The sequence below is a fragment of the Gracilinanus agilis genome, chromosome 3, assembly GCF_016433145.1.
Source record: "Gracilinanus agilis isolate LMUSP501 chromosome 3, AgileGrace, whole genome shotgun sequence".
Taxonomy (NCBI): Eukaryota; Metazoa; Chordata; class Mammalia; order Didelphimorphia; family Didelphidae; genus Gracilinanus; species Gracilinanus agilis.
Window position 1 is genome coordinate 211,038,934 of NC_058132.1, and position 72,089 is coordinate 211,111,022.

General features: G+C 35.3%; 2 protein-coding genes across 2 annotated transcripts; both read left to right on the forward strand.

Moving 5' to 3' along the window:
- The first annotated feature begins 14,873 nt into the window (after positions 1-14,873).
- LOC123241387 (olfactory receptor 10G9-like) lies at positions 14,874-15,806 on the forward strand. Its single transcript, XM_044669044.1, has one exon. The coding sequence runs from the start codon at positions 14,874-14,876 to the stop codon at positions 15,804-15,806; it is 933 nt and encodes a 310-aa protein (XP_044524979.1).
- A 30,234-nt stretch (positions 15,807-46,040) lies between these two features.
- LOC123241388 (olfactory receptor 10G9-like) lies at positions 46,041-46,973 on the forward strand. Its single transcript, XM_044669045.1, has one exon. It carries the CDS (start codon positions 46,041-46,043, stop codon positions 46,971-46,973), a length of 933 nt encoding a protein of 310 aa, XP_044524980.1.
- Positions 46,974-72,089: the final 25,116 nt, after the last annotated feature.

The following is a 72,089-nucleotide window of genomic DNA, read 5'->3' on the forward strand; positions in this document are numbered from 1 at the left end:
GAGATACTCCATTTAAAATTGTCACAGAATGAAACACCTAGAAATATATATAAAAAAAAAACAGCCCAGGAACTGCATGAACATTATTTTTTAAAAACACTTATCAATGCTATATATTGGTGCCAAGGCAGAAGAGTGGCAAGGGCTAGGCAATGAGGGTTTAGTGACTTGCCCAGTCACACAGCTAGGAAATGTCTGAGGCCAGCTTCAAACCCAGGACCTCCCATCTCTGGGACTGATTCTCAATCCACTGAGTCACCCAGCTGTTCCCTTGCATGAACATTATTATAAAATTCTTTTTACACAAATAAAGTAAGATCTGAATAATTGGAGAAATATTAATTGTTCATGGATAGGTAGAGTCAATATAAATAAAATGGCAATCCTACCTAACAAATCTACTTATTTAATGCCATCCCAATTAAATTACCAGAAAAAAAAAATGAGTCGGAAAAAATAATTATAAAATTCATTTGGAAGAACAAAAATTCAAGAATATCAAAAGAATTAGTGAAAAAATATAAAGGAAGGGGATCTATAAGAACTGTACCAGATTTTAAACTGTATTATAAAGCAGGAATTATCAAAACTATCTGGTATTGGCTAAAAAACAGAAAGATCAGTGGAACAGAATAGATATATAACAAACAGCTGTAAGCTATTATAGTACCTGGTATTTAACAAAAGCATAGATACAGTTTTTGAAGATAAGAAATCATTATTTGGTAAAAAATTGCTGGGACAACTGGAAAGTAGATTGGCAGAAACTAGGTATAGACCAATAGCTTGCACCATTCACTGAGATCAAAATTGATATATGATCGGGGGCAGCTGGATAGCTCAGTGGATTGAGAGTCAGGCCTAGAGAAGGGATGTCCTAGGTTCAAATCTGGCCTCAGACATTTCCCAGCTGTGTGACCCTGGGCAAGTCACTTGACCCCCCATTGCCTACCCTTACCACTCTTCTGCCTTGGAGCCAATACACAATATTGACTCCAAGATGGAAGGTAAGGGTTTTAAAAAAATTGATATATGATCTAGACATAAAAGGAAATATCAAAAGTAAATTAGAATAGGGAACATATCTATCAGATATGTAAAAAGGAGAGGAACTTATGAGTCAACAACTCAAGGAGAGCATTACAAGATATAAAATAGTCTGAGTACATTAAATTGAAAAGTTTTGTACAAATGAAACAAAGATTGCCAAGCTTATAGGGAAAACAGAAAATTGGGGGTGGGGGAATTTTATGCACAGCCTCAGATAGAAGTTTCATATTAAAATAAATAGATAACTGCCAAACTTATAAGAATAAGAGCCATCCCCCAAATGATAAATGAGCAAAAGATATGAACAGACAATTTTTAGATGAAGAAATCAAAGCCATATATAGGTATAAGAAAAATGCTTTAAATCACTACTGATTAGAGGAATGCAAATCCAAATTATCATGAGATATCATCTCACATCCAAAAGAGTGGCTAAAATGACAAAAGTGCAAAATTACAAATGTTGGAGGGAATGTGGAAAAAAGGGACACAAATAAATTGTTGGTGGAACTGTAAGCTGTTGTAAATATTTTGGAGAACAATTTGAAATTACAACTATAAAGTTATAAAATTGTGTTCATCTTTAGACTCGGCAATAGCATTGTTTCCCAAGGAGATCAGAGAAAAGGGAAAACAACTCATATGTTCCAAAAGATTTATAGCAGTTCTCTTTGTTGTGGTAAAGAACCGGAAATTGAGGGGCCCATCAGTTGGGGAATAACTAAGCAAATTGTAGAATATAATTGTGATGGAATACATAAGAATTGTGATGGAATGCCATAAGAAGCAAAGTAATTTTAAAAAAAAAACAACCTTGGAAAAAACCACACAAGATAATGAACAGTGAAAGAGTAGAACCGAGAGAACATTACACACAGATACAGAATTAATACTAGAATAAACTGTGAATATTACCACCAGATTGTGAACTGAAAGTGTTATCCAGGGAGGTATTGTGATTCTGTAGGATGGGCCTGATGGAGGTGGCCCAAGATCCTAGATGATATATGGATCTAAGCTGAGTGAGGAGAGGGATGCCTGAATGGCCACCAAGGTATTGCTGGTAACCACCAGGGCTTATAATGTTCGGCTCAGCTAAGTACTCGAACCCACAAACAGTGCCCAAGCCAAAGTGAATAAGTGAGAAGCTGTATATTGATCCATACAGCTGCTCTGGTTACTTGGCTTGGGGTTGGGTTGATGGATAAGATTTATGATAAGGACAATAATTGATAAGGTTGGATTAATGCAGTTGACTGAAATTTATACAACTATTTCCTTCCCCCTTAGAGGTATCTATTAGGTTGTCCTTTAGAATGACACCAGTCTTCACTTAACTTTGTTTAAATCTTTAATACTACTAAACTCAAAAGGGTAAAATTCAGGATAAGGAAAGTGGTGTTGGGGATGGCTATGCTAATCTAATGGGAGCTGGAGTAAGCTAATCAATCACTAACTAGCTGGCAGCTGGCTGGAGAGGTTCTTCTCTCTCACAGACCCTGATCATGCCTGGTCCTGGCCCAGACCAGGTAAAAGGAGGGCTTATGATCTTCTTGATAAATGTTTGATGTATCTCTCTCAGCCCTAATCAACAATAGGTGAATTGATCACTTGAGGCCATAAGGTACAGATGCTGGAGTGCAGGTCTATAGGCCTACCCACCATCACCACCCAGGACCCTTCTCAAAATGAGATCCTTCTCAAGACTGAGACCCTGAAGGGTTCAACCCCTGGGTTTTATAGTGGTGGTATCAACTGTCTTTTGCCCTTGGCTCATGCCATCTGGGTAAATTCAAAATTCTATAACTGACAATCTGTCACTCAAGTGGGTCTCTATCTTCTTCCCAGAAGTTGCCTATTACAAAAGATGAAAACATGAAAGAAAATTCTATGAACTTGTTGGTGTCCTGGATGATACCTTCTGTCATGCAGAAAGGATGAGGAGGGGCTAGGAAACTTGTTCATGGGATTTATTTTGTAAATATGAAGAAAAATAAGTTAAAGATATGAAAATTTTGATTTTGTTGATGTACTATCTTTTTCTTTGTCTATGGAAATTATTGTTTTATTTGGTTTTATATAATTTCAATTAAAAATATTTTCATGAACCTCATTTTAAGAATTCCTATTCTCAAGGGATTTTATTCTTTTATATGACTTCTGAGCTATAACAGACCTAAAAATTAACTAAAAAACTAATGAGATATTCATTCCCAATACTCATCACTATGATATATAAATTGCTATCGACTTTTAACCTTCTAGCTTTTAATTTCCTAATTTCTTCAATGTAGCTTCTTCTCCAAGCACTTTGGATGGACTCCCTATTTTGAATTATGGGAGAATATGGAGAATAACTTCATATGGGCAAACATGAGCAGGTATCATTGGAGGAAATAATAATTTAATTGATTTCACAACTCATTTCAGTTTTAGACACTCTTTCCCCAGAACACAAAATGCAATAGCTCCAAAGCTTATTGACTAAGGATTAGTAAATAGTGTTTCTGAGTTGCTTTGGAAAAGGGAATCTGACAGTTCATTAACTTTTTCAGGATAAGCTTATTTATAATTAGCTAGACTGGTCCTCAAATGACACATATTCAGTTCATCACCCAACCTATACATGAATACTTTCCATTATGCTAAAACCTACCGGACATGTTCTCCATTGTCAAGGAATCTGAGAATCATTGCCCTATTAATTCATAAGAGCAGTTCAGTGGTATCCTTGGAAGTAATAATGGAATTAGGATGATTTGAGTTCAAATCCAATTTCAAATTCTTACTAGCTGTGTGACCCCAGGTAAGTTACTTAAAATCTATTTGCCTCAGTTCTTCATCTGTAAAATGGAGACATACTAGAAAAGGAAATGGCAAACTACTCCAGTATTTTCACAAGAACACTCCAATGGGGTCATGTAGAGTTGGACAGAAATGAACAACTGAGTAACAAGAACAACAACAGTAATTAATAAAGTATTGAATGATGGCTTTAGTGGAAGCTTTTTGTTATAAAATTACCTTCAGATAATTTGGCATTTTATATTCTTACTACTTATACCTAGAAAAGTATCTTTCACATAGTACATGTTTAATAAATGCTTGCTGTCATGGGTCAACTTTATTTTGGTCAGCTGGAATTAGATTGGCATTCTTCCTTGGGTTCTAATCTCCTCTAAACAAAGGAGAATAATTCCATCTGGCTTGTACCCATTGTTTGCTTGTCTGGAACCTCTTTTACAAAGAGGAGTTTTAGTTAAAATAAAATGGGGGTGTGTTCTGCTTATGGGAGTCTAGAATTTACCCAAATCTCCTTCCAAACAACTATAAACCTCCCCCCACCTCAAAACTAATTCTGGGGCAGCAGTCAAAAAAATTTTTTTTCCTGCCAATGACAATGTCAATGTCAGCAGGAAAGACCCATATCACTGGGTTTGTAAAAGGGGGAAGTAATTAAGCACAGGCATTGTCTGGGCAAACCAGTAGTGGGGGAATTGAAATCCTGCTCAAAACAGCACTGGCACCATCTGAGCAAATCAGCTTCAAGACTTCTAACAGTACATCAGCCAGCTTGTTCCTGTGCACACTGCAAGCCCTTTAACCAGGCAGACCACCACACACACACACACACACACACACACACACACACACACACACTTCAGGCATGCAAAGCAGCCAGGCTGCCCATATTCACTGAAGCAGGCCACAGCATAAAAAATGAAAGAAAAAGAAAAGAAACTGACCAAAAAAATTCCTTTACTGATAGGGAAGATGATGAAAACACAAACTCAGAAGAGGATAACAATACTGAAACATTAACATATGAAACAATTAAGGGAAAATGTATAATAGTTTTAGCCCCAAAAGAACTACTGGAGAAGCTCAAAAAAGATTTTAAAAATTAGAGAGGAAGAAGAAAAATTGGAAAAAAAATGAAAGTGATGCATAAAAAGTCAACAGCTTGCTAAAAGATATAGAAAAAAATATAGAAAAAAAGATGTAGAAAATGTCTCTTAAAAAATAGAATTGGAAAATGAGAAAAGAGATCCAACAGTGTACTAATGACTTCCATGAACTGATGTAAAGTTAAGTGAACAGAACCTGGAGAACATTGTACACAGTAACACCAATATTATATGATGATCAACTATGAATGACTAGCTATTCTCAGTGATACATGATCCAAGACAGTTCTCAAGGGCTCAAGGTAAAAAATACTATTGTACTTTGAAAGGAAAAAAAAATGATGGGAGTCTGAATATGAATCAAAGCATACAATTGTTCACTTTATTTTTTTCAGGGTTTAAAAAAAATTTACTTGTGTGTGTGTGTGTGTGTGTGTGTGTGTGTGTGTGTGTGTGTGTGTGTGTTTATATGTCTTCTTCCCCAACATGACCTGTATGGAAATGTTTTGCATAATCACATAAGCATAACCTAGATCAAATTGATTACTGTTTTAAGGAGCGGGTGGGAGTAGAGAGGAGAGGCTGAGAAACAAGAAGAGAATTTTGAACTCAAAATTTAAAAAGAAAAACATTAAAAATAAGTTTTACATGTAATTTAGAAATAAAAATAATAAGATGAAAGAACAAGAAATCCTTGACTTTAAGTTATGCCTTCTCATTATGTCAATGTATCAAATGCAAGACCCAAAACTGAGGTTGTCCTTGAAATTAAATTCTGTCTAAACAGTTTTCTTAATATTGATCAAAAATTTAAAAAACAAACTGTTGTATTTAAGGCATTAGCAGAAAATATTTATAATTCCCAGAGAGTGTGTGTGTGTGTGTATATATATATACATAAATCTTTTATCTTTCTCTTAATTTGCTACTCTTCCCAAAAAGAAAAGAATGCAACAAGGCCAGCCCACAGCTTTCCTCAAGAAGTTCCACAGTGCTCGGCCATAATTTCAGATTTGAAGTTAGAAAGCAGTCTGAAAGAGTGGGTAAACCAGAAAAGAACCATACCATGATGAACTATGATGGAAGTAGTGATGCTCAAGGCACAAACAAAAATGAGGAAAATGATTCCAAAATATCTACAAATGATAACTCAGAGAAAAATACCTCAAAGAAAAATGTAGCATAGACAGAAATTTCTGGGAGAGATGAAGAATGAGTTAAAAAATCTTTAGAAATGTTTTTTATTTAATAGAATGAGAATGTGTGAGTAAGGATGCAAAAGAAATGAGAGTTATAGCAGAAAGAATTGGAAAGTGAGTTAAGTACTTGGTATAAGAGGTGCAAACCCTTGCCCATTGTAAAAATGAGACCAATTTGCAATAATGTCACAGCAGGCTCCAAACCCCTGACTGAAAACCTCAAACCTTTAGCAAGGGGGAGGGGAGTGAGTTGATAGAATTCTTTTTCCTCCCTTCCTTGGCAGTTAGAAGGCTCTGGTAACTGACCCACAGAACTGCCTGTATTCCAGTTATGGCTGTTATCTTATTTGGCCTTTACAGGGCTAAACTGGCTATTAAACAGATATAATCCCACTGAAATTGATGTCTTCAACTGATTGAGGTTTATTCCCTAAACCAGGATGGATAATTGGTTCAGGATGTCTTCACAACAGGTTCTTTGTTCTTTGAATCCCAAATGCCTACAGAGTCTGCCAAGATGGAGATTTGGCTTAGGTAATGTATAGATCTTGGCCTAAATGGCTTGAATCACAGTACTTCACACACACAGACTTAGCTAAACAAGAGTTTAATAACTTGGAGAGTTTAGGATGGAGGATAAGTGTTTAGGAAAAAGGATAAGGAATAATCTGTCTAAAAATCTTTAAGTGTGTCAGAATGGTTTCCCCCTAGAGGGGAAAGCTCAAAATTAGAAACTTCTTTTCCCTAACTACCTCACCAGCTAAACTGTATCTTTGTGTCAAATAATATCAAGTACAAGATGGCTTAGAGAGGCTTGATTGAAGATCTGTGGATGTTAAAGGTGTTTCTGAGATACTGCTAATAGGATATCTCTGTCACAGTAATTGAATCAATGTAGGTAAACAGTCTTGATGATTGCCTATTTGGCTAAATAGAAATAATCCACCCTGCCCTCAGGTCAGAAATAAACTAGGCTTCCACCCAGCACCCTCTTTCCCACAAAGAGTAAAAGTTTCAAGCCTGGGGTGCTGCCTTTATACCCACATTCTTAACTACCCTAACTGCCCCTCTCTCTTTGGGTTCTGTGGGTTTCTGTGGGATAGTTCACCCCCTATAAGATTCTTTAAGTTACACCATGCAACAAACTCCTTAAAAATTCAAATGGACCAAAGAGAAATCAGTGACTCCACAAGATAAGAAATATAAAAACAAAAGCAAAGAGCTGAAAAATGGGGAAAAAAATTGAAAATATTTTAGAGCAACAACTGATCTGAAAAACACGAAGGAGAAAAATTAAGAATCACTAGACTATTTGAAAACCATAACAAAGAAAAGTTCTCAGACACCTTATTTCAAAAAAATTTAAAAGAAAACTTCTTAGGTCTCTTTGGACCAGCAGGCAAAGTAGAAATAAAAAGAATCCACTGGTTACTTCCAGAAAGGAACTTCAAAATGAAAACTCCCAAGAACATCATAATCAACTCCAAAGTTTCCAAGCCAAAGGAAAAAAAAAAAAACTTCTTCAAAGGATATGGGCTTATAGCCCAAAATAACTTACCCAGAAATACTGAACATGCTAGTATAGAGGAAAAAAGACTTTTAATGAAATAGAGGTATGCCAAACATTCCAGATGAAAAGACAAATGTGAAGAAACTTTGAAGTTTAAACACATGAATGAAGAGAAGCATTCAAAAGTAAACATGAATGAATAAAATATTAAACAAAGATAAATTGTTTACATCCAAATCATCAGGATTGATAGAAGGAGTTAATTAGACATAGCCTGGGAGAAATTCTATTATGCCTTGATAATCTGAAAAAAAAATAATGGAAAAGAGGGGAAGAAGAATACATTGTGGGTGGAGAAAAAAGGGAAAGGATAGCTGAGGAAATGTATCTTATGTAATCAAGACGCACAAGTAGATATCTATACAAATGAGAAGGGGGAAGCAGATGTGGAGTGGTTAGCACATGAACTTCACTCTTATCTAAGCTGGTCAAAATATGGAAGAATACACAGAGTTAAGTATAAAAAACTGTTTCTATCAATAGGAAAATGGAAGGGAAAAAAAGAGGATAAATCAGAGGGATAGGAGACTAAGGGAAGTTTTAGTTCCAAGTAAAACAAACGCTAAGGATATATAAAAACATTTATATAATTCTTTTTAAGATGACAAAGAATGAAAATTTTAGCATCTGGCTATGAATTAGGGAATAGTTGAAGAAATTATGGAACATGAAGGTTATAGAATATTATTATGCTATACTCTTATTAGTATAATGATTAAGCAGAGTTCCAGAGGATCAGAGAAAAAATGTACTATCTATCTCCTCATAGGTGAAGAACTCAGAATGAATTTTTTTTGGAGATAGACAATTGAAAATTTGTTTTTAATGATTCTACATTTTTATAATGGGTTTTATTTTTTCAAGTTCTCAATTTGGTAGGGCAGGAGTATGTGAGGGTTGAGCAGGGTATAACAGCAAAAGATGAATCTTAAATAATTAAAATAAAATAATTTATTTTTAAATAAAAATATGTAGGGAACAGATAGGTGTCGGGAGCTATTAAGAGAAATTAGAATCTCAAGTAGATATTTTTATCTAGACCCCCTCAAAAGATCAATACAGACTGGCAGAGCCGTGTATTATCTTTCCGCCCCTATTTACGGGACTAGACAGGTGTGGGATATCTAAGATAAAAATCTGAGATTCCTCTTTTGATTCCTTTCATAATTCTCACCTTCCTTCAAAATACATTATAGTCTTATTGAAAAAGCTTTGGGCTCTCAGCACTCCAGCAGGAGGGGGGCTAACTCTGTTCCCCTTTGCCCAAGAACACAGATGGCTGGTACAGCCAAGGCCGAACCCTTGGCAGGGCATTTTGCCCAAAATTAAAGTAAAATAATGAGGCTCAAAAAATTGTTTAATACCATCAAGGCTGAGAAACTGATGGGGCTTTCCGACATAAGGGAGATGTCCCAGTCTCCACTTAAAGATAACACATGTAGTTGATAGTTTAGCATAGGTTTTTGTCTACAACTTGGAGGCTTCTAAGGCTTTTGTTTTGACTATAGTAAAAATCTTGCTCTCTGTAACTGTGGGAAACTTTCTTGGCTTTTGGGGGAAGGGGATCTTTAATTTCCTTTATAATAAAGTGGCTACTTCAGTATTTCTTGAAGTACAATGAACTAACAAGCCATGCTTCCAATCTGTTTCATTCTTTGTGTCCAACGACCACCAAGGCCACTCAGATTAATCTCTGGTTATAGAGTATTGATCTCTATAGATAGGTGGCTCAGCAGGTAGAGAGCCATGCCTAGAGAATGGAGGTCCTGAGCTCAAATCTAGTCTCAGACACTTCTTATCTCTGTGACCCTGAAGTCATTTTACCTTAATTCTCTAACTTTTAATGCTATTCTGACTTGGAACAGAGACTTAGTATTGATTCTAAAACAGAAGGTAAGGTTTTTTTTTTTTTTAAATAACATTTATGGCCTATAGAACCAGTGGTCCTGGATATCTTTCTGTCATATCCTCTTGTTGCTCCTTGAGTCATCTCTGCTGGGACTTGGTTTGTTCCTGAGTGAAGCGTGTGACAATAGTGCTTGGTGATGTTCTTTGCCTTTTTAAGCTTTGGATTCAGCTGAAACCCTGGCTTAGGATATTTCCATGTTGTTTTTTTTTTTTTTTTTTTAAGAATGAGTGCTCTTATATTAAAATAAGCAAGGGTCTCAATTCTGGACCTTGCCATATAAGGAATAGGATCCCAGCTCTAGTTTTGTACTCTCATCTCTTACCAATTCAATTTAACTTGACAATTCCTCAGTCAGACTCTAGCAATGGAGAAGAATTTGTAAAGAAATAGGAGTGAGGGAAAGGGTAACTCTTGGGACTAGGAATAGGGGAAGATATCTCCTCTAATGGCACTATCCAACTGTTCAGAGGAAAATTGGAATGGGGATGATCTTCAGAAATATGCAAGATGTCATTTTATAAAGATGGATTACATTTGTTTGGCTTGGTCCCAGATGACAAAAATAATAGAAATGTATGGATAATGCACAGACATAAATTTGGACTTATAAGGAGAAAAAAGAATCATATTAATGAGTAGAGCTAGCTGGGCAAAAATGGAATAGAGTACATTGAGAAGACCTCCTCACTGGAGATCTTAGAGAAAAGGTTAGATATTAGATTTATCTCTTTTTAGAGATATTACAGGGGGATATCCTATTAAAATACTGAGTAGATTAGGTAGTACTTGCTGTCTTCATTCTGATTTTGGGACTGTAGTTTTGTTGTATTGTGATCCGAGTTCAGTGATTAGTAAGAGCAAGTTGCATGCCAGGTTGGTCACAAGGACCTATTTGGTAGATGGCAGAATTCCAATTTGTAGGCTTTGCACTCATCTTCAATCCCTCCCTCCCCAAAGTCCCTTAAACAAATTGTATACTTTACACTTTCCTGACCTCAAAAGGTGGGACTGGAAAGGTTTGATTTTCATAGTAAACATGGAATAGCAGTGATAATGAATTACTCTCCCTCGTATTGCCCCAAACCAGCCCCCATTCAGTCTGTGACTAAAAATTAAAGGAGAAAAAAGAAGTCACCAAAGAGACTGTGGACCAAACTAAAGTATAGTATCTTCAGAGATCAGAACCATACTTTTGTTTATCTTTTAGCCACAAGTATTATAATTTTTCATTAATAAAGAATTCCTAGGTTTTTCATATAAACCATGTGCCTAGAGAATAATGAAAATCTGTTTTTTTTAATGGAACAATCATGTTCTAAAATATACATATGGAGATATCATTAAAATATTGTAGATCATTTATATAAATACTTAAATCTTAGCTGTTTTGTCTCTTGTTCTCTTGAACATCAAGGGAGTTCAGGGCATTCTCATCCCCTGTGGAATGAAGCTTATTTAACCTCATTCTCTTTGGGGGAATTGGGGCTGCTTCCGTTGTTTTTCTTGTGGAGTTTGCTCTTAGGAGGACTCTTCGATGCAAAGAAGCAACTACCCTTTACACCTTTATCTAACCTTTTAAATGTACCTTCTGACCCAGACTTTACCTCTAGCAGGTCAGTTGCAAAGGCCTGGGAAAACTCATATTTTCTTCTCTGGAAAAAAAGATATGCATAGATTCATTCATTGACTCTCTCCTCTTATATTCCTCCCTTATTTTTCAACAAATATTTCTTAAGTGACTAATTGGGGCAAGTCACTATGCTAAGTGCACTTGATGAATGCAAAAGAAATAAGATATAACTCTTGCCTTCAAGGAGTTTAAAATTATATTTATTTATTATGCATTATGCATTATTTATAAGGAAACCTAAAAATTATAAACCAGTTTCTAAAATATCATCCTGTGAAATTAGACCTTGAAAATATTATTCTTGTTTTTACAGATGGGAAAAACTGAGGGTCAGATTGATGAAATGATTTGCCTAGATTAATTTGTTAGCGATAGGGCTAGAACAGAGGTCTTTTGATTCTCAGGCTAATGATTTTTCCACATTATCATAGAGTAGAGGAAATAAGACACATAAAATAAGGATATTTATCGGGGCAATCCATTCTAAGGCTCCTCCTTCTCTGTGGCCCTAAAATTCCAGGTTACAAAATATAGTTTTTATTCTATGGACAATTAGAATCTATGGAGAGACTTTGAGCAATGCAAGACATAATTAAAGCTATGTAATATACTATTGAATCAAAAACATGCAGGATTTGGACTGGTTAGTGGGGGGTAAGTAAGAGGGCAAGGAGGCAGGCAAACTAGTCATATAAAACTATTATTATAATGTAGAAGAGAGATGAATGAGGGCCTGAAATAAGATGATTGCAACAGGATTAAAAAGAGAAGATGGAATCAAGAGAAACTATGGAAGCAGAATTACTTAGCCATGGTGTCTAATTTGAGGGAGTTGAGGGAGAGACAGGACTTTTCCATACTGGGTGACTGGGAAATTGGTGATGCCAATAATAGAGATGAAAATAATAGGAGGGGGTCAATCTGAGAGGAATTAAGTTTGGCTTTTCATGTGAGTTTTGAAGTAGCAAGATACCCAGATGGAAATGCTCAGTGAAGAGTTTGAAATGAAAGAGAGAAGTAATGGATGATGGTATAGATGTGGGTTTGATACACATAGAGTTGATGCCATGACAAATGAATGTGAAAAGAAGAAAAGAATATAAAGAAAAAACTCTGGATGATGCTTACATTAGGCAAAGAGGAAGAATGAATGAAGGAAATGCAGGTAAAATCAAAGAAATAGGAGAATCACTTCCTTTAGAGAAAACTTATATATAGGAGAAATTTTTTTGTACTGAGCTTTCCATAACATTACCTTTTTCCCATAATACCTTCTAAAGGTTTTGTTTGTTTTGTTTGTTTTGCAGCAAATCTTAAGATATAAGGACCTAACCTAGAACTTAATATAAGGCATTGTAATTTTACTGAGAGGTGGAATTAGAATTCCAGAAAACTGATACTACTCACATTTTGTTTCAACTAAAATTCTGAAACCTTTCTCCTTGACTCAAATCAACCCTTATTTCTCCTTCTTGGGCTTGTTCATTATACTTGAATTTTGGGATCACCTTTTGGCATCACATATTCATTTATATTTAAATATTGATATACAATTGTACTCTTCCCTGATACAATGCTGAAGCTGGTAGTTTCCTCATGTATTTTTGGGTTTTACACACTCAACTCAGCATGAGACATGGCACATTTCAGATCTGCAGTATGGGCAGCATTTCTTCAAATCTGTTGCTCTAGACTGACTGTGATTGCTATGCTCAGTTGCATTGTTGAAGAGTGTTATGTCTAATTTTCCACTAAGATTTTCAAATGATTTTCTCCAACAAATCAACTTTAGTAAGGAAGAGAATCACAAAGTATGAAGGCTTTTTGGAATATAAATAAGAGAGATATTAAAAATAGAAATAAGAAAATTTTCTGTATACTGTTAGGTCCACAATCCTCCTCATCTAGCATTTTGTATCTAACAATAGTATACAGAAATGTCCTTATCTATCCTCTCCAATATAAAATTAAAACATTCAACTTTCCTGTCATCTAGAGAGGTAGTAATGGTAATTTAAGAAATGGTAAGATCATTGCATCTGTAGTCAGAACACCTGTATTTTCAAATTCAACGAGTATGCTGTATTCAAAGGAATAAAGAACTTTCAGTGATCATTCTCAGAAGACTTGGCTTTTAGACTTGATTCTCCTCCTTTCTATAGTTTTATTTGGGGCAGATCAGAACTTTCTGATCCAAAGTTTATTCATTTGGTAAGGAAAAAACATTGGAAAGGAAACTAGATAATATTCAAAATCTTATCCAGATGTGTCTTAATTATCAGTGACAGACATATAATAAATCATAGTATTTGTTCACAAAAAAGTGAAACAAATTTCATTTTTATCTCTCCAGACAAGGAAATTAAGGTGCAGAGAGGCTAATCAACTTATCAAGGATTACAGGTAGCAAATATATGGGCAGGACTCATACTCAGGTCTTCATTTTTTCATGCTGAATTTTTCTTTATCTTGTTAAACATTTCCAAATTGTATTTTTGTATTATATTTTTCAGAAGCACATCGGAATTCTATTTTAATTTTAGGTCCAAAGTCTCTCCCTTCCCCCTTGCCTCCCTTATTCATTGAAAAGGCAGGAGAGATAGATTACATTATAAATAGGAACAATCATGCAAAACAAATTTCTACATTAGCAATGTTGAACTCGAGTGTTTCTAGCCATTGTCACCTAATTGTTTTGGGAAAGTCACTTAACCTCTTAGCCTTAATTTCTTCATCTGTTTAATGAATAAATTGGGCTAAGAGGTCTTTGAGTTCTACTACAAATATTGCATTGTAAAGAAACATCTATATTTTTAACTGATTTATATTATCCTTGGAGATAATTTTTTAGGGACATCACTTTCAGAAAATGGTTTATAATCACTATACAACATATTAATTAATTTTATTATTTTGATAGGTATTTCTAATTCGAAGAAGTTATCCCCAGTGTACTACACTGCATATGCAAAGGTTTGATAAGCAAGTATATGTTCAACTTATTTCTTTCATAAATTTATAGATGTTGTTTTAAATATGCTCAGCCATCAAATATCCCTTGATTCCTAATTTTTTAGTCACTTCTTAGAAGTCAGACTCAGAGCATAGAATTGCAAGTACAATTGGCATGTGGTCTTGCACAAAGATGGGAAAATTGTTTCTGTTTGTTTATTTTCCAAGTATCACATCAACTGACTAATTCAGGGAATCATGATTATACTCTTTATTTATCTAGGACACACATTTATCACATTTGTTCAGTTCTTTAATGTGTCTAAGCCATTTTCCTTACAACAATAGTATGGAGAACACAGTATGAGGATTATTATCTTCATTTTGCATATGAGATACATTGTGGTCCGTAAGGTTAAGGGATACTCATATGGATTACATGTAGACAATGCCAGTTTTCTTCCCCATTACAATTTGAGGAGTATATGTTATTTTCTCTAAGATAGTATAAAATTCTTCAGTATGAGAACTGCTTTACTTTTCAGCTTGTACTTCCAGTGCCCCATAGGATGTTCAGCACAAGGTAGGAATTTTTAAATGTTTCCCATTTCAATGAATGATTTTTCTTTCTTTAGGAAAAGAGTCTGTTATCTAAATGGATAGACAGAATAAGACCTTCGTGGCTTTTTTCATCCTCACAGGGGTTCCCCATACACCAGACCTGGGGACCACCCTATTTGGGATCTTCTTAGTGATTTACGTACTGACTTTGGTGGGGAACCTGCTCATCTTGCTGGTGATCAAGGTAGATTCCCACCTCCGCACTCCCATGTACTATTTTCTGGCCAACCTCTCCTTCATTGATATGTGGTTTTCCACAGTCTCTGTGCCCAAGATACTTATGGGTCTCCTCATCCCAGATGGTTGGGCTATTTCCTTTCACAGTTGTGTGGCCCAGCTCTATTTCTTTCATGGTCTGGGGAGCACTGAGTGTTTTCTTTACACAGTCATGTCCTATGACCGCTACCTTGCCATCACTTATCCCCTGCGCTATACGACCATGATGAGTGGGAAAATGTGTGCCTTATTGGCAGGAGGCACATGGCTTGGTGGTGCTATCCACTCAGCAGCCCAGACTACCCTGACCTTTCGATTGCCCTACTGTGGCCCCAACCAGATTGAACATTACCTTTGTGATATACCACCCATTCTCAAATTGGCCTGTGCAGATACATCTATAAATGAGATGGTGACCTTCGTTAATGTTGGAGTAGTGGCCTCTGGATGTGGCTTTCTGATTTTCCTTTCCTATGTGTCCATCGTTCGTGCTATCCTGAAGATCCGCACAGCACAAGGCAGACACAAAGCCTTCCAGACCTGTGCTTCCCATTGTATTGTGGTCTTCTGTTTCTTTGGGCCAGCTCTCATCATTTATCTGAGACCAGGCTCAAAACATGTTATGGATAGGATTGTGGCCATTTTCCAAACAGTTGTCACACCCCTACTGAACCCACTGGTGTACACACTGAGGAACAAGGAGGTAAAGATGGCTTTGCTCAGACTGAAAGATCAAGGGAATTTTGTATAGTTTATAACAGGGGTTGGCAACGTATGGCTCTGGAGCCATAAAGTCAATTTTTTTTCAGGCATTGTTACAGGAGTGCACTGTGAGCACTGTACGGCTCTCACAAAATTACATTTTAAAAAATGTGGCATTTATGGCTCTCACAGCCAAAAAGGTTGCCGACCCCTGGCCTATAACAACTGGAAGAATGTCACCTTAATTGTTTTTGTATAAATAGATTTGTTATGACTGTGGCTTCTTTGTATTATGGAGCAGTAGAAATAATACTTACCTCAAAAGATAAGTCATAACTCAATGTTTGACCTTGGATTTTGCATCTATGCATCTTTCTTTTCTCATCTATATCTATATCTATATCTATATCTATATCTATATCTATATCTATATCTATATCTATATTTATATCTATATCTATATCTATATCTATATCTATATCTATATCTATCTATCTATCTATCTATCCGTCTGTCTGTGTGTGTGTGTGTGTGTGTGTGTGTGTGNACTGAGGTAGGACATACCTCCTCTTATAGGGAAGTCTCACCCCCAACTCTTGTGGGGCAGCACAACCATCCAGGTCACCCAGTTTCAGGGTGACACCTCCTTAAAGTTTCCCAGTGTATATTTGGCCCCAGGGGAGAGCTAGAAGAGTGACTCACCATACAGACTTTCTCTATCACCCTTCTATCAAACATTCATGACTGGACTTTTTATTGTTAAAACTATATAAGAAGTCATATTTCAGTAATGTGCCTATGGGATGATAAAGATTCTAGATGAAATTACCTCTAACCATTATCTGAAACTTTGATTTTTTACAATTATGGAAATAAATACTCCCTCCAGTCAATTCTCTTTCTCTTTTCTGTCTCTCTATCTCTAGCTCTCTCAGTCTCTGTCTCTCCGTCTGTCTGTGTGTGTGTGTGTGTGTGTGTGTGTGTGTGTGTGTGTGTGTAGAGTGAAGACTAGAGTGTTTATCAGAATCTTCTAGCTCTAATGTTATAATTCTGTGATAAATTCAAGGCTCTTGAGAGTCAAAGATTTACACATTTTGGGTAGCAAAAGCCAATGTCTATCCTAGGCAAACATTATAAAGTAGGTATTTTTTATATGTGATATCTTTTCACCTTCCATTTTTTATCCTCAATCACTTTTCTCCTTATGCCTTAATGTTCTTTCTACCATACCCAATTATATTCTTTTCTGGCTGATAGAACACAAGAATTTGAAAAACTTAATTACTGAAATGACACCAGACTAAGGTATAGGAGTTAGGAAAAAAACTCAATATTTTACCAACCCAGGAAAATTTTTGTTATAGAGGACAAATCTTTAATACAGGGATGAGTAATAATTTTTACATAAGAAAACATTGAACAACTTCTTGGGGCCGACAGAAATAAAATTATTACCAACTTAATTTATAAATATATTTTTCTAGTATGAAAAATATAGAAAATATTAATTTAGAGCATTATTTGGCAGCTGTAAGGCTGTTTAGTCTATCTTTAGCCTTCTCAGATGAAACTACAGTTGCACTCTTAGAAGGTGGATATTATTTTTAGGTGACCAATGAGATTATAATAAAATTTTATACATAACTTCCTAACAGAAGTTCCTAACTTTTGATCTATAGGGGAGCCCTATAGGGGCAGACTGGTGAAGCCTTCGGTCCCCTTCTCATAGTAATGTTTTTTGATGTAGAAAATAAAGATATATAGATTTACAAAGGGTTCCATTTCTAATGAAAAACAGTTAACCATTTTTTGAAAGACATGAACCTCAAGATAAGAACCTCTATTTTAGATTGGATTTTGTACTTTTATATGACTTTTGAGTTCTAGTGGTTCCAAAAAATTAAGTTAAACACTAGGGAAATGTTCATTTCTAATGCCTGCAGTTCTAATTTGTAAAAGAATATAGACTGATAACTTACTTGCTTATTACTGTATGATTTCCTCATTGTGGCTTCTTCTAACATTTTGGGCATATCCCCTATTGTGATTTTCTGGGAGCATATGAACAAGAATAACTTTGGTTGGACAAATATGAACAGGTATCATTGGAGAGAATGGCTATATCATTGCTACCATAGATCCATTTCAGTATTAGAGTAACTTTCCTCCAGTACACAAAATGCAATGACTCCATTATTTAGTTACTAAGGTTTAGTAAATAGCACTCTGAGTTGTTTTGGATAAGTAAATATGACAACTTTATAGTGCTGAGCTTCTTTTAAATTAGCTACCTTGGTCCTCTAATGACAAATTTTCAATTTATCACTCAACCTGTTCATGAAGCTTTTCTAATTTAGCAAGATGTGCTGGATTTTGTGCTCCATTGGCATGGAATTTAAAAACCAGTGCCATAGTAATCAATAAGATATTGAGTAATGACTTTAGTGGAAGCTTATTTCTATATTTACCTTAGAACAAATTGAAATTTTAATTTTCCCATCACTAGTATCTAGCAAAATGTCTTACATGAACTAAGTATTTCATAATTGCTTGTTGTCATATCTTGACTTTACTTGGGTCTCCTTAGGTTAGGTTGGCATTCTTCCTTGGCTACCATGCTTCTCTAAACAAAGGAAAATAATTTCATCTAATATGTCCTCATTGTTTGCTTCTCTGGACCCTGTTAAACATCTAGAAAAATCTTACTTAAAAGAAAATCAGTCTTGATCGATGACACATGTTAAAACCAGTGGAAATGCACATCGGCTATGGGGGAGGGAGAATGGGGGGTGAAGGGGAAAGTGGGAACGTGAATCATGTAACCATGGTAACTTTTCTAAAAAATAAAAATTATTTAAAAAGAAAAAAAGAAGGCAAAGGGAAGGTATTCCATAAAAAAAAATGGGTGCCCTGTGTCATTTTGTAATGTTTACAAAATTCTAATCCTGACTCAAAATAGTTTCAAGGTAGAACATATTATACCTAATTGAGGTTAAACAGACTGTAGTCTGGGTGGCAACTAGCAACTTGATGATAGAATAAATTGAGTTCTGGACCTGTAGTCAGAATGATTTAAGTTCAAATCTGGCCTTCAATATTAGCTATGTGATCCTAGGGTAGTCACTTAATCTTCATATGTTTCAGTTTCCTCAACTCTAAAATGGAGATCATAATAATACCTAACTCAAAAAGTTATTATTAGGAGCAGTGCCTGTAAAATGGTGTTTAATAAATATTTGTCCCCTACTTCTAATGGAGTCTCCCTCAGAAATGCAAAGCTAAATTTCAGGTCTGTGATTGTAAAGAGATAGGGTAAGGAAATACCAAAACAAATAAACCAGGATTAATACGTAGTCATGAGAAATCAGAGGAAAGAATCAAATAGGATATTCTGAAAAGCAAAAAAGAGTTAAAGTTGCAACAGAAAATAATACCTCCTAAAAACTGAACCTAAAAATCAATTTAAAAATGGTTTTCAAAAAGAGACATTCAACAAATTTCCACAAAATCAACCATGGCTATGACATGGGCTCTTACGATGTTCAAATGAACTAATGAATGTAAAGTACCTTGAAAACCTTGAAGTACTATATAAATACCTGTTATTGCTATTATTATTAATGTCCCACAATCACCAAGCCTCTAGTCTGATGTTAACTTTATTCCCTAAGCCTTCTACTATACTCCTATTGAGTTCAACCAATATCTACAGACCAATATAGAGTTGTATTGATAAGCAAAGCTCTGGGGAGGGTAAGGAGAATGTAATACAGACACACACACACACACACACACACACACACACACACACACACACACACATATATATATATATATAGTCATAAGTTCAATCTGCATTATAAAAGCTTTTTAAGGTGAGACAAATACACCTAACAATAAATCAAGCCCTGATTTTCATTTCTAAGATATAAGTGCTCACATTGAAAATTTAATAATTGGCTAATGAACCACTTAGATCACACTATCTGACATAACACATGTGAGCAGAATGTTTAACATGCAAATATACCAAATAATAGAAATTCACAAAAGTTAAATAAAATGATTAAGAAATGATTAAAGAAATTAATTTTTATATGTTTGTAGGTGAATGTTTAAAAAAGGAAACTGAATGGGTCAGCTGGGTAGGTCAGTAGATTGAGAACCAGGCCTAGAGACAAGAGGTCCTAGGTTCAAATTTGACCTCAGATACTTCCTAGCTGTGTGACCCTGGACAAATCATTTAACCCCCATTCCCATTGCCTAGCTTTTACCACTCTTCTGCCTACATGGTATTGATTCTATGGTGGGAGGTAAAGGTTTAAAAAAATAAACGGAAACTGAACTTAGGTGTAAAAGAAAGCATGAAGAAAAATCACTAAGGGATAAAAAAACAAACTAGGTGTGTAAAGGAACTTAAAGAAGTGGGAGAAGGAAAAGAGGAAAAACTGTATGGACTAAAGTTTATGGCTAAAATTCAAGTCCCAGAAAGGGAAGAAGTTTTAGTTTATTATTTATATTGCCTTGTGAAGAAAATTAGCAAATTGTTCTGATGATATATTCTGGGAATTCAAATAACAACTGGGAAATCAGACATTTCTGGACCCAATTTTTATAACTTGTCATTACAACATGCTCAAGATTTTTGTTCCACATTAGAAATATTTATAATCATCTAATCTTGTTATTTTCTCAAAAATCTCAATCTAGCTATTCATTCTAATTACTTACTCTAGTCATTTACTTTGGCCTATTTATTCCCCTCTTAGAAGGATGAGATGCTGCTAAGAGGATCATATCCTATGCAGGAACAAATAGGTAACAATATTCTTTGTAAATGTGTGACTTTTATGAATAAGTTTATATGAATTTACACCAAATGCTTCTTTTTCTCCAATTGTAATCAAAGACTATGATGGGGCATCTGAATAGCCTGAGTAAATAATTCCAGTTTATATCAGCCAAGCTTTTGATAATAAAACATGTTCAGCTACTAACCAACAAAGATACTGGAGTGGTTTGCCATTTCCTTCTCCAGCTCATTTTATAGATGAGGTGGGTCAAGTAACTTGCCATGTTCCACAGAGTTAGTAAGTTTCTGAGTCTGGATTTGAACCCATGTCCTCCTGACTCTCAGCCTGGTGCATTATTCACTGTGCCTCCTAGTTGCCCTGAGAATAAACAAACAAACAGAAATAGGTCTTTTTTTAAAAAAAAAAAAGCTTATTTTGATTTTAACATAGACAATACCCAGATGTACTTGCCAAAAATGTTTTATTCCATATATCTTATAAATCTCTATAGCCCTCTGCTAGCTGGTTGAGTTGGTTTAGGACTTAACCCTTCTAAGTTCAACAAAGAGAGATGACAACAAGCAATTTAATATTGTTAGTTTGACTTAATAGAACTCTTCAAAATCCTAGATACCCAGAGATACACAGACACTAATACATGGATCTTCTAAAAGATTATTCTTACCTTAAACCTAGAGTTGGAGCTGTGGAATTTAGATAAACGAGAGAATCAGATCTCCACCTGCAATCCTCCAGAAGAATGTCCTTTTTCAGATGAAAATCTCAATGGGAGAGCATTGAAGGAAAAAAGGGAACCTTAATGAGGTCCAGGTTAACCAAGTTTCTTTCCCCTCATCCCACTGCTGGCACCACAAACTGTTGCATGTAAAATCCTAAGAGACAAAGTTCCAGATATAAAAAATAAATTTATTAGTTAGACCAACAAATAATTAATTGAGGTCAGTGATCTCTGTTAGTGATCAAAGAGTCAAAGGAGGGTTCTAAACCACCATAAATCAAGTTCTGTTTTCCTGACAACAAATTACTAAGATCTCTACTGACAAGAGAAAAGCAACCTTGATGGATGGACACTTAATTATAAAATGGGTTAAGATCTCTCAGCTACTCATCATTGAGGGTAAGGGAGTAATCCTGGAGTGAGGACTGGTCATTAGATTCAACATCCTCTAGCAAACTGGGTAAGGAAAACCAAACCACTCAGTATATCCCTGTCTATGTTTTTTCTTTGTAGGCCACATCACACCAACCATCAAAGAAAGGGACAAGACTAAATTTAGTTCATAACCCTTAGAGGAGAGTCTAACTCAAAATGAGTATTGTTTATAAACACAAATCAGGATCTCTTTTGGGGATCATTGGAGATCCAAACCCAAATTAGTAAACTAGAAGATGCCTTAGGGCCTTTGATCATGTTACTTAGTAGCCCTTCAGAGAATGCCTGGTCTTTTCAAGAAGGGGGTGTTGACAAAATAGAAAAAGTTGGATCACAAATTAACAATTAGCTATTAATGTAGCAACATAATGTTAATTTCTTTCAGTTTATAGTACAAAATAACTTACCCAGCAAAAATAAGTATGATAATATAAGGGGAAATACAAACCTTTAATGAAGGAGAGAACTTTCAAACACTCCAAACAAAAGATGATGCACAAAAACTTTGAAGTTTAAACACAAGAGTGAAGAGAAGCATAAAAAAGTAAATATGAATGCACAGTTTTATGTTGAATGAAATGCTGAGAGACAGGGAATGAAGCATCAACTTATTGACCAGAGTAGTAGTAATCAACAAAATAATGGTCAATCATATCTCTTAATGATCAGAGACAAGGTCTTAGTTCATTTAAATACAGTTCCAACATCATATTATTCATAATATATCCTTCTCCTGGATAGCAAAAGACATTGCTAATTGGTGGACACTTAATGAAGAGGTCAAGAGGTGGGCTAATATTTTCCAGCCCCACCCTGATTACTTTAAGATACTGAGATGAGTCATGTGCCTATTCACAAAAGCTCTCATTGATCTAGATGGGAAGATCAAGTTAGGTTTGATTAAGATTTGACCTCCATAGCTTATTTAAATGGAGGTGACCAAAGACACAGGCCACCACTGCTGGACTTATCTGGCTCAGATCTCGTTTACAAAGAGAACAGAACTCAGGTTCTTAGGCCCAATTATCCCAATTTTAGAAGATGCTCTAGGCCGTGTTGGCAAACCTGTGACACGTGTGCCAGAGGGGACTGTTCCGTTCCCCCTCTCCACTGCAACTAAGGACATTTTTCACATTACCTATCCCTCTGCCCACTAGCCCAATGGAAGCACTTCCTCCCTCCCTTGTCTGAGATAAGGGGATGGCTCACCTGTGGCATGAGGGTGTGATTTGGGCTCTCAGCCTCTTAAAGGTTCACCATCACTGCTCGAGGGCAAAGAATTGAAGGACATTTCTAGCACTGTCAGGATGAAGAAGTTGGAAAGAATTTGGGGCACAAAAGGCAATATTATAGATTAATATTAGAAATCAAATGATACAGTATTTAAAATAATTTTCTTTGGCTTTAAAGTATTAAAGAAATATAAATTGCTTAATTCAAATATGGGGAGATGTTACATTGGTCCCTCTGAACACTATCATCATCAGGATTCACTGAGGGAGTCCAATTACAGAAGGCCTGGTTGAAGTTCTGTTATGTCTTGATAATCTTAAGAAAAGAATTGAAAAGAAGAGAAGAGGAGAAATACACTGATGGGGAAAGGAAGTTTAGAGAAATTTATCTTATATGGAGGTGGGACAGAGCCAATATGGCAAAGAGAAGGAGAGACCTGCCTCACCAGTCCCAAATTCCCCTCTGAACAATTTTAAAGTAATGCCTCAAGACAAATTCTGGAGTGGCAGAATACAGTAAAGAAAATCTTCCTGTCCAAGATAATTTAGAAGATAAATTAGAAGATCATCAGGAAAAGTGTATCTTGGAGGTGAAAGTAGAGCACAGACAAGGCCAGGTCCAATCAGGCCAAGCCATAACTTAGCAAATCAACACAGGTCTTGGGAGTGACTGAATCAGTAGCATTCCCCCCAAAAAAGACTAGAGGTAAATAGAAAATTTAGCTCTCAAATATGAGTAGAAAAGTATAAAAAATAAACAGAAAAGATAAATCATTAAGGAACCAATAAGGTTAAACTGTTTAAGTCCTTATGTAAGAAGATGATACTTGTAACCACTAAAAACATCATATGATATAATGTGATAATACCTTAAAAAAGTTAAAAGATTAGAAAGAAGAAGAGAGAGGTCAAATGGAAGTAAATTATCTCACATAAAAGAGATGTCAAAGGACTTTTACAGTTGAGGGAAAGACGAGGGATGTGGAGGGCAGCACTTGAACCTTACTCTTATCAATATAGGCTCAAAGAAGGAATAACATATACATTCATTTGGATATTAAAAAAAAACTATCTTACTCTACAGGAAAGTATGAAGAGAATAGGATAAGAGAAGGGGTGAGGTTCTGATACAAGCCAGGGTAGATTGGGGATGTGGTAGTTAGAAGCAAAACACTTTTATGGGTGGATATGAAGAGAGGGAGAGAGAGAGAGAGAGAGAGAGAGAGAGAGAGAGAGAGAGAGAGAGAGAGAGAGAGAGAGAAGCAGAACAACAACAAGAAGAAGAACAAGAAGAAGAACAAAAAGAAGAAGAAGAGTATAGGATAAAGAAGGAAAATAGAATAGTGAGAAATACATAGTAATTATAACTGAAAAAATTATAGCAAATTTCTCTAATGAAGGCATTATTTCTCAGATATGTAGAGAAATGAGTCAAATATTGAAGGATGTTTTATTCCCCAATTGATAAATGGTCAAAGGATACGAATAGTTAATTTTCAGGTCAAGCAATCAAAGCTATCTGTAGTCATGTGAAAAAATGTTCTATATCACCATTGATTAGAGAAATGGAAATAAAAAAAAACAAACTTTGAGGTACCATCTCACATCTACAAGATTGGTCACTATGACAGAAAAGGAAATGACAAATATTAGAGGGTATGCAGGAAAACTGAGATATACTTGAGGAAGTTGTAACTATAAAACTGTGCTACCCTTTGACCAAGCAATTACCATTTCTAGGTCTGTACCCAAAGACATTTTTTTTAGAAAGGTAAAGGATCTATGTATACAAAAATTTTTATAGTCAATCTTTTTGATGCGGTAAAAAAAGTGAAGGGATGCTCATCAATTGGGGAGTCGCTGAATAAGTTGTGGTATATGATTGTAATGGAATACTATTGTGCTGTAAGAAATGAGGAACAGGATGATTTCAGAAAAAAACCTGGAAATACTTACATGAATTAATAAAGAGTGAAGTGAGTAGAATGTAAGAAAATATTTGACAGCCATGTTGAAGTTAAGATGATGGACAGTTAGTTACCTGCTTACAATGTGGAATGGATCGAGCTTGGCAGAAGCCTGGCAGGAGCCAGGGCAGTTAGGCTTGGGTATAAAAGCTAGGGATTTTAAGTTATCTGGATCTCAGCAATGAGATATTTTGGTTGGGTAAAAGGCGGTTTGGGTAGGCCGAGGTGTGCTCTATTCAATCATCAACCAGCAACCAACTATAAATCTATTCCATCAATCCCTGTTCCTGAATTACTGTGACCAAGAAGACCAACAACATATCATTCAGCAGGATAACCTTGAATTGACCAGTCTGGCCCAACCAGGCTGTTAACAACCAAACCTTGATCAGCATTGTATGAGAAGATTTATCAATATAATCAGCTTAATACAATTAAGGACTTCCTATTCCCATTTTCCCAGCCATTATCCTGCTCCTCCTCCCTAAGTCTATTAGATATTAAATCATCTTTGAACTTACAACTGACTTGAGCTTCATCAAAGATCTAGTGAGCTCTAGTGAATTATCCTGTGATGACTTGAGGGAAGAGGATTATTATATCCTTCAAAATCAGTGATCAATCTGCAGTCAGTCATAAGCATTATCCAAGGTACAGGGCTTCAGTTGGGCAGAATTAGCTGAACAAATCTATCAGCAGATTCCTTGCTTGGCTGGTAGCCCTAGGATACTGTTAACATCTGGAGTTTGGAATAAGCAGATTAATTATAGTTTAGTAACATCTACTGTAGTGGGTGATCTTTCTGAGTTCACTAGCCTATCTAGGGGTCCCACTTAGGATTCAACACCTGCAATTAATCCCAGCTCCTAGATCCCACATAACAGTTTTACATAACAAGAACCAGGAGAACATGGAACACAGTAACAGCAATATTGTACATTCAACAACAATGAATGACTTTCTGCAATACAAAGATCCAAAACAATCCCAAAGAATTCATTATGAAAAATGCCATTCACCTGCAGAGATAGAACTGATAGAGTCTGAATCAAGATCAAAGCATATCTTAGATTCTTCATTTTTTGGTTTGAGATTTGTCACAAAAAAGAAAAATATGGAAAAAGGTATATTGTATACAAATGTATATAAATGTATATAAAATGTATATAAAATCTATACAAAATCTATATTGATTTGTTTACTGTCTAAAGAAAGGATTTGGAAGGAGGGAGAGAATTCCTGAACTCAAAAGTTAAAAAATGTCAAAAATGTTTTTACATGTAATTGGGGGAAAATATTATTTAAAAAAAAGAACTTTATCTTACCTAATTAAGTTACACAAGTAGATATCTGTAGAAACAAGGACAGGGAAGTAGATGGGGAGCAGCTGACCCTTGGTCTCATTCACATCTGAACTGGCCAAAAGAAGGAATAACACATACCCAGAGTTAAATATAAAAATCCATTTCACTCAACATGTGACAGTTAACAATTTTGAGAGACTGATTTATGGGTAAGAATACCAATTAGAATATCAACCAATTATTAGTCTAGCATTAACCAGTAAATTAATGGAGATCCTCTTAATAATCAAAGATAAGAAAGTTTCTCTTCATGCAGGTCCATAAATACAATTTGGGAACTCATTCAGCTTGGACATCCCAAAATATCTCTGATTGGTGAACAGTTAATAAGAAGGTGGTTTATTCAGACTCAACCCTTTCTCACTCTTATAGGTGAAGGTGAGCACTCACAAATTCAGCAGGAAATGCTTCTTTGTTCCCTTTATTTATTAGTCAGATTTTATTGAGAGAGAATATTTCTTGGAATTCCTAAACACAAAGTAAATGTATTCAAATGTCAATGGACTTTTGTCTAATTCAAATTTGTCTAATTCAAAACCCAAATTACAACAATAATTCAAAATGTATTAAAAGCAAATCTCAAACAGGTAGAGAGGAGAGAAAGGGAGGAAGATGAGTAAGGGCAATTAGAAAGATAGTAAATTAAGAGAAAGAGTAATCTTAAGTAAAATAAACTCTAAAGATGTACAAAAACATTCATCAGTCCTTTTTTTTTTTGAAATGACAAAGAATGGAATCTTAGGGACTACCCATAATTTGGAAAATAGATGAAAAAATTATGGTATATAAAGGTGATAGAATAATACTTAATACTTATCAGGCTAATGATCAAATAGGGTTCCAGAGGATTAAAAATGAAATACACTTGATATTTCTTGATATAGAGAGGTGAATGATTCAGAATGCAGGATGAGACCATTTTTTTTGGACATGGCCATTTGGAAATTTGTTTTGAATGACTATATTTTTGTAATAGGTTTTATTTTCTTATGTTCTTAATTTGGTGGGACAAAGGTATGTGGAAGTCAGTGGGAAAAATGTGAATCTTGACTCATTAAAACAAAAAAATTTAATATCTTTTAAAAAGAACATATATACCTTTAGAACCCCTGGTCCTTGATGTCTTTCTGTCATATCTTTTTGCTCTCCCTTTATTTATTTTTGCTGGATCTCTAAGGCTTATTCCTGGGTCAGGTATATGACAATAATGCTTGCTCATATTCTCCCACATTTTTAGCATTGGATTTAATTGAAAACGAGGCCTAGGGTACTGCCATGCTCTATTTGTAAGGAACTGGAACTCATATCCCAAAACCACTAAGGGCATCAATTCTGGGAACTACCAGATAAGGAGTAGGGTTTCAGCTCCAGGTAATGTACTCTCAACTCTTTTCATTAACTCAACTTGATAATTCCTCAGTTAAACTACAGAAATGGGAATTCTGTCAGAAGAATATAAAGGCAATGGGGGTAAGATTGGTAGAAAATGAAGGAGAATCTCTCTTTTCTAATTGCACATTCCAAACTTTTCAAAGGAAAATAAGGGTAAGAATAATGTTAAAGATCATGAAACGTCACCTTACGAAGTTATATAAGACTTGATTGGCTTAGTCTCAGAACATAAAATTGGTACATATGTGTGGAAATTGCAAAGTATAAATTTAGACTTGTAAAAAAAATTAAATATTAGAGCTAGCTAGCCCAAAGTGGAATGACTATCTTGGAAATAAGAGGCTCTTCTTTACTGGAAATTTTAGGGAAAATGTAGGATATTGGATTTAGTACTTATTAGAGATGTTACAGGGAGAAAACATTTAAATATTAACTAAAGTAGGTAATATTTACACTCCCTTCCCACTTTTTGATATTGTGACTGTAATTTTATTTGTTGTGACTCACGATCAATGATTAGTGGCAGCAAAGGTACCTGCTACATTGATAACCATGGCAAAAGTAACCTGTCTGGTAGAGGACAGATTTCAGGTCTGAATGATTCATATGCATTCCCCCTTCTAGGAAGTTGCTTACTTAATGCCTTCTTAGGCTCAAAAGATGAGACTGGAAAGGCTTCATCTGCATAGTAAGCATGAAATACCACTGAGAATGATGGTCTCCCTTCCTATTGTCCCAGNAGAAAGAAAGAAAGAAAGAAAGAAAGAAAGAAAGAAAGAAAGAAAGAAAGAAAGAAAGAAAGAAAGAGTAAATGGTGTGATTGTTTAAAAAATCAAGATAAGAGTTCCTTATGAAAATATGTATTAGAAGAAAGTATGGATATAATCCATATCAGACTATTCACCATCTCATTGGGTCAGGGGAAAGAGAGAAAAAAATCTAAACTTTAAAATGTCAAAAAAAATTGGCAAAATTTTCTTCCACATGTAACTGAAAAAAAAACATGTAAAAAAATGTACCTAAATTCTTCACATACCCAATGTGCATTGAGAAGAATTTATGAAAACCTGATTTTCTTCATGGAGCAATCATATTCTAACAAAATATACAAATGGAGGTATCAACAATCCAATGTGAATCAAATATGTAAACACTTCAATCTTAGTTGTTTTGATGATTATCCTAGGCACTAAGGGAATTCAGTACAATCCCACGCCCTATGGGATAAAGCCAATTTAAGCTCATTCTCTTTGGCCCTGTAGGAGTTGTTTCCATTCTTAATCAATGAATCTTCAGTGCAAAGAAGTAATTACTCTTCTTCCCTTTTTTGGTAGTCTTTTTCAGGTGACTCCTGACTCGGTTTATATTTAGCAGGTCAGTAGGAAAAAACTAGGAAAAAATGATAATATCCTCACTGGAAAAAAGATGTGGATATATTAATTCATTCAATTCTTTCTGTCTACTCTTTCTCCCTTAATTTTAAACAATTTTATTTATTATGAGACCACTGTGGGAAAGGTAATGTGCTAAGTGCTCTAGAGAATAAAAATTGATAAAATGTAATTTTTGCTATCAAGGAGTTTAAAATCATATTTCTAATTTGTTAGGCATGATTTATATGGAAATTTAAAATTATAAAATACTTCCTGGACAAAAACCCTGTGAAATTACCATTCTTGTTTTTGAAAGTATCACTCTTGTTTTTACAAATGGGAGAACCTGATATGCAGACAAAAATCCACACTAGTTGAAAAAACTGCTGGGAAAATTAGAAAAAAGTGTGGGAGAGATTAGGTTTAGATCAACATCTTACAACCTACACCAAAATAAATTCAGAATGGTTGAATGACTTGAATATAAAGAAGGAAACTTTAAGTAAATTAAGTGAACACAGAATAATATACCTGTTAGATCTTTGATTACATTAAATTAAAAAGGTTTTGTACAAACAAAACCAATGCAACCAAAATTAGAAGGGAAGCAACAAATTGGAAGAAAAAATCTTTATAACAAAAATCTCTGACAAAGGTCTAAATACTCAAATTTATAAGAAACTAAATCAATTGTACAAAAAAATTCAAGCCATTCACCAAATGATAAATGGGCATCATTTAAATGAATAAGCAATTTTCAGGTGAAGAAATCAAAACTATCAATAAACACATGAAAAGTGTTCTAAATTTCTTATAATTAGAGAAATGCAAATCAAAACAACTCTGAGGTACCACCTCGCACCTAGCAGATGGGCTCAAATGACAGCAAAGGGAAGTAATAAATGTTGGAGGGGATATGGCAAAATTGGGACACTAATGCATTGTTGGTGGAGTTGTTAATTGATCCAACCATTCTGGAAGGAAATTTGGAACTATGTCCTAAGGACTTTAAAAGACTGCTGCCCTTCGATCCAGCCATAGAACTACTGGCTTTATATCACAAAGAGATACTAAGGAAAAAAACTTGTACAAAAATATTTATAGCCGTGTTCTTTGTGGTAGCAAAAAAATTGTGAAATGTGGGGATGCCCTTTGACAGGGGAATGGCTAAACAAATTGTGGTATCTCTTAGAGATGGAATACTATTATTAAAAAGAATAATGAACTGGAGGAATTCCATGTGAACTGGAACGACCTCTAGTAATTGATGCAGAGTGAAAGGAGAAGAACCAGGAGAACATTATACACAGAGACAGATACACTGTAACAGAATTGAATGTAATGGACTTCTCTACTAGCAACAATGCAATAATCCAGGGCAATTCTGAGGGATTTATGAGAAAGAATGCTATTCACATCCAGAGAAAGAATTGTGAGAGTAGAAACACAGAAGAAAAACAACTGCTTAATCACATGGTTCAATGGGGATATGATTAGGGATGTAGACTCTAAACAATCCACTCTATTGCAAATATTAATAATACAGAAATAGGTCTTGATCAATGACACATGTAAAACTCAGTGGAATTACTTGTTGGCTATGGGAGGGGGTGGGAGGAGAGAAGGGAAAGAAAATGAATCATATAAACATAGAAAATATTCTAAATTAATTAAACACCAAATCTTAATAAAAAAACATAATAAGATCATTTAAAAAAGAAACAAGTATAACCATTAACATTATTTTTATTTAATATTGTACTTGAAATGCTAGTTATAGAAATAAAAGAAGAAAAAGAAATTGAATAATCTCGACTAGGCAATAAAGAAGCAAAACTATCACTCTGCAGATGATATGATGGTATACTAAGAGAACCAACTAAAAATCAGTTGAAACAATTAACAACTTTAACAAAGTTGTAGGATGTAAAATAAACCTATATAAATCTTCAACATTTCTACAGATTTCCAACAAAGCCCAATAGCAAGAGACAGAAAAATAAATTCCATTTAAATTAATGGTAAATAATATAAAATATTTGGGAGTCTACCTACCAAGACAAACTCAAGTCAGTTACAAAACATTTTTCACACAACATCAGATCTAAACAACTGGAAAAATATTAGTTGTTCATGGGTTGGCCAAGCAAATATAATAAAAATGATGAAATTGCTCTAAATTAATCTACTTATTTAATATTATATCAATCAAACTGCCCAAAATGTTTTAAGGAGCTAAAAAAAGTAACAAAATTAATCTGGAATAATAAAAGAACAAGAATATCAAGGGAATCAATGAAATAAGTAATGTGAAGGAAGTTGGACTAGCCATACGAGATCTCAAGCTATAATACAAAGCAGTAATCTTCAAAACAATCTGGAACTTGCTAAGAAATAGAGTGTTGAATCAGTAGAATAGATTACCTACCCTAGTTATAAATGATCCTACAACTAGCTATTCATGACGATAATATTTTAGAGATAAAATAAAAGACCCAAGCTTTTGGAACGAGAACACACAGTCTGACAAAAACTGTTGGGAAAATAGGGAAATGGTGTGCATTACATGAGGAAAGACCAATATCTCACACCATATAAAAAGATAAGGTCAACATGGATATTTCATTTAGGCAGAAAGGGGATAATATAAACAAATTAGGAGATAATGGAATAGTTTATCTGTCAAATCTATGGATAAGGGAAGAATTTTTAATCATACAAGAGATATAGAGCATCATAGGATGTATGACACTCTTATATATTAAATTTTAAAGATTTGTACAAAAAAAGCCAACATAACAAAGATTAGAGGGAAAGCATAAAGGTGGGTAAAATTCTTAACATTCTATATGTCTTATAAAGCTCTCACTTTAAAAATATATAGAGAACTAAGTCAGATTTATAAAAAATAAACATGTTATTCACTAATTGACAAATGGTTAAAGGATATAAACAGGCAGTTTGCAGATGAAGAAAGTAATCTGTTGTCACTGAAAAATTCTCTAAATCCTTCTTTTGATTAGAGAAATGCAAATTAAAACAGCTTTGAGGTACAACCTCATATCTATTAGAGTAGTTATTGGAGGAGGTGTGGTAAAATTGGGATATTAATGTGTTGTTGGAGGAACTGTGATCTGATCAGACCATTCTGGAGAGCAATTTGTTACTATGCCCAAAAGGCTTTAAAATTGTGTGTTCACTTTGATCCATCAATACCACTACTAGGCCTTTTTCAAAAGGAAAAAGAACTATTTGTACAAAAATATTTATTGCAGCTTTTTTGTGGTAACAAAGGATTGGAAACTGAGGGGTTGTCCAACAATTGAAAAATGTTTAAACAACTTGTGGAATATCAATGTAATGGAATGCTATTGTGCAAACAATAATATTGAGCAGAGTAATTTTGGAAAAACCTAGAAAGACATATATGAACTGAGAAAAGTGAGGTGAGGAGAACCAAAATAACATTGTTCATACTAAAAGTAATATTTTTTATGAATAACTGTGAAAGTTCTCAGCAATACAGTGATTTGAAACAATCCCAGAGACTCATGATTAAAATGTCATTTGCCTACAAAGAACTAATGGAGTGTGAATACATGTCATGCATATTCTATTTTACGTTCTCCTTTTTTTGTTTAAGATCTCTTCTACATAATGGCGAAAATGGAAAAATACTTTACATTATTGCACATGTAAAATCTTTCTCAGATTGCTTACCATTTTGGATAAAAGGGAGAGGTTTAAGGAAGAGAGGGAGAGAGGAAATGAAAGAGGGAAAGAATTTGGAAATAATTTATTAAATGAATGTTAAGGGGACAGCAAGATGGTTCAGTGGATTGAGATTCAGGCCCAGAGATGGGAGATCCTGGATTCAATCTGGCCTCAGACACTTCCTAGTTGCATGACCCTTGGTAAGTCATCCAACCCTCAGTGCCTAATCTATCTCACTCTTGTCTTGGAACCGATACACTGTATTGATTCTAAGATTGCACGTAAGGATTTTTTTTAAGTGAATGTTAAAATTATTTTTAATTGTAATTAGGGAAAAATATCATTTAAAAAATAGAATGAGAAGGGTTATATTTTACAAAGATAGATTAGACTTCCTGGGCTTAGTCCATGATGACAGAACCGAAAGAAACATGGAAATTTGGACAGCTAGGTGACTCAGGGAATAAAGAGCCAGGTCTGGAAGCAGGAGGATCTGGATTCAAACCTAACCTCAGGCATTTTCTAGTTGTGTAAGCATGAGAGAGTAGCTTAACCCTCATTGCCTCACCCTTAATGCTCTTCTGCTATGGAAAAGATATTTAGTATTGATTATAAGATATAAGATAAAAGTTTTAATAAAAAAGAAGTGCATGGCAATTGCACAGACATAAATTTAGACATTTTATTCTAAGGAAGTCACATTTATATGTTTCATGTTCACCCTCCCTATAAGGAAATCAAGACTTTCCGAGATAAAAAATGTGAAACTGCAAAGGTTTAGTTTGCACAGTAAACAAGAAAAAGCAGTGAGAATGAAGTACTCTCCCTCTTATTGCTGCAGATTGGCATTTTTCAGGACTGACTGAAAATAATTTCTGGAGAAAAAAAGGGGAAATCACCAAAAAGACTATGTACCAAACTGATATATAATATCTTTGGACACAAGAACAATATTTTGTTAATCTTTTGCTCTTTTTTTTAATTTTAAAAAACAATTTTTCCATGGTTACATGATTCTTGTTGTCTCCTTTATCTCTTACCTTCCCCCTCCTGGACTTGACAAGCAATTTCACTGGGTTATACATATATTTTGTAAATCTTTTAGCAGAAAATATTACAACTTTTTTTTTTATCAAGAACAGTTTCTAAACTTCATGTACTCATTGTGCATATAGAAGAATTCATAAAACTTAATTTTTTTTTGTAATGGAACATTCACGTTCTAAAGAAAACATACAATGGAGAGTAACATGGTAGCATAATGAACAGTCTCAGGTTTGGATTTTGGAAGACCTGGATTCAAATCTCGTCTCAGATACTTTCTATAAGACCCTGGGCAAGTCATTAATTTCCAGTTAACCAGCCTATCTTACTCTTCTGTCTTAGAGATGATAATTAGTGTTAACTTTAAAACAGAAGGTATCAATAATCCAAGGTACCTTAAATGTATAAACACTTCAACATATGTTGTTTCGCATATTGTTTTCCTGAGCGCTAAGGGAGTTCAAGCAATCTCAAACCCTGTGGAATGAAGCCAATTTAAATTCATTTTCTTTGGAGGTCAGAGGGTTGCTATTCTTGTGAAGTTTGCTCTTAGGAGAAATTTCATTTCAAAGAATCAACTACTGTTTTTACCCTTTTCTTAGCCTTTGAAATGTACCTTGTTACTCACTTTCTATCTAACATGTCAGTAACAAAGGATGAGAAAACTCATGTTTTCCTCATTGGAAAAAAGATATGAATATATTTATTCATTCCCTCCATCCCTTTTTCTCTTATTTCTTCAACCTTTATTGAGTGACTATTGTGGGTAAGGCAGTGTGCTAAGTGCTCTAGAGAATTTAAAATAAATAAGATTCGACTTCTGCCTTTGGGGAATTTAAAATTATATTTAATTTCTTTATTAGACATCATTTTTATGTAAATTTAAATTTTATAAACCATTTTCTGGAAAATCTGTGAAACAGACCTTGAAAATATACCTATTTTTATAAATGGGAAAAATCGAGGTCCATGTTGATGAAACGATTTGCCTAGGATCATGTATTAGAGATAAAACTTGAATAGAGATTTTTTAAATACTCAAACTGCTATTTTTTTTACATAATCATGTAGTAAAGGAAAAGCGACTAGTAAAATAAATATATTTAAATGGGCAATTATTCCTAAGTTTCCTTCTTCTCTGAGACCTTTAAGTTCTTTTTTTTTTTTTTTAAACCCTTAACTTCTGTGTATTGGCTCCTTGGTGGAAGAGTGGTAAGGGTGAGGAAAAAGGTAAGGGTCACACAGCTGGAAAGTGTCTGAGGCCAGATTTGAACCTAGGGCCTCCTTTCTCTAGGCCTGACTCTCAATCCACTGAGCTACCCAGCTGTCCCCTTTAAGTTCTTGATTACAAAGTAGACACTTTATTCTATAAACAATTAGGAGTCACAAAGAAGCCTTGAAATAATATGACATAATTAAACAACTGCATTAGTATTGTCAAATAAATAATATACAGGGTTTGAGCTATATGAGGGGGAAAAGTAGAAGGGATTAGAGGCAGGCAAACTAGGCAGATAAGTTTGTTATAACTTGAAAGGGAGATAATTGATGAGAACCTAAACTAGAATGGTGGTGATAGGACTGAAAAGAGTTGATGGAATCAAGTTAAATTGTATAGTCAGAATGAATTTGCTTTGATGAAACAAAAGTTGCAAAAGACTTCAGACTGTGTGAATAAGAAATTGGTAGTACTCATAATAAAGATGGAAATGTCAAAATGAGAATTTAGTTCACGAGAATTTGGTTTTGCTCTTGAATTTGAAGTGTTGTTGATATACCCATATAATGATGCCCAATAGGGACTTTGAAATGAAAGAGAGAAGTAATAGATGGTGATGTAAATTTGATATCCTTTACATTGAGTTGATGCCATGGTGGTGCATGAGACTATAAAAGAATAGAACACAGAGGAAAAAAGAAAAAGAATATAAGAATAAAACTCTGGATGATACTAAAATTAGGAAAGGGCGAAGAATCAGAAAAAGAAATAGAAAATAAATAAGAGAACTTGGAGAAAAACCATTTTCTTTAGAGAAAAATTACATGTAAATGGAATTCCTTATAGTAAGTTTTCCATAACATTACATTTACTGTATTATATGTGATTTTTCTAATTTTTTAGTTTATGGGTTTTTTTTTGTTGTTTTTATGTAATAAACCTAAGAAAGAGGTACCTAACTTAGAATGTAGTACCAGGCACTGGAATTTCATTGGGGAAGGGTGGACTTCTGACTCTATCAATAATATAAGCAACAAAAATTCTATGATTATCTCAAAAGATGTAGAAAAGGCCTTTGACAAAATACAACACCTACCCCCATTAAAAACACTACAGAGCAAAGGAATTAATGAAGATTTCTTTAAAATGATAAATATATCTACTTAAAACCATCAGCAAGTATTATCTATAATGGATATGAGAGAAGCCTTCTCAATAAGATCAGAGGGAAACAAAGATGTCCATCATTATCACTGTTATTCAAAATTGTACAAGAAATGCTAGCTATTGCAATGAGAAGAAAAAGGTGTTGAAATTCAAATAGGCAATTAAGAAATAAACCGTCCTGCTTTGCAGATAATATGAAGGTATGCATAGCAAATAATAGAGAATCAACTAAAAAACTAGTTGAAATAATTAACAACTTCTACAAAGTTGCTGGATATAAAATAAACCCATATAATTCATCAGATTTTTTTTCATATTTCCAACATACCCCCCAGCAAGCGATAGAAAGAGAAATTCCACATAAACTAATTGTAGATAATACAAAAATTCTTGAGTGTCTACCTGCCAAGACAAACACCAAAATAGTATGAACATATTTAGAAAACACTTTTCACACAAATAAAGACAGACCTAAACAATTGGAAAAATATTAATTGCTCATTGGTTGGCCAATCCAATATAATAAAAATGACAATCATACCTAAAGTAATCTATTTATTCAATGTCATACCAATCGAATTGCCAAAAAAATTTATAGAGATTGAAAATAATACCAAAATTCATTTGGAAGAACAAAGATCAAGAATATCAACAGAATCAATGAAAAAAATGGGAAAGGAGGTGGCCTAGCAGAAGCTAGCAATATACAAACTCTATTACAAAGCAGAACCATCAAAACAAGTTTTTACTAGCTATGAAATAGAGTGGTGAAGCAGTCGATTTGATTAGCTATGTAATATGAAGTTGCAAATGATCATAATAATTTTGAGTTTGATCAAAACAAAATTCTAAGCCTTGTGACAAGAAATCATTTTTTGGCAAAAATTGCTGGGATAACTAGAAAACATCATGGAAGGGATTGGGTATAAACCAACATCTCACATTATATATGAAGATAAAGTCAAAATAAATACATGACTTAGACATAAAAGGTGATGCCATAAAAAAATTAGGGGAGCATGGACAAGTTTACATGTTATATCTGTAGATATGAGAATATTTCAAGACCAAACAAGAGAGAGAAGCATTATAGGAGATAAAATGGGTAATTTTGATTATATTAAATTTAAAAGATTTTGCACAAACAAAACCAGTACAACCAAAATTTGAAGAAAATCAAAAAGGTAGGGAGAAAATGTTATACCAAAGATGTTTAACAAAGGCTTAATTTCTCAAATATATAGGGAAATGAGTCAAATTTATAAGAATACAAGTCATTCCCCAAATGATAAATGATCAAATGACATGAACAGGCAGTTTTTAGATGAAGAAATCAAGGTTAGTAAGTCACATAAAAATGCTTTAAATCACTCTTGATTTAAAAAATGGACATTAAAACAATTCTGAGATATCACCTCGCACCTATAAGATTGACCAATATGACAGAAAAGAAAAATTATAAGTATTGGAGGAAGTGTAGAAAAATTGGAACATTAATAGTGGTGGTGGAGCTATGAACTGATCTGTTTTGGAAAGTAATTTGTAATTTTGCCCAAGGGACTTTAAAATTATGCATATCCTTAACTGCAGCAATATCACTACTATGTCTGTTTCCCAAAGAGAGTTTTTTTAATGAAAAAATTTATGTGCAAAAATATTCATTAAAGTTCTATTTGTGGGAGCAAAGGATTAGAAAGTATATACAAATATCACAAAATGTAAAATGAATACTTTTGATTACATTAAATTAAAAAGGGTTTGTACAAACAAAACCAATGCAACCAAAATTAGAAGGGAAGCAACAAAATCGGAAAAAATCTTTATGATAAAAAGTTCTCACAAAGGTCTAATTACTCAAATTTATAAGGAACTAAATCAATTGTGGAAAAAAATCAAGCCATTCCCCAATTGATAAATGGACAAGGGACATGAATAGGCAATTTTTAGATAAAGAAATCAAAATGATGAATAAGCACATGAAAAAGTGCTCTAAATCTCTCATAATTAGAGAAATGAAGATCAAAACAACTCTGGGGTACTATGTAACACCTAGTAGGTTGGCTAAAATGAGAGCAAAGGGCAGTAATAAATGTTGGAGGGGATGTGGCAAAATTGGGACATTAATGCATTGCTGGTGGCATTGTGAATTAATCCAACCATTCTGGAAGGCAATTTGGAATTATGCCCAAATGGCTTTAAATGACTGCATGCCCTTTGATCCAGCCATACACTACAGGGTTTGTACTCCAAAGAGATAATAAAGAAAAAGATCTGTACAAAAATATTTATAGCTGCACTCTTTGTGGTGGCAAAAAATTGGAAAATGAGGGGATTCCCTTCAATTGGGGAATAGCTGAACAAATTGCAGTACTATTGGTGATGGAATACTATTGTGCCAAAAGGAATAATGAACATGTGAAATTGAATGACCTCCAGGAATTAATGCAGAGTGAAAGGAGCAGAACCAGAAGAATTTTGTATACAGAGACTCATAAACTGTGGCACGATCAAATGTAATGGACTTGGTAATGTAGGGTTTTGCATTGCAATATTAGCTTAGGCAAAACTGTCAGTTGCCCTGGATGGAATGTTGATGATGGCCAGCTGGCAGTAGGGCTAAGATTATAAAAGCCCCTGAAAACCCAAGCTTGGGTGCTGTTTTCCACAGACTTCACCCTTTCCACTCATCTACCCCTTCCCCTGGGCCCGGGTAGTAAGAGTGGAAAAAGGTTGAGGGAGGAGGATCATGCATAGGAACTTAGGAGAGCCTAGATATTAGGACCTTCTTTAAGAGCAACTCAACAATAACTATTTTCATTATCAACTAAATTAGCCAGAAGATCTGATCAATCTCTTGACCAGAGACAGCTTAGATCTGGCAGAGGACAGCCAGCCCTTGGCCTACCAAGACCTTCTTAGGACCTTTGCCAGCATCGCCCAGCGAGACCAAAGCAACAGTTTAGTAACACCAAACCCTCTCACCTTGACTATTCCTTCCCCAGTTTTCAATAAATCCCTTAATTTTTAACCAGAGAATCTTGTGGTTATTTCTTTACCACCAAGGCTAAGGAAGATAGGGAAGAAGAGAGAATTCAGAGCAGTAGAGATTCAATCTACCCCATTGGTGGGGCAGGAAGTTCAAGCACCCACTTCCTGCCGGTCTGCCACCATCCAATAAGAGGCAGTTACTTCAGCAGGGAGGGGCTGGTGCCTGATATCTTAAAGGAGCCTAGCAGTTAGCAGTAAAGGTTCACTGGGTACTTAGCTTTCAGGGTTTGAATTTGAACCTGAACCAAGTTCATTCCCAGCTGAGTTTGTTCATCCTTCATAACATCCAACTCCAACCTCCTGCTAGACTTGTTACTGGCTCAAGGCCCATTAGTGAGCATTCACTCCCTCATAACAACTTCTCCACTAGCAACAATGCAATGATCCAGGACAATTCTGAGGGACTTATGGGAGAGGATGCTATCCACTTCCAGAGAAAGAACTGTGAAAGTAGAGACACAGAAGGAAAACAACTGCTTGAACACATCTCAAGATCTATTTATCATCTCTGATAATCTGATAAGGACAGTTTAGTTGATAAGGATGTAACAGACACTGAGATCTTTTAGTTCATGCTTCCAGCTCTGTCTCCAGGAGCATGGAGTTTATTATATGTATTTCAAGACTCATTTCACACAAAAGAACCCCCCCAAAAAACTTTGCAGATGCACAGAAGTTACAAATTATGTCATATCAAAACAGAAAAGGTCTTGTTGGCTTCAGAATAGAACAAGGCCAAGGATGAATTTTGACTGGGTTCTTATCAGAAAGCCAAGTCAGGGAATATTTTTTGCGGGGTTGAATTGCCCCTGCTAAGGTTTTGGCCTTAGCTATACCAGGCAGCTGCATTCCTGGCCAAAAGGGAACAATGTTAACCCTTTTAAGAGCTGGTTAGCTAGGAACTTAAAGCTTTTCAATAAGGCCACAATACTTTTCAACAAGAAATCACAAGGATCACAAAAGGGGTCAAAAGAGGGGTCTCAGATTTTTATCTATTTTCTTATTGGCTTCTCATATATTTCCCCCTTTTCTTCAAATAAAAGGATTTATTACACAAGAAAACTTTTAATAATGAAAGGAATCATCAATTAGTTATAATCATCTGCTATAGCTGGATCTGATAGGATTTACAGATTTAACTGTTTATGCCTCTCTACAATCACATGGTTCAATGTGGATATGATTGGGGATGTAGACTCTAAACAATCACTCTATTGCAAATATTAATAATATGAAAATAGGTCCTGTTCAAAGACAAATGTAAAACCCAATGGAATTGCTCAATTAGCCATGGAAGGTGGGTCAGAGGAGGGTAGGGAAAGAACATGAATCAAGTAACCATGGAAAAATATTCTAAATTAATTAAATAAATTAATTAACTTTAAAAATTTAAATAAAATTGTAATAAAATAATTTTTAAAATAAGCAATTATAACTATTACCATTACTATTAATTAATAATGTACTTGAAATGCAATCCATACCAGTAAGAGAAGAAAAAGAAATTGAATTAATTAGACTAGACAATAAAGAAACAAAACTATCACTCTGCAGATGATACGATGGTATACTGAGAGAACCAACTAAAAAAACATCAATTGAAATAATTAACAACTTTAAGAAAGTTGTAGGATGTAAAATAAACCTACATAAATCATCAACAGTTTTACATATTTCCAAGAAAGCCCAGCAGCAAGAGATAGAAAAATAAATTCCATTTAAATTAATGGTAAATAATATAAAATGTTTGGGAGTCTACTTACCAAAACAAACCCAAGTCAATTACAAAACACTTTTCACACAAATAACATCAGATCTAAACAACCAGAAAAAATATTATTTGTGGGTTGGCCAAGCAAATATAATAAAAATGATGAAATTAGTCTACATTAATCTACTTATTTAGTACCATACCAATCAAACTGCCCCAAAATTTTGGAGCTGAAAAAAAATTACAAAATGGATCTGGAAGAACATAAGAACAAGAATATCAAGGGAATCAATGAAATAAGTGATGTGAAGGAAGGTGGCCAAGCCATATGAGATCTCAAGATATAATACAAAGCTGTATTCTAAAAAATCTGGAACTTGCTAAGAAATAGAGTGATGAATCAGTAGAATAGATTATCTGCACTAATTATAAATAACCCCACAATGAGTTATACATGACAATAGTATTTTAGTGATAAAATAAAAGACTCAAGCTTTGGAACAAGGAATAACAGTCTGACAGAAAATATTGGGAAAATAGGGAAATGGTGTGGCATTACATGAGGAAAGACCAAAATCTCACACTATATAACAAGATAAGGTCAAAATTTAGGCAGAAAGGATGATAATAAAAACAAATTATGAGGACATGGAATAGTTTACCTATTAAATCTAAGGATAAGGGAAGAATTTTTTATCACAAGAGATAGAAAATAGCATAGAATTTATGACAGATACTCTTTATTATATAACAAATTTTAAAAATTTGTAAACAAAGCCAATTCAACAAAGATTAGAGGGAAAGCAGAAAGGTGGGTAAAATTCTTGACAGAAAATATTTCTTGTAAAGCTCTCACTATTAAAATATTCAGAGAACTAAGTCAAATTTATTTTTTAAAAATGTCATTCAGTAATTGAAAAATGGTTAAAGGACATGAACACACAATTTGCAGATGAAAAAAGTTATCTATACTCACAGAAAAATGCTCGACATCTTTCTTGATTAGAAAAATGCAGATTTAAAAAACTGAGGTACAACCCCATATCTATTAGAGCAATTATTGGAGGGAGTGTGGGAAAATTGGGATACTAATAAACTGGTGGAACTGTGATCTGATCTAACCATTCTGGAGAGCAATTTGAAACTATGCCCAAAAGGCTTTAATATTGTGCATTCACTTTGATCCATTAATATCACTACTAGGTTTTTTTTCAAAAGGAAAAAGAACTATTTGTACAAAAATACCTATTGTAGTTTTCTTTGTGGTAAAAAAAGAATTGGAAACTAAGGGGTTGTCTAACAATTGAGGAATGTCTGAACAACTTGTGGAATATCAATGTAATGGAATGCTATAGTACAAAGAGTAATATTGAACCTAACCCTCATTGCCTCACCCTTAATGCTTCATGCTATGGAAAAGATATTTAGTATTAATTCTAAGATATGAGATAAAGGTTTTAATAAAAAAGAAATGCATGGCAATTGCACAGATATAAATTTAGACATTTTATTCTAAGGAATTCACATTTGTATGCTTCATGCTCACCCTCCCTCCAAGGAAATTCCACACTTATCACTTTCCTAGATAAAAAATGTGAAACTGGGAAGGTTTCATTTGCACAGTAAACATGAAAAAGCAATGAGAAGGAAGTACTCTCCCTCATGTTGCTGCAGATTGGCAACTATTCAGGACTGACTGAAAATAATTTCTGGAGAAAAAAGGAGAAATAACCAAAGAGACTATGCATCAAACTGAGCGATAATATCTTTGGAAACCAGAATAATATTATGCAAATCTTTTAGTTTATTTTTTATTTTAAAAAACATTTTTCCATGGTTACAAGATTTTTGTTGTCTCACTCTCCACTCTTTCTTTCCCCCTCCTGGAGCTGACAAGCAATTTCACTGGGTTATATACATATTTTGTAAATCTTTTAGCAGAAAATATTATAACTGTTTTTTTTTTTATCAAGAAAATAGTTCCTAAACTCTTCATGTACTCATTGTGCAAAAATGTTGTTGTTGTTTTTTTGGTCATGGAACATTCCCGTTCTAAAAAAAACATACAATGGAGAGTAGCATGGTAACATAATGAACAGGCTCTCAGGTTTGGATTTTGGAAGACCTGAATTCAAATCTGGTCTCAGATACTTTCTATAAGGCCCTGGGCAAGTCACTAACCCCCAGTTACCCAACCTATCTTGCTTTTCAGTCTTAGAGTTGATAATTTGTGTTGACTTTAAAACAGAAGGTAAGGGTTTAAAAAGTAAAGATAAAAATATAAATTTGGAGGTATCAATAATCCAATGTAAATTAAACGTATCAACACTTCAACCATGTTGTTTTGTCTCTTGTCCTAATTGCCAAGGGAGTTCAAGGCAATTTCAAACCCTGTGGAATAAAGCCAATTTAAATTCATTCTCTTTGGAGATTAGAGGGTTGCTCTTCTTGTGGAGTGTGCTCTTAAGAGAAGGTTCACTTCAAAGAAGCAACAATTCCTTTTCTCCTCTTCGTAGCCTTTGAAATGTACCATTTTACTCAGACTTTCTATCTAGCAGATTATTAACAAAGGATGAGAAAACTCATGTTTTCCTCTCTCAGTCTTCAACATTTATTGAGTGACTATTGTGGATGAGGCAGTGTGCTAAGTGCTCTAGAGAATCTAAAATGAATAAGATTCAGCTTCTGCCTTTGAGAAATTTAAAATTATATTTCATTTCTTTTTTAGACATCATTTTTAAGGAAATTTAAACTTTTTAAAGCACTTTCTGGGCAATCATTCTGTGAAATAGACCTTGAAAATATTATGCCTATTTTTCTAAGTGGGGAAAATTGAGGTCCATGTTGATGAATCAAGGACTTGAATAGAGATTTTGTAAATTCTCGGACTGCTATTTTTTCCATATTATCATGTAGTAGAGAATAAGAGACTTGTAAAATAAATATATTGAACTGGACAATTATTTCTAAGTCTCCTCCTTCTCTGTGACCTTTAAGTTTTGAATTACAAAGTAAGCACTTGATTCTATAAACAATTAGGAATCATAAAGAACATTTGAAATAATATGACATAATTAAACAACTGTAATAGTATAGTAAAATAAATAATATACAGGGTTTGAGCTATTTGGTGGAGGGGGGAATTAGAAGGGATTGGAGGCAATCAAAAATAATCAGATATATTTGTTATAATGTAAAAGAAAGATAATTGATGAGGACCTGAATTAGAATTGTGGCAATGAGTCTGAAAAGAGCTGATGTAATCAAGTGAAATTGCAGTCAGAATTAATTTGTTTTGGTAACTAATTTGAGGGAGATGAGTGAGAGGCAGATATTTCAAAAGACTACAGAAGGTATGACTAAAAAATTGATTTCCTGTCATCTAGAGAGGCAGTGATGTGGCAGTGTGTTTTATCTAGTCAGAATTTCTGGATTCTCAGAACCTGTGAGTATGGTGTATTCGAACAAACAAAGAACTTGAAGACACAATTCTCAGAAGATCAGCTTTGAGATTTGATTCTGCTCCTTCCTGCTCCACCCTGTTGTCTTATCTTGGGCAAGTAACATTAACTTTCTGATCTGAAGTTTCCTCAGCTTAAGAGTAAATAGATGGACAGAAATATAGATCATCATTTTTTCTCTTTGGCCTTGGTATTTTGATACCCTAAATACCTCAGTGTCACAAACCAAATAGACAATTTCACTCTGCACTTTGTAATTTCAGATCTTTTCCAAATGTAAGGAGGAAGGCAGTTAAATAGACATTTTAATGTGAGACATAAATGTTCTTTAATTAAATAAAAATTTTAAAACTATACATATGTAACTTTTGGATTGACGTTTCCATGGTATGGGAAAAACCTAACTGGAATTCTCAAATGGTAATTGTAAATAGAATTCACAATATTATGAGCAAAGTTTATCAAAAGAAAAAGGAAAACAAAATGGAAAAGGTTGAATTAGAGAATCAGTTCGATCTATGTGAAATGTAAATTCCTAGTCATTTACCATCCTCAATATGAAATCTCCTTTTGGGAAAGAGATTCCTTCCCTTTACACAGAGTGGGGGAAATAATTCTCTCTTTCTTACTCATTCTCTCTTTTTCATTCCCTTCTCTCCTCCTCTTTCTAGCTATCTCTGTAATGTCTCTTATCTATCTGTTTGTTTCTTCTCCACTGCTTTCTCCAGATTTACAGCAATGCTACCTATTTTAAGAATCTTCCCAAACAATGTATGAAAAAAAAATCAGTAGCATTCTTTGTGTGCCATTTTTTCTAATGATTGATGAGGGTTAAGTTTTCCATTGCTTTTCTTTGGCTCCTTTGTCCCATTGTTTTATTCTCTATGGCTATTACATTTTTTGCCCCTTCTCACCTATGATATTTACCATTTGTCAGACTCCACTCTTAATACCATTCACTTTTTCTGTTTTTCCAGAATGTATTTGCTCTGATATGCAGAAATTGACAAAGAACTGGGATAAAAGAGAGACAGCAAAATTCAAACATTAATTTGAATGAACAAAAGTCATTTTCAATTTCCATTCAGAGGAATTTTTTGAGAGAAGTATTTTAACTTATCTTTTGAGGAAACATGAAAAGAATTCTTGATAAGAATTTTTAAATGATATTCTAATAGAAATGTTTTTTTGTGTTTTTGTCTTGTTTCCAGAACTGATGAGAACTCAGAAATATTAGAGAATGTCATAAATGAACATGGGTTTATTTTTCTCAGACGTAATGGATTAAAAATAAATATTTATTTCTTTGTTTTATTTTTCTTGCATTGTTAATAAATTATATATAATAAATCAATGCTCTATTAATCTTAGAAGATTAGGGAACAGTACTGAGATCAGCAAAAAGTTAAGGGGAAAGAGATTTCTCTGGTATATTTAAGTAAATAACATCAATAAAGTGGGGTAGTGGCTTAGGAGTAATTAATCAATGAGAGAGGTGTTTCTATCTTAATTAAGAGAAATATCAGAACACATCCTTTGATTGTCTTAAATATGACAGAAGAAAAATGGGCAATTAGAAAGTAAATGATTTTTCCTCCTTTAGGAAGAAGAATCCATTATCTAAATGGACAGAAAAAATGAAAGCATTGTGACTACATTCATCCTCACAGGGATTCCTCATGCACCAGAACTAGGGACCACTTTATTTGGGATCTTCTTAGTGATTTATGTACTCACTTTGGTAGGCAACCTTCTCATCTTGTTGGTGATCAAGGTAGACTCCCACCTTCACACTCCCATGTATTATTTTCTGGCTAATCTCTCCTTCATTGACATGTGGTTCTCCACTGTCACTGTGCCCAAGATACTTATGACTCTCATCTCCCCAGATGGTGGAGCCATCTCATTTCATGGCTGTGCGGTCCAGCTCTATTTCTTCTATGTTTTGGCAAACACAGAGTGTTTCCTCTTTGTCCTCATGTCCTATGACCGCTATCTGGCCATCACTTATCCCCTGCGCTATACTACCATGATGAGTGGGAAAACATGTGCCATTCTAGCTGCAGGCACATGGCTTAGTGGTATTGTCCACTCAACAGCCGAGACAGCTCTGACCTTCCGCCTGCCCTACTGTGGTCCCAATAAGATTGAGCACTACCTTTGTGATATACCACCCATTCTCAAATTAGCCTGTGCAGACACATCAGTCAATGAAATGGTGATCTTAGTTAATGTTGGAGTTGTTACTTCTGCATGTAGCTTTCTAATTTTCCTTTCCTATGTGTACATTGTTCGTGCTGTCTTGAAGATCCGCACATCAGAAGGCAGACACAAAGCCTTCCAGACCTGTGCTACCCATTGCATTGTGGTCTTATGTTTCTTTGTACCAGGTCTCATCATTTATCTAAGACCAGGCTCAAAAAATCTTCTGGATAGGATCGTGGCCATTTTTCAAACAGTTGTCACACCCCTAATGAACTCACTGATATACACACTAAGGAACAAGGAAGTAAAGATGGCTTTTCTCAGGCTGAAAGATAGAGGGAAAGTTTTATAGTCTACAACCATTAGATGAATGTCACTTTAATTTTTTTTATATATAAAGTAAATAACTTTTCAAAACAATTGCTTTTTTATGTGAAATATTGTACTAAGCTCAAGGGCTAAGACAATAAAACAATATTTGACCTTAGATTTTACCTCTCTGTATCTCACCTTCCTCATTGGTTAAATATGTGTAGAGGGCATGTCCTAGGGAATTTCTAAGAGTCTTCTAGCTCTAACTTAAGGATTCTGTGATATAGTGTGAGATTCATATTGCAGAGCGATCCTACAGACCCCTATCATCTTACAGCTTCCTGAATATAACAATAGTCAAGATTATTGAACATCAAAGACATTTATTCTGGATAGCAAAATCCAATGCTTATCCTAGGCAAACATTATGAAGTATTTAAACTTTGTATGTGTTATATTTTCACCTTTGATTTTTGTACCATCCATCCCCTTTCTCCCTGTTCCTTAATGTTCTTTCTATTCTATCCAAATCTCCATATTTCTGGATGACAGAAGACAAGAATTTTAAAAACTGAATTATTGAAATCAGTCCAGACTAAAAAATCTGAGAGGTAGGGAAGAACTCCATATGTTGGCGACTTAGAATAATTTTTATTTTGAATAGGAGCAATTCCTTAATCCAGGGATAAGTAATCAAATCTACTTAATAGGACTTTGAAAATCTAACAGAGGACAACAGATGGAAAAATAAATTAGTCCAGTTTATAAATATATTTTTTCTATTATGACAAAAACGAAATAATTTTTTCCACTTTTAAAGCATTTTTTGCAGTCTCAAGACTATTCCTAGCCTTTCTTCAGCCTTCTCAGAATGGAACTACTTTAGTATTAGAAGGAAAATATCATAATCTCAGAGATAAATTAGGTTAGAATGAAATTTTTAGTGTTAACATTCCAGAAAATATAGTCCAATTTTTTGTGCATTATGAATCACTTTGAAAATTTGTTTAAGGCTTATATCTCCTTCTCAGAATAATGTTTCTAAATACAAAAATTAAAATATATAGATTACAAATAAAATAATTTTTAATGAACTATAATTATTTAGTTCTTTTAAATGTTCATTTCACATGGAATCAGGAAGATTTGAGTTCAAATCTTGCTTCAGAGACTTATTAGCTATGACCCTGGGCAAATCACTTACTCTGATTTCTATCAGCTGCTCATCTGTAAAATTAAATGCACTGGAGAAATAAATGGAAAAACTCTTTGACTTCTTTGACGAGAAAACCCCATGGTCAATGTTTGTGGGGTTACATAGATTCAGGCACTATTAAACTACTAAACAGCAATAACTGCAATATTAATCAATAAGATATTCTGTTACAACTTTAGTGGAAGTGTATCCAACACAATTTCCTTCAAATGATTTGACATTCTATCCCTTAAGCAAAATGTCTTAGCAAAATGTCATCCATAGAGTACATGTTTAGTAAATGTTTATTGTCATGGGTGGACTTTACTTGGGTCTCCTTGAACTAGACTAATGTTACTTCTTGGTTACTAGTGCCCTCTAAACAAAAGAGCATAAATTCTTTAGGTATATAATGATTGATTGTTTTTCTGAACTCTGAAAAACATATAGAAAAGGCTCAGATATTAAAAAAAAATGTTTTCTGTGTCTCCCTTTAAGATTCACAAAATTCTAATCTTGATTCATAATAATTTCAATGTGAAATGTGTCACAGCTAATCAAGGTTTATCAGACTGAAATCCGAGTTGCAGATAGTAGCTTGATGAAAGGGTAGCTAGAATTCTGAACCCTGAGTCAGACAGACCTTGTGTAGTCACATAACTTTCATTTTACCTATTTCCTCAACTCTAAAACAAAGATAATAATAGCACCTACCTCATAGGGTTATTACAATGATTAGTGTCTCTTAATGTTTAACAAATGGTTTTCCCTTCCCATAACATGATCTTTCACAGATTAAAAAGAAATGTCATATCTGTGACTGTTGAGAGGGCAGAAGACTTGATTTTTTTACACATTACCAATGTCTAAATTTCAAAAAATGATAATTCATATGTTAATATAAATAAAAATTAATCTGCAATAAAAGTAAATGAAAATGAATACAATATGCAAGGTAAAAAATACCTGAAGAAATAAATTGGAGAACTTAAATTCCTGGAACTCTTACTCTGCATCTCCTACTATAATCTCTTCTATGCTCTGGATACAGAGAGGAAAAACAAACTTATAATCTTGATACTAATGGTCTGACTATGAGAAACCTTGCCTGATTTTCTCCATTTCCCATAATGATGACTCAGCCTGAATCCACTCATACCAAATCCTTCAGAAAGGAGTAGACATGGATTCTGTCTAGATGAACAGAAAAATTGAACAGGAACTAAAAGGCAGTGAATGAAATTGGCATGTACTACAAATCAGAGTATGGGGGGAAAAGCTTCTGTCTAAGAAGAAGATTGAAAATGTACCTTTGACCTGTGTTCTCCTCTCAGGCTTTACTCTAGTCAGGAACCAAGGTCAGATCCTAACAATCCCTAATGTCTGGTAGCAGAGGATGACTATTCATGAATGTCTATTTAACAGAAAAAGAAGAAGGTCAACGAATGTAGATGGGAACTAGAATGAAGTTACTGTTAATACAAGAAAAAGATAGAATCTAAAGATCAAGAAAGATTAAATAAAAATCTGTTACAAAACCTTTTTAAAGCATATAAATTAAGAGAAATCCATAAAACTGAAGGATGCAACTTTCAGTGCCAAGAAGGTAGAGTGAGGTTACAACTCTCAGCCTCCTAAATTCCCTTCCATACAACCTTGAGACAAAGTCTTCTATCAAATTTTGAAGAAGTAAGACAGTTTCTGGACCATAACAGCTTGGAACATTAGCAGGAGAGATTTCTTTTAAAGAGGGAGCAAAGTCTAAGCAGGCAGCTGGAGCAAGGGTTGGCTTCAGCTCAGCCTCCAGAATAGTAAGTCCTCAACCTAATGCAAGATTCTACCCCTAGGGCTGCCCAGCAATGATCTCTCACTCCTAAAGCAGACCATTAGTGAGGCCCCACTCTTTGCAAATGATCATCAGTTAACCTTTCCTCTTGGACCAGTAGTGAGACTGGAAGCTGACCAGTGCTGAAGTTCCTCCACCAGTATAGGCCATTAGCAATATTCCAATCCTGTAAAAACAAGCAGCAAGGCTTTCCACCAGAGTAACCCAACAGTGAGCCTGTCTACCAGCATAAGTCAACAATGAGATCCCCACCTCCAATATAGGACAGTATTAGGGCCCCACATTGTGAAAGCAAGCAACAAAATCCCCCCACCAGAAGCCAGCAGTGAAGACCCACACCAGTGTAAGCCAGCAGCCAGTTCTTTTACTATACTAGCAGGCAGCAAGGCTCCCTGTACTGGTACAAACCAGCAGCTAGGCCCTGAGACCCAGTGCAAACCTACAATGAAGCCGTGCAAGTCAACAGAGAAGACTCCTTATGATGCAAGTCAATAGTGATACATCCCACCTGTGTAAGTCAACAGGGAAGCTTCTCAATGCAAACCAACAATGAGACCTCCCCACTCCCCATATCAATGTAAGTGAGCATCTAGGCCACAAAGCCTGGTTCAAGCCAGCAGCAAAGTCCCAAGCCTCAGCACAAGAAGTTTGACACAATGCACTCTCCAGTCCAAAAGAGATCAAATTTAATAAATAATGGGAGGTTGCAAAAAATCTAGAAAAATTAAAAACAACAGCCACAAAATCTGTCTCTAACCAATTATTATGGTGATAGGGAAGAGCAAGGCACGAACTTAGAAAAGGACAATAATGTCAAAATAGCTACATGTTTGCTGATGAAATTCCATTGTGATATGAGAAATGGTGAACTGGGTGATTTCAGAAAAACTGGAAATATCTGCACAAAGTGATGCAGAGCAGAATAAACAGAATCAATAGGACATTGTACATACTAACAGTAATATCATATGATAATCACCTGTGAAAGACTTAGCTATTCACTGGAATATAATGATCCAGGACAATTTTGAAGGACTTATGAAAAAGAATGCTATTCACCTCCAGAGAAAGAACTGTTAGAATCAGATGCAGATCAAATCTTACTGTCTTTCATGTGAATTTATTCATGGTGTTAGTGGGGTGTTGGTTTTATATGAATATTCTCTTACAATGACCAATATAGAAGTATGTTTACATAATAATGCAGGCATAATTCAGATCAAATTGCTTACTGACTCTAAGATGGGGAAGTGAAGTGAGAGATGTAGACATTTTGGGTCTCATAATTTCAGAAAACAGAGTCAGAAGAAAAAGTAAGAAAAGAAAGGAGAGTAATGAAGAAAAACCATGGAAAAAGAATCAACAAAATGGAAAAGGAAGCACAACAGTTTGCTGATGAAAACAAGACCTTTAAAAGTAAAACTAGAAACTAACCAAATGGAAAAAGAGATACCTAAGCTCATCTAAGAAAATAATTTCCTAAGAATTAGAATTGGGCAAGTGGAATCTAATGACCCAATGAAATGTCAAGATATTACCCATAAAATGAAAGTGGATAGAAAATGGATTAAAAATCAGTATTCTGTTTGCAAAAAATACATCTGAAGCAGAAACACACTGAGTTTATCTTTACCCTTTAAAGGTCTGGAGCAGAATCTCTTATGCTTCCACAAAGATAAAAAAAAAAAAAGCAAGGATAGCAATCAAGATCACAGACAAAGCAAAAATAGATCTAATTAAAAGTAATAAGGAAGCTATATCATATTAACTGCCTTCTGGGAGAGGAGAAAGGGATGGGAGGGGAAAAAAGAATGAGACATAGATTTTTGGACATAGCTAATGTGAGAATTTCTTTCTTTTGGATAATCATATTATAATATTTTATTATTTTTATTATATGTAAAACAAATCATATCTAATATATTGTTACATCATATATTTAAAAAATAAAAGAAATAAGGAACGAAATTTTATCTTTTTAAAAGGTAACCTAGACAATGAAGTGATATCAACACTAAATATATATAGACCAAATCATATAGCATCAAAAATTTTTAAAAGATAAATTACATGAATTTCAATAGGAAATAAACAGCAAAATCATATAAGTGGAAGTTCTTAATTTTCCTTAGAAGTATGCTATAAATCTAGCCAAAAAATAAATAAGGAAGAAGTTAAGGTGAATAGAATTTTAGAAAAGTTAGATATAATAGACTTTTGGGTGAAGTCAAATGGAAATAGAAAGGAATCTACCTTTACTCAGCAGTTCATACCTCCTTCACAAAAATGGACCAGGTATTAGGGCACAAAAACCTCCCAACCAAATGTAGAAAAGCAGAAAAATGAAATGCTTCATTTTCAGATCATAGTGCAATTAAAATTGCATTAAATAAAGGACTATGAAAAGATAGATTAAAAAGTATTTGGATATCAAATAATCTGAAGAATAAATGAGTCAAAGAACATATCATAAAAACACATTTTAAATTGTTTAAAATGTTAAGACAATAGCAACATTTACAGGATACAGAGGATGCAGTAATTAGAGGTAAAAATTATATCTTTAATTGCTTACAATAATAAAATAGAAAAAGATCAGGTCGATGAATTGGGTGTGTAAATTTAAAAAAACTAGGAAAACAAACAAATAAATAATTCCCAATAAAACACAAAATTGGAACTCCTAAAATTAAGTGACATCTGTAAGATTAAAAATTAATATCCAAATACTCCAAGTATTATATTTTACAAAATTTATTAATAATAACTTGAAGTATAAGGAAAGTAAAAAGCTAGAGCAAAGAGGGAACTAACCCATCCATGGACTTGAGGAAAGAGAGAGAGGCTAGGCTAATACATAACTATATACAAATATGTAAGGATGCTACATGAACAAAAGAAAAAGGATCCTGGGAGATGTAGTCCAAAGGCTCAAGATTTTCTAATTACACATTCTTCCCTGTGATCCTTCAGGAGACCAGTCTCTTCAAATGGATCATTTTAAACATAATCAACTTAAAACTTTGAAGATTTTAAACTAAAGATAAATACAATGTTGCATCTTCTAATGGGAAATTACAACAATTTTGTGGATAAAGTGAAATGAAAGAGAAAAAGAATAAAACCAATATTAGGTGTTTTGACAAAAAAACAATTAGGGGGCAGTCACCTTTTGGCATAAGAGTGTACATTCAAAACAGATGCATTTGAATCCCCATAGTTCAAATTCACCATATCTCAAAGTTCACTCTGGATCTTCTGGTGCAGTGTGTGGTCTCTGCAGGTATCTTCTTGGTGCCTTCTCCAAAAAGTTCACCTTCTGGATTCTGAGCGGTAGTCTCTTGTCCCAAATTAGGCTCAAATTCAAATCAAAGTTCACAACAATAACATAGTCCCCTGTGAGGAGGATAATAACACATTCCCCCCCAGGGAGGATACAGTGATACACAGAAATCACACAGGGATACTTGGTTGAATCATAAGGGATATGAATAAATTATCAAAAATATCAAAGCATCCAAAGAAATTTTTAAAATAACCTCTGAGTGAAATATAGAATATTAAAACCATGAAAAAATTCTAGGAAGAAAGAAAAAAACTCACAAATCACAATAGGTTTTTGTAGCGATCCATGTTATAAAAGCCTGCAACAACAATTACTCACTAGCCCAATTTAGTAGTCTGGACAATAGCAAATCTCCACATAATGAAAAAAAAAATAGAAAAAGAGACTAGATCTCAAAACAAATGGAAAATAGATTCCCTGGTTTGACCCTTTTCTTTGCTTTCTGGGATAAGGGAGCCAGAACAATCAATGTTATGTACTTGATATAGCTTGTGGTACAAGGTGTTAAACAGCCACAACCTTGGATGTCACACATGATCAAGTCCTTGCACTCTTTGCACAGGCTACCATCAATCCCCATAAGATGTGTTTGGTCTCTTTTACCTTTTGTGCTCATGTGGCACTTCACAGGTTAACTTCTGTGTTCCTTTGTGGTCCATTTTTCCTTGATTCAGACTTATTCATTGAGCAAAAGTCTCATAATATTTAAGTAACTAGTGGCAGATTACCATAATTCAAAGCTTTCTGGGTAAACTTTTATATGCTTAGGCAAATGGACATCTTAGTTTATTATATTGCAAAAATCAAAACAGTTTAAAAAATCTTCTCAATACTGGTGATGTGCTTCAAATACCAAAAATGAGAGAAAAAATTAAATACTATATGGTACATGTAGGAAGAGAAACAAAAATATTATAAATTATAAATGTGTATTTTTCACAATCACGGAGGTAAAGTGCTGTTCCCAGGTTTCTGTATCCCAGCTGTGATAGGAAGTAAAGAGGAAGTGAAACTCCAGTCTTTCAGTTTTATCCCTGTGTAATGTGTTTTATCATTGTGTAATGACAGGAAGCCAGTGGGCTCATGAGAAATGTAGTTCAAGGACTCCAATATTTCCAATAACATATTCCCCCCTGAAAGCCAAGGGAATCTGATCTCCCTGAAGACTCTTGTAAATATAACCAAGTTTTAAATTATAATAAATTGGGGATAGAAGGAAAAAAAGGAAAAAAAAATCAATCATCCAATGATTGCTAGGTGCATTGACAAAAAGCCAATTAGGGGGCAGTCCCCTTCAGCATAAGAGTGTACATTCAAAACAAATGCATTCAACCCCCCACTGTTCAATCAACTGCACCCCAAAGTTCACTGTGGATCTTCTTGATGCAGTGTAGGGTCTCTGCAGGCATCTTCATGGTGCTTTCTCCAAACAGCTCACTTTCTGGATTTGGGGAGGTAGCAAATTTCTTACCCTGAAATTACTCTCAAAAGAATTTAAACTTTATCTTATAAATTATAATACATATCCCCTTGAGGAGAATAATAACACATTCCCCCTGAAGAGGATAGAGACAAACACCCAGATTAGCTAATGATACATGGCTGACTTTTGGGGGTGTATGAGTCAATTATCAAAAGAAATCCAAAAACATCCAAAAATTCAAAGAAAAAAAGAAAAAAATAACTTGTGGATGAAATATAAAATGTCAAAGACTTATGTGCAAAAATGTAAGTAAAGGAAAAACAAACTTATATTAGGTCCTTGAATCAAGGCCAAATTGAAATAATTTCTAACCCACTAGTCTATAGGACAAAATGCAGTAATATTACACTTACCCATTGGCAGCCAAGACTACAGGAAGCTGCTGTACTCTAAGAGAGAAAAAAGGAAGAGATTTTTGTGTAAAAGGGAAGCATCATTCCCTGGTCTGATTTGCCTTCACTCTCAGGGATAGGGGGAGCCAGGATGATGGCCAACCTTTGATACTTGACTAGGATGTGGCTCAGGGAAAGCTGTCCTCTAACATATGTCAAAACAGCCACAATCCAGAACCCCAAACACTAGGTTCAAGTCCTTCAGTTTTGCCATAGAAATTCCTCAATCCTGCCTTGACTGATTTGGTCTTTTTTTGATCTTGTGCTCCTCGGCACTGTGCAGATTCTCATCAATCCCATTGGGATTGGTTGGTCTTCTTGATGTTGTGCTTTATGACACTGTATAATGGCTCTTTTGTTCCCTTCTCCTGGAATCAGTCAGAAACATTAATCACAGTCCCATAACATTTATCAATAAATGGCAGGTTTCCATAGTGTAAAGTTTTGGAGTATGCATTAATATTATAGCAAATATATATTTATAGTAAACTTATATTACTGCAAAATCAAAAAAATATTAATATTGATAATGTGTTCAAGTACAAAAATGAGAGAAAAAAGAAATTCAAATACTGTATTGCACATACAAGGGAAAAGAATAATAAAGAATGTTTTAAAAATTAAAAATATATATCTTACAATCAGAACAAGGTTTCTCACCCAATAAATGAGATCCATTTCCTTTTAAACTTTGCCATAAACTACTGTGAATGCAAATTATTTTAAAAAAATAACCGATTTATAAAACAGTAATATAATAGATAATGCACATTCAAAGAAGTACCAAAATTCCCCAATATTACAATAGCACATTTAATGACAATAGCAAAGAAACCCATTACTATATAGGATTCACATGAGTTTTTATATAGCCATTTGCTGTGTGATATTTAAAAAATGTATACTTGTTACAAATTCAATAGATATAGCAAATCTTTCAACCTTGGCTGAGATATTTTTAACAAAATCTATTACTACCTCCATCCAAAATGGGACAGAGCCTAGAAAAAAAAAAACAACAAGCTGATTAAAAAATAAAAACCTTTTTGGGTGTAAAATGTCACCAAAAAGTCTAGATCCTTCTGGTGGAAAATACAATAAGCTGAAGAGTACACATATATAAAATCCTTCACAGGGAAAATCCTTCACACCTCTCATATGAGATTATAACCCATCACAGAATAACTAAGCCTCTTGGGCATCTCGTTCCCTCTGGTACGGGACTATAACAGTTTATAGACCTGTCTTCAAAATATCTCACCCATTTCACGTGGAGAAGAGGAATAAATAGTAAAAATCACTTCAGATTTCTCATCCATTACATTTTACAAATGTGGAAGTGGAGAAATAAAATAAAACAAAATAGTGTCATAGCTCATCTCTTCAACTACCAGTGGACCTTTATTTCTAAAACTTTCTTCTAAAGATTTCTTAAAATCAATTGAGCTATTTAGCTCATTAAATTCTCCAAAGTTGTTTACAATTGTCAAAATAAAATTAAAAACTGTTAAGGCAAAATGGGATCTCATAAAGGGTTTGTGTAAGTTGACTATAAACTTCAACAATGATATTTGTTCTAGTACAAGCATGAGGAGGTACAAATAATATCATGTAACAGAATTTATCTAATAACCAAAAACACAGTACTATAAAATGATTCAGTGTAACAGAAAGATATTGATTAGATTAACATATGAACTTAAAACAACAAAATTAAATAGTAAAGGAAACATTTAGCAAAGTACAGTAAGATACAGAGACTTTCAAAAAACAATGGAGTCTGAAAAGGCTTAAAATACACCTCTATTCTTTAAAGTTCCTTCTCTATCCATTCAAGTTCATTTTATCTGAACTCTCAATATCATCATAGTGAGGGAGAATTCTGTACTGAGCATAGTATGGATGACCCCCCACTGGGATGAGGTACAGAGACCAGACAGACCCAAATGGTCAGGGAGGATAGGGGGATGATTCTCTCCCGTGATTCTCAGGCCAGATAATAGCAAGGACCAGTGCACCCAGGAATGGTAGGAAGAAAAAATATAGCAGTTTGAAATAGGTAATACACTGCTCTTTCATAGGGCAGGCCATGCTTGCCATTTTACTTCCTGTTCTGAAGAGTAACCTTCTTTCCCCTTCCCCTTTGGGGTAAAATGCTGGGGCCCATGAACTATCTCTGTCACGTGGATAGAGAGTTAGAATTAGAAACTCTCCTCAAGTAAAAGCCCTTTTAGGAGACTAATTATTGTCTAAGAGGAAATACATCCGGGCTTCAAAGGAAAGCAGCAAGCAAAAAGAAAAGGGGGGGGGGTTAATTTCCAAGATCAGAGATCAGCTCTATCTCCAGGCACTGTCTGGGATAGGCAGCATCAGCAACAGCAGCTGGAGCTCTGTTTCCAGTGTGATAATTAGATTGTATACACTGCCCATCTTTAGATTTAATCACCAAAGGTGAGAGCACCTCCAATTCTGGGAAATTCATAACCCATGTGTGCTAGAGTGGGTGATGAATCAGAGTCAACTGACTGCCCCCTAGGCAGTCCTATGAAAAGTGTCTATTGTGATTGGACATGCAAAGTATGAGGGAGGCACAGGAAGTGATGCACAAGTGACCCCTTTAAAAGGAGAAGGTCTTCAGCTGGAGAGGGGCTGCTGGTGAAGAGGGCAGCTGATGAAGGAGCTCTTCTGGTCCGTGGAGGAGTGCTGGCTGGAATACTAAAACCTCGGTGAGTTTAAAGACTGACCAAATCTTTCTGAACTTCTCTTAAGGAACTTCTTTTAATAGACTCTATGAAGCTTTGCTTCATTCACCTCCAGGCCTCTGGCCCTCTGACTCTCAGCTGAGGGTTAATTAGATCTACCTGGATTAATTAGAGGATAGTAGTAATTTACCTACTGTGTTAGATTCTTATTTCCTCATTTCCTCTCTCTCTTCTCAATTATAAATAAACTTCCATAAAGTCAGTTTTAACTTGAGGTTATTCCTAAATTGGGGAGCTCTCCCCCAGCAACCACCTTTTAATATATTGAACCAAAAACTCCTTTTTCCCCCTTACACCTGGGAGAGGCAGGTGGAAGTGGCTATCATGAACAGCCAAGAAGATCAGGAACAATAAGCAGCTTGAATCACCAAGAGAAGTGGCTTTTCCCTTTCAGCCAAGAGCTCCTGGAAAAGCTACTTAAAGGAAAGCAGTTGGGTGGCTGGGAAAATGGGAAAAAGAGAAAAAAAACAAAAACACAAAAATGGCAGAAGAAGGCCAACAGCTCTGGAAAAAGTTGGAGTTCTCTCAGAGTTCTTGGGGTGAGGGGAGGGTGAAAAATCATAGCAGAAGAAATGTGGCTTTGCAAAATTTATATTACCTAGGCTATCTGAAAAATTGAGAATTCTTTCTCCAGGTGGTTGCCATTAATGTTAAAAATGAAATGAATATATAAAATACCTTTTAAAATATTATGTGTTTTTAAAAATTTATTAGTAGCCACTAGAAAATAAAGCCATGTGCCATGCTAGCTTAGGCAGTTTAAAGTCCCACTGTTCCCAGTTCTCACTATGCTGTGATAGGAAGTAAAGAGAAAGTGAAACGCCAGCCCCTCAGTTTTATTCCTCTGTCTACATCATTGCATAACTACAGTAAACCAGTGGGCTCATGGGAAATATAGTTCATGCATCCCAATATTTCCAATAAAACAGATCCAGCAATAAGGAAATCTTATCATGATCAAGTCAAATACAATCATTACAGGCAATTACTCATTATCAACAGAACTTACTCATTTTACATGGCTACAATGAATCCATGAGTCCCTCTCCCCAATTTTAATGGCTATTAGTGCAGTCAATAGGACTTGTAACAGACCGTCATAAGCAGTTTCAGTCAACCCAGTATTTTTGAAATTCTTTATGTACACGCTATCACCTGGATTTAAATCATGAAGCAAGAAGTCTATGGGGCCTGCCTGATTAGCAGCTCCAGAGTTGTGGAGTTTTTGCAATTTCATTTGTAATTGTCTGATATATGTGGCAATGGTTGTATCTCCTCCTAACAATGATGTATAGGCAGGGGTAAATGGTTGTGCCTTAATAGGTGGATGTCTAAATAGCATCTCAAATGGTGAGATGAGTAAATCATCTCTTGTTCGGTTTCTGAGATAAAATAGGTGTAAAGGTAGAATTTTGGACTATTTTAAATGGATCTCCATTTTTTTTTTTTTGCCAATTTTGCCAATCATAGTTTAAGTCTTTTATTCATTCTTTTAAGTTGGTCAGAGCTCTGGATATGATATGGTGTATGAAATTTAGTAGTTATCTTCAAAAATGAATAAATTTGCGATAAGATAGAATCAGTAAAGTGAGTTCCTCTATCTGAATCAATACATGCTGGAACACCAAATTGAGGAATACTTTCTTTGAAAAGGACTTTAGCAACAAAAGCCACTATGGCCTGAGCAGTAGAAAACACTTCGGGCCACCTGGTCAGCTGATTGACTATGAACAGACAAATTTATACTGTCCAGCTTTTGTCATAGAGATAAAATCGATTTGTAAAGGCTCAAATGGTCTGTAAGTGAGAAGACATCTACCAAGGGCTTTTTCACAAAAGGCATGCTGCTTAAAGGCCTGGCAGGTAGAACAAACTGTACATACTTTGGAGGCAATTGCAGTTATTCCAGGTGCTATCCATACTCTTTTAACAGAGTCTACAATGCCTTCAGTGCTAAAATGACTATGTTTATGGATGGAGTGACAAATTTGTTGATAAAAATTTCTAGGGAGCAGGGGTTTTCCTTCAGATGACACCCATACTCCATTAATCTCTTTTGCTTTAAATTTTTGCTTCATTTTCCCCACTTCTTGTAATTATAGGAAAGGGATAGATTCAAATCATCAGTAATTGTTAGTGGCAAAATTAATTCAGGTCCTTCCAAGGCTCCTAGTTTGGCTGATATCTGCTTGGTTTTTTCCCCTGGAGACAAGGTCAGTGCCATGTATGTGTGCAGAGCAGTGAATGATAGCTATTGTTTGGGGTGCTGGAAGGCAGAAAGAAGGTCAATAATAAGGCCTGCATTGGCAATACATTTTTTCAGCTGATGTTAAGAATCCCCTCTGAAGCTATAGCATGCTCATAGTATGATGTATACCAAATGCATAATGGGAGTCTATATAAATCATGACTCTCTTATCCTTTGCAATGATAGAGGTATGTTTCAAAGCTGTGAATTCTGCACCTTGTGCACTTACATTTGAGGCTAATGAAGCTGACCATAAAGTAGCAAATTCAGTAACTAATGCAACACCTGTATAGCACATATCATCCCTCATAAATGAAGAACCATCTGTAAATATTATTAAACCCAAATTATCCAAAGGGGTGTCTAGTAAATCATTGTGAGTTTTATCAGCAATGGATACTAAAGATGTACAATCATGTAAAGGTTCTCCAGAAGTTGGCAAATCAGGGAGCAAGGTTGCAGGATTAAGAACTCCACAGTGTTTTAATGTGATATGTTCATTATTCAATATCTTGTATCTCATAATCCTTTTATTGGTAAATGCCTGTGTCTTATGTCTTAATAACAATTCCTGGACCTCCTGTGGGCATATTATGGTCAGAGGGGATCTTAATACTAGATTAGCAGTTTGGGTTACTAATAAAGCCATGGCAGCTAATCCTCTAAGGCAGGGGGTGGTAATGTATGGCTCTCGAGCCATATCTGGCTCTTTTGAGGGCCAGATATGGCTCTTTCTGCAGGAGCCATAAAGTCAATTTTTTTTCAGGCTCTGTTACAGAAGCGTGCACTGTGAGCACTGTATGGCTCTCAATCCACTGAGCTACCCAGCTGCCTCCAACAGATTATTTGTGGCATTTATGACTCTCACGGCCAAAAAGGTTGCAGATCCCTGCTCTAAGGCATGGTGGTGCTCCTGAAGCTACTGGGTCCAACCGAGCTGAATAATAGGCTACCGGGCATTAAGCAGGTCTCAAAAGTTGAGTTAGAACACATGAAACTACCCCTTTCTGTTCATGGACATATAAGGTAAATTGCTTATCATAATTTGGGATGCCTAGAACAGGGGCAGACAGGATAGCCTGTTTTAAATTTGAAAGAACTATCAGGTGTTCAGTTTCTAATTTAAATGGTTCAGGGACTGAGTTTTTTGTGATTGATACTAGAGGCTTAGTGATTTCCCCATAGCAAGGGATCCACTACTGAAAAAATCCCATTGCTCCAAGAATTGCCCTCAATTGCTTTTTAATGGTAGGAGTGCTTAATTCTTGGATACTTTCAATATGCTTAGGAGAAATAAAACAGGACCCAGCACTTAAAATGAAACCTATATATTGTACTTTGGGGAGATACCAATGAACTTTGTCTTTGGAGTCCTTATGGCCTCTCTTATGTAGCTCCAAAAGGAGATGCTTGCTATCCTCCTGGCATACTGTAGCATGTGGTGAAGCCAAGAACAAATCATCCATATATTGAATTAAATGACTGTATTTAAATTTAATGGCATCAGTATCAGCAGTTAAGAATTGTGTAAACAACATAGGGCTGCCCATGATCCCTTAAGGCAAACAAGCCCAAGTCTCCTGGGAACTTTTCCAAGAAAAAGCAAAGATATATCTTTAATCATCATGTATTGGTATAGAAAAGAAAGCTGAGTACAAGTCTACTATGGTAAAGTATGTAGTTGTGCTAGGAATAGAAGAAATAATAGTGTTTATGTTGGGAATTACAGTGTCCCTTTATAACATGATCATTCACAGCCCTCAAATATTGGACGAATTGATAGAGATGCTTGCCATCAGGCCCCAATTTTGTCTTTTTAACAGGCAAGATGGGTGAATTATATTCATATTTACAGGGAATTATGATGCCTTTGTCAATTAGTGAATTTATTATGGGGGTAATGCCCTCAATTACCTCCTTCAAGTGAGGGTACTGAGGAATGGAAGGAAGTGGGCTAGATTTTGTTTTAATTTGGACAGGAACAGCTAATTAATCAGAAGATGATGTGGCCCAGAGAGACTCAGGTATATCAGTTGGAATTTCAAAAGGGGGAGACTCCTTCATCTCATGAGTATCTAAAAGAAGTAAAGGGAACAAAATTAAGGATTCATCAGGCAATTCCAGTGACATGGAGCCATCTGGAGAGCAAGTTATTGTCTATTGAGCTTTCATCCCATGCCAACATGGCTTACTTAAGGCATTGTAGAGAAGATTTAGTGGAAGCATTGTGGATTCATGTACATTGCGCAAATTGCTGGGGCACTTTTGAGAAACTGAGGCAGGGGGAAAATGAACACCCAAGTGTCTTTCTTGATAGGCTCATGGAAGCTAGGGAGACCATTTTAGGCTTTAAGGATATGAGTAAAAATAACATTCAACACATTAGGTGACAATGCATTAAGGGCAATGCAGTTCTTATCCAGATGTACTTCTGATTGAATTGCTTAGGATAGGAATCCCTGTCCATCAAAAACCTCAGGAAGACAGCCTCCTATGTACATGAATCCCAAGACAAAGATCCCAAGCCATCAAAGAGCAATGACCTAGAAAATGACACCTTCATTGCTGAATTGAGAAAGCAGCTCAAGGAAGCAAAAAGCCAAAAGAAATAGAGGAGATAAAAAATATGGCATTGCAGACACAAAACCAGAGAAGTAAGAGCCAACCACACAATTCTACGATAACAACAATATCAAAAGATGTTTTTGTGTCAAAAATTGGGCCATATTGTGCAGGATTGTTGCTTCAAATCACAAATCAACTTTAACAATGACAACAACTATAATAGTAACAACAGGAAGAACACCTATTACAATTCCTGGTTCAACAACAACAACAACAATATATATAGTAATAGTGTGAAATCAAAGTTTTGTGACCATAACTGCTCCAATTCCAGGAGTTCTCCAAGTTTGTCTAAGTTGGAAGAGTACATGGCCCAAGGAGAGAGGCCACACACTAACTTATGAAGCAAGGAAGCAGCATTGACTATTGAAGCAAAAGACAAGGACCATGTTAGTAATAAGGCAGGAAAAATCAAAAAAGAGGAGCTGGGAAATGCATTAATAAGTTATGGGCTTGCTGAAGCAAAACATAATTACAGGGAAAAGATTGAAGAATTGCAAATCAAAAATGATATCATTGAGATGGAGAAGAGAATCTATGGAATGGAAAGCAATGATTTAAAAACTGATAGAAATGTACTTTCACCTTCACAAAACCTTGACTTAAACTTAATGGAATTAGCAGTGATCAATCATAATAACATTGCAAAGGATACACTATTGAGAACATCAAATACTAGTATTCACCCTTTACCATCATCGAATACATCATTTCTGTAGTATGTAAAATCATATAGCCATGTTTTATGGGACAAGCTGACAGGTTCCCAGTTAGAATATAGAACCTGGCATGAGACAGGAGCTGGTGCTAGCCTGACAGTTTGAAGGCAGGGTATATAAAGAACTCTCAGACCCCTCAGTTGGTCACTCTTTCTTCTACCCTTTTGGGTTTGGGACCTGGGTTGGAGGGAGGTGGAACATGGGTTTAGCTTACTTAGGCAGGTAGACTTAAAACTAACACTGCAGGCCAACTATTAGCAACATATTTGGCAAATCTATCCATCCTTTAGAGAGAATATGAATATATATCAACAAACAAGACAACACCATTCTGACCTAGGGCCTACCAGCCCTGGGTCAGCAGAGAAGCACATTAGAGTTTAATTCTCCTTAGGCATTCTTATTCTTAGCTTCACAAGAAGACCTTCAGCATCTCAAACCTAGTTTAGTGAGGTTAGCTATTTTAAAGTTCTTAGATTACCTCACCCTCTTACCAAATCCCTTTCACCTAATTACTTCATGATCAAATAAATCCATCAATCTTTTAAACCTAAGAACTTGTAGTCATTGCCTACCTTTCATCTAGGGCCAAGTAAGGAGAGCTTTCTGGACATTCTAAAGGCTACAGCTAGTCAGCACCATTAACAGTTTGGATCAGGAAGTGCCATATTTCCTTCCTCTTTGACTCCATCATTTATCCAATAGGAAATTACTTCCTTTTCAGGGCAGGGCTATAGAATCCTGAAGTTAAAGGAGCTTAGGTATATTAGTGGGAGAGTATTTCACTCATTTCTCGGCCAAGATGGGTGAAGGATCCCTGCTGCCTCCACACCCATATCCTAGTTCTATAGCCTCAAGACTGGCCTGATTCCATCCTTCTTAATCCTCCCATTTGTATAGCCACCTCCCTTTTATTACAGTTCCAAGCATGCTGCAACATGAAACATCAGTGACTATTAGGACAGTGGATCATTTGAATTAATCAGTAGTAAAGCAATGAAAAGCAACAAAAGAACTGAGTTTAACTGGGTGTTTTAATAAAGATCTCATAAAGAAAGACATTGGCAGTAAGGAAGGTGAACTCCTATAGACCGTGGTTGAGGAAAGCACAAAGTTCTCAGAAATGAGCACAAGCTTCTCTCCTTTGGTAGTTAGAAAAGCAGAAAGGGAAAGTAAAATGTCTAGCTGTTGCAAAAACAAAGAAACTCTGAAGTTGGATCCAGGAGTTGAAGACTTTCTACCACGATCAACTTTGCAAGAGATTTAGATCATGAGCTGTCACATCTTCAAGCCTATGTCACTCCAGAGAAGGCTGCCTCTAGAGCAGTGTTTCCCAAACTTTTTTGGCCACTGCCCCTTTTCCAGAAAAAATATGACTTATCCCCCTGGAAATTAATTTTTTTTAATTTTTAATAGCAATTAATAGGAAACATAAATGCAACTGTGGCCATCACCACCTCCCTGGATCACTGAAGTGCCCACCAGGGGGTGGTAGCACCCACTTTGGGAATCTGCTCTAGAATAAACTCCGAGTTCATGCTTTTAGAGGAATTCAATTTAGAAATTGGCAATGCCAGAGAGGGAAACACAGTAGCACAGATAGGAACAGAGAAGAAATCTAAAGCAGTAACTTTGTTTCCTATGCAAAATGCAAGTGGTATTGGGGGCAGCTGGGTAGCTCAGTGGAGTGAGAGTCAGGCCTAGAGACAGGAGATTCTAGGTTCAAACCCGGCCTCAGCCACTTCCCAGCTGTGTGACCCTGGGCAAGTCACTTGACCCCCATTGCCCACCCTTACCAATCTTCCACCTATGAGACAATACACCGAAGTACAAGGGTTTAAAAAAAAAATGCAAGTGGTGTTATGTTTCCTGCTACTGACATATGGTCTATGAGTCATGCACAAGAAATAGGCATGGACTCACAGAATTGGGATGTGATCAATGACCAGCTACATATTCCTAATTCAAAAGAAGAAATTCTTCTAATGCAAGCTTTTCCTGAATCTAACTTTGCAGATACAAAGCAAAATATGTTCAGGAAAGAACAGAAGACTTTACCTTATTCATGGTCTGAGACAAATGAGATACAAAATTATAACGATTAGCCCATTAGCAACTTCACTGTACCAAGCTGCAAAACAAGGACAGAAGCACATAAAATTCAAATAACACCCAATTTTAAAGGGGATACATTTCCATTGTAACCAAAAAGTTCTGAACCAGATCAGGCAGAAGCCCAAGAGCAATATGGGTGGGACTTAGGCTGCATTGAAACAGAGGCACTGCTGATACCTGTCAATCAAACTACTAAAGATAAAAAACCCTTGGTTATGGTGAAGATAGGAGAACAAATTTACCCAGCGCTGATTTACATGGGTGCCACCGGATCTGTGCTAAAATCAGCACCAGAAGAGTGTATTTTAATGGGGCCCATGAGAGTAAAAGGAGCCACCAACAGATAGAGACAGTGCCAAAACTAAAGTCAAAGAGGGTGAAAATTGGACCAATGAGTTTAGAACACACATTCCTGCTGATACCGAGATGTCCATCCAACCTTTTAGGGTGAGATGTTCTCTTTAAACTTGGGGCAACCATTGTACATGTACTCTTCCAGGTTGGTAGATTCTGGGAGCTGACCCAGCCCAAGTAGGCTTGCAACACAGGTTGGGATTAGTGGTCTCTACCAAAATCTCCCACAAGTAGGTGACGGTCTTACCACAGGATCTCTGGCAATCTGGTGTCTCCTAAAGTCAGTTGCAACTTGCCCCAACCACCATGGAGTCCTCTCAGCAAGCAAGAAGCACACTTCCTGCTTCCCCATTCCATCTTGGAATTCTCCACCCCTTCCTGTTAGGTCTAATACTGATATGAAGCTAATAACTAAGTAATCCTCACAACACCATTCAATGTAACAAGACAGGCCAGATCTTCCTACATCTGCCCAAACAGTCACTCAAACACCATCCATTGCTCTTCCTAGGGCAAATGGAGGATGATGAGGAAGAGCATCATGAGGGAAATATCTTTTAGATCCCCAAAGATATCCCAGACTAAATTTGGACCAAACACTCAAAAGATCTACATCTTGAAATCTACATTTTGAAATTGGCAACACCTGTCAAGATTTAAGTGAAGGAGGGCACTCCACCTAGAATCCCTCAATACAGATTGAGCAAAGAGGCCACAGAGGGTATCAGGTCAATCATACAGAGCCTATTAGAGCAGAGCATTCTGGTCCACACTATTTCTGAATTTAATACACCCATAATGCCTATCAAAAATCCCAAAAAAGATGCGAATGGCAACACACAGTGGCGATTTGTTTACGATTTGAGGGCAGTTAACAACTTTGTCAAAAATGGTCATTCAGTGGTACCTAGTCTGGCTGTGATTATTGCAGAGATACCCAGCAATGCAACATGGTTCACGGTGATCAGCCTCTGCTGTGCATATTTTACAGTGTTCCTACATGAGTCCAGCCAAAAAATATTTGCATTCCCCTGGGAAGGAAAACAAATCCATTGGACCAGAATTCCACAGGAATTTTTAGAAAGTGCAAATATCTTTTGCCAAATCCTGAAGAGAGATACTGAATCAATTATTTTCACTGAGAGAAAGCTAGTGCATTATGTGGATGATCTTTTGCTTTTGTCACCAAATGCCCGTATATGTCAGAGAAACAATAAACACCTGCTACAAGAGTTATGCAAAAGAGGGCACAAGGTCTCAAAAGCCAAATTGCAATGGATAATTCCAAAAGTTGAATATCTTGGCTTTATATTTGGAAAAGGCACAAGAAGGGTTTCCCAGAAGAGAGTTGCTGATATAGAGAAGCTGAGCATGACTAAAACCAAGAAGCAGCTCCATGCAATACTAGGAGTTACAGATTTTTATAGACAGTGGATGCCTAGTTTTAGTCTTATCTCCAAACCTCTGACAGACTTGACTAGGAACACTGTCTCAGAACCCTTGAAACTCACATGGGAGCACAAGCATGCAATTGAAAAACTTAAAACAGCTATACTGACAGCCCCTGCACTTGGAATTCCTGACCATGCAAAACTATTTCATCTGTTTGTACATGAGGACAAAGGAATAGCTAGTGCTATATTGATGCAGACTCTTGGAGATCAAGTTAGACCTATCACCTACTATAGCTTCCAATTAGACATTGTGGCTAGAGGCATGTCACCATGCATGAGGGGGATTGCCACTGTTGCCCTGATGATCAGGAAATCATTTGATCTCATATTGGGATGCAGGCTCATAGTGTATTCATCACACCAGATTGAAACCATCCTTAGAAAAAGTAACCTACAAGCTTTTACGTCTCAGTATAAGATTGTGTTGCTAGGCAATGAGAAATTAACCTTTCATTGTTGCAAAGAGATCAAACCAGCAACAGTAATGCCTGATCTACCGTTAAAAGGGGAACCCATCCATGACTACAATGAAACCTTGCAGATGGTGAAAAAGACTAGGGAGGACCTGAATGACATCCCACTAGTCAAACTAGACTTGACACTATTTACTGATGGTTCCTCCTACAAGGTAGATGGGGAGAGATTCACGGGTGTAGATCTTGTGACTCAAGACCCAACTTTGTGGTACACAGCCCTACTGAAGTCTATGAATACATAAGGAGTCAAGATCCTTAGCTTCACCAGGGCATTACAGATTGGAAAAGATAAAAGGGTCAATGTCTACACTGATTCACAAAACACTTTCAACATAGTACATTGTACAGGCCAAATTTGGAAATATCATGGCTTCATTACCTCTGGTGGGAAGCAAATAGCTTCCAGTGGAATTATCAACCAACTCCTGGAAGCTGTCCAGTAACCCAGAGAGGTTGCTGTGATGCACTGCAAGAGTCATCAAAAGGTCAAAGATTGTGTGTCATTAGGGAACCATAGGGCTGAAATCATTGCCAAATATGGAGCCTGGTTTGGTCCAGTCCATGTTCTAAACTTCTCCCTTGTGGATGAAGCAGATCTCAAACAAGCATACTCCCCAAGAGAAGTGAAAAACTGGAAGAAACATCTAGGGACCACACTAGTGAGAGGCATCTGGTTCTCAGATGCAGGCAAACCCATTCTGCCAAAAGCATTATATTACACCCTGTGCAATGCATTATATGATAAAGGGCACTATGGAACTCAAGCCTTGAATGACAGCATAAAAAGACACTGGATAGCAGAGGGCATATCAACCTATGCCATAAGAGTATGCCAGAAGTGCAAGATCTACTTGCAATTCAATCAGGATATGACTTAAATTAAAGGACTTGGTGGGAGACAACTAGCTCATACCCTGTTCGAATGCTCGCAGATCAACTATATATCCATGCCCAAATGCCAAGGGTACAAGTATGCCCTTGTCATCATTGATAGGTTGACTTGATGGCCAGAAGCAAACCCAGCAAAGAAGAACAATGCTGCCTTCATGGTGAAGACCCTTCTAAGAGAAATAATCCCAGGGTTTTCCATTCTATCAAGGATTGACACCAATCATGATTCACACTTTGCCTGTAATATTCTCTAGGAAATTTACAAAGCCTTGGGAATAAAGGAAATTCTCCACAGTGTCTATCATCCCCAGAGCTCAGGGCAGGTTGAACGGTTTAGTAGGCATGTGCAAAGAGTTTAATTTGTGCAGAGAGTCATCTGAAATGGGTAGATGCACTTCCAATTGTTCTATTTTACATGAAAAGTCAACTGTTATGAATACTATTTATATAAATGGATATATTCAAAAATATTAATAGTTTATTTAAAGCCATATTGGTAATTAAGAAAGCCACATGCCTGTTAAGGTCCAATTCAAAATGCCTGCCATACCTTCACTCTCGCTGCTTCATAGGAAAGAGAGCATCTTCCAATCATGTCCCAAGTCTTATACCTCTATCTATGTAATCACACTTCCTGCCCACCTGTATTACATAAGAGGAATCATGGGAAATGTAGTTTTCAAGTCCTCTAAACATCCACAGGAAGTTTATACAAGACATATCAATATTAAGGCTCAATGAACCCCAAATTTCCAATATCACACAACCCAGTGGTGACACTCATTTATCACCATTTGTCACCTGCCGTGGAATGGAACACCTTAGAAATAAACTCATTTGTCACTTCTTGGAGCTGAATGCCAGCTATTTCAGTACATACAGTCTAAAAAAAACTTGATGAGTTACATAAAAGCCATTGGGTCTTTTAAACCAGAGAGTTCCATTAGACTTTAACTTGCATGACCTGAAATCATGAGCTGAATGCCAGCTATTTCAGTACATACAGTCTAAAAAAATCTTGATGAGTAACATAAAAGACATTGGGTCTTTTAAACCAGAGAGTTCCATTAGACTTTAGCTTGCATGACCTGAAACCAGGAGATATGGTATATATTAGAAATTTTGCCAGAAAGTCCATTATTGACCCCAAGTAGATTGGACCTTATCAATCTTGCTCACAACCCCTACAAGTATTAAAGTGCAGAATAGAGACCCATGGTTTCACATCTTGCATGTGAAACCAGCAAAAGAACAAGCAATAAATGAAAAACACCCAAAGACAACTTAATTAGACCAGCATCAAATAATAGTAAACATACAAACAGATCCACATAGTGTAAAAACAACAAATGAAGATTATATCATCCTAAATCATTTCAAAATCAAAAAATCAGTGCAACACAAAAAATTATATAACACAATCAACACAACTACAGCTACACAACCACTACAGTTCCAGAATAAGAAGGTGACAAGTCAACCTACAGACATGTATTGACAAGAGACAAGTTTGTATGCAGTACAGATGAAGGCCTGAAGCATACAACATCTACAAGTTACAGAAAAAACAAGAGCAGCACAAAGGAAAGGACAATGACAAGGAACTGTAAACTTTATTAAGTACATTGTAAGAAGAGGACTAACGGAAGCATATAATGTAAGGTTATGGCATCAGTTACACAATTATACAATGCACAAATTAAACATCACATGATAGGTTGCATGCCACATTACACAGATAGACAAGATGAGAAGTGTGTTCTGATAAGGACACCTAACAACAAAGGCTAAGTATATGCATGCAGCAGAATATTATAGGTCATGGTACACAGCACAAAACTGATTTTTAACATCTTAACATGGACCTCGTGTAGATAAATGAGAGTCTACAAATCATATGTAAATATTGCATATATATATATCTGTAAATAGTGTCAGGGAATCATATGATCTCCATCATATCAAGAAATCTATTGAGTTTCTTGATTTGATTAACATCACTTGAACTCTTGCTTGTACAAAGTTTAATAGTGTATATATGTATTGTGTATGTTTGCACATTTATATTATAATTACTAACCTACATAAATAGTTTAGAATTACTAACAAGCTCAGGGAGAGATAGAAATAGGGAATTTCAAAAAAAGAGTCAGATTAGAGAAAGAGACAATAGAAATAAGCATAAGTAACCATACAAAGAAATGTATATAGTTATTGCTAACAGGAGAGACTTAAGATTACTAATAACTTAGAACTTAGGAAATTAATATTACCATAGCATGAATAAGTGATACTAACACATGTAGCATTTAAGATTAGTTAATTTCATTGTTAGAATGACAGTTTTGTTTTAGAATCATTCTGCTTCTGTTGCAGAACTATAGAATACTATAATTGCTTTGTTTTAATATGAGTAATAGGAAGTAAGTTAAGACATAACTTTATTGCAACTTTACAAACTTACATTTTGTTTCATTCACAAGGATATTTTATTGCATTCTTTAGATATGATTACCTTAGATTATATTTATTGCTATTTTGCAAAGTTAGACAATGTTTTTTGGAAAAGTTTATTGTTACACACTTGTGTTAACATTTTTTCATGTATTATCATGCCTGTATTACATGCAAACCCTACCCTGCCCTGGAATAACTCTCTCTACCCTTCCTAGATCATAGATAGTTGCAGTAGTCTAGAATACAGCATATGGGTAGATTTTTTTATGTTGGGGGGGCAATTAGAGGACATAGATTTAGTTGCATAGAGTAGATTAGAGTAATGTATGCAAGATGCCAGCAGAATTTCCAGTTGATATTCTATGCACAAGAAAACCAGGATTGCTGTAGCTTGAAGAATCCCAATTGATGTACATTTCCATGGAACTGCAAGAGAGGGGCAGTTAAGAATGTGGGTATATATGGAACACCCCAAGATGAGTGACTCACTCTTTCTTGGGACAGGGTGCTGGGAGGAAGAGGGTGGTGGGATTACTACTGCTTTCTGAGGCCTAGCATAACTCTGACCAGAAGAGCTTGGTGGAATTCAGCCTTTTACCCTTATAGGCCATCAAATAAGATTGTCTCACACTGACCTTAATTAATACTGCTGCAAAGAAATCCGGCTAGCAGGAATCAACAACAAAACCTCCATGTCTTCAGATCTCCAATCAAGATCATCTTTAAACCATCTTGCACTTATATTTACTTTATATAGTGAAGTAGATTAGCTTGTGAAGAAAGATAGGGAAAG

Bases quoted from the DNA above. Each gene is read 5' to 3' on its own strand.
- LOC123241387 (XM_044669044.1), top strand. From the start codon at position 14,874: ATGGATAGACAGAATAAGACCTTCGTGGCTTTTTTCATCCTCACAGGG.
- LOC123241388 (XM_044669045.1), top strand. From the start codon at position 46,041: ATGGACAGAAAAAATGAAAGCATTGTGACTACATTCATCCTCACAGGG.